A 72089-nucleotide genomic window follows, 5' to 3' on the forward strand; every position below is an offset into this window, starting at 1 on the left:
AGTTCAGCTCCTGAAATGGAAAGAAGCTATGTCTTAGCTGCGTAAAGGTGCTAAACCTCAGCTCGCTCGCAGGCGTCAGAGAGTCGAAGTGGACGGATGTGTTTGGCTTGGGCTTTTCCCCTAAGGGCAGCTGGCGGATCCTGTATAAATCTCCGGTTGAGAAACGGATGGCTGACATCCAATGGGCTGTCCGTTCTGTTTTATGGCAGAAACATTGGAGCATTTAGTGGTGTCCTGTCCCAGATTGGCAGGTCTTAAAAATGTTACAGGGGTGGGTGGAAGGGTTCGGGGAGGTTTTGTCCATACCACTTTTTGTCCATGGCCCCAAATACATCCTCAAAAAGAAGGAAACCCTACTATTGATACATTTCTTGTTTGCTAATGCAAAATTGGCAATCTGGAAAAGTAGGAAGAACCAACTTGCTGGAGTGGGATGGACGGATGCAGTACTCTGTCTGAGGGGGCTGGTGGCAGCGCGTCTGAGGGTGGAGCGTGCGTACTATACGCTGATCAATCATCTGCAGGGGTTCCTGGATGTGTGGGCTGCAGGTTCTGTGCTCACTGGGGGAGAATGACTCTAATATTGAAGTTTTAAAGGATAGGTGTAGTTTTTGTTTTTAAAGTGTGTAAAAGAGGATGTTTTTAAATGGGTAAAAGACTTTCAAATGGGGTTTTCAAATGATATTTATTTTGTAGTCATGAAAATCTGTTTATTTATTTATTTGATTATGTAATGTATTAGGTTTGTTCCGACTCTTTTGTAGGGTGGGTGTATGTTTAAAACAAATGCAAATAAAATTTGTTTTAAAAATCAGAAATTTGAACCTTTTTCTCCCCAGGAAAATCCAGGGACTAAAAAGGGGTGAAAAGGTACACAAACAAGTTATAGTTCCAGATCTTTTTGGTGTGAAGGCAAAATCCCAGGAACTATCGGAACTATTCCTGGGAAGAGTGTTGCGGTGTGAAAGCGCCTATTAAGGTGCTTCAGGATGTCTCGGTTCCATCTGACCCTCTCATTGTGGATGCTGATCTCCCTCTTCCTCTGCTCATCCAGCTGGAAATCCACCCGACATTCACCAAAAGTTTTTAAGTGTACCATTGACATCATATGGCGCTTGGAGCTTTGGTGTTTAACAGCTGCCTTGGTGAAGCTATTCAGACTGACAAAGCCAGAATCATTCCATGTCCCTTTACTGGTATTAAACAATAAACATGGCCAGAAAAATAGCCTGTTGTGCTTGGTGAAGGCACTCATAGCACTCATAGTTGCATTCTTTGAAGTGGTGCACAAAACATTTGCCGGACTTTGTTAATGCATCCAGTGTTCATTAAATAATACATCTGATTTGTACATCATTTTTAGTAGGATAGTAGTATTTTAAAGTGTCAACAATATAATAATCAGACCCTGCAATAGAATAAAACAAGTTTCACTTTAGTTTTTCAAGTAACTCAACTCTAACTCACTAACTCACTCAGCATCATCAAGGTTATCTTTTAGGAATATGAGCATGTCCACTTTTACAGGTAGAAGCTGGGATGTTTGGGCGTTTACAATATCCCCTGCTGTGGAAAAAACTCTCTTGCTGCTGGGACAGAGAGATATGCTTTGGCCATGGGTGAAAGCAGTGGGTAAAACTGTGCATTGTCTCACCACTTCAAAAACATTACAGTTTTTGCCAAGAAGGTGAGGCTTATTGACAGGGCGAGATATAAATATACTGTTGGTACTTGTCAATGTCTCTAGGTATTGTTACGACCCCCTCCACTCCACTAGAGGTCTCAGTCTTTGTGTTCTGCTTGTTGGCTCTTGTTTGTGTTTCAGGTGATCAACCTGACGAGCCACACCTGGGCCGTCGACATAAAAGGCCAACACCAACCCATACTGCCCTCTCACTCTTCTGTTGGACACGGCCGCGTCTTTGTTTCTGCACATTTTCACACACCCATACACGCAATCATTACTGATAACTGACTTCCACATTTATTAGGTTTCTTTGAAGACCTTTGGTTTTTGTGGTATTGCAAATAAATATGCTTTTTGTCTCCCATCTTTGTTGCAGCCTATGAGCCAGGCCGTAACAGTATGTAAATGTAGCCCTGTAAATACGATGTCCTTTTGTGTTATCTGTTATCTTATGTTCATGTTGTAACCTACTTGTTGCCAAGAGATCGTTGATTTCAATGGGACCATCTGGTTAAATAAAGGTTTAAAAATAAAATATATTATTTAAAAGAAATTTAAAAAATCGCGGTAGATTTTGTCAGTCTCAGGACGGTATTGAGACATCTATTTACCGCAATATCGCGATATTCGATATATCGTTACATCCCTACTTATTACCAATCAAATGTGTTTTTTTCCACAAAAGGCTAGCTGTATCTGTGCTGGCCCCCACCAACTAAAATAACTGAGGTGTTTAAGTGACTTTTTGATGTAGGAAATTCCAGTTCAGCCTCAACAAAACTTTACTTACTTCTGTAATTTTGAGGATATTATACTATTAAAACTTGTGTTTGAACATACATTTTATTTCTATAGCGCTGTTCTTGAACCCAAAGACGCTTTACTGTTGGGAGGGTAGACAAAAAAAACAAAAACAAAACCAAAAAGAAACAAAGACACAACAAAACAAAGCAGTCAGGAGGAAGTTGGTTGATGGGGGGGGGGGGGGGGGTTTATGGATACAGAGTTGAAGAGGTGGATTTTGAGGCGGGACTGGAACAGGGTGAGGGACTCCAGGGAGTTCCAGAGCTTCGGGGCTGCCACAGAGAGGACTCTATCCCGGAGCTCCGGAGTTTGGCCTTGGGGATGGAAAGCAAACCGGCTGAGGTGGATCTGAGGGACTGGGGTGGTTGGTAGAGGATGAGGGGGTCAGTGAGGTAGGGGGGGGCCAGATTGTGGAGGGCTTTGTAAGTGAGGACAAGGAGTTTGTAATGGATGCGGTGAGAAACGGGGAGCCAGTGGAGTTCTTTGAGGACCGATGTGATGTGATGCCATGATTTGGTGTGGGTGAGGAGTCTGGCGGCTGCGTTCTGGACACGCTGGAGTCTATTGAGGGATGTAGTGCTGATGCCGTAGAGGAGTGAGTTGCAATAGTCAAGGCGGGAGGAGATGAAGGCGTGAATGAGTCACTCAGCTGCAGGGCGGGTGAGAGAGGGACGGAGTTTGGCAATAATGCGGAGGTGGAAAAATGTGGTTTTTACAACTTGACGGATGTGGGGCTCGAGGAAGAGGGTGGGGTCAAATATAACGCCAAAGTTGAATGCCTGGGTGGAGGGGGAAACAGGGGTGCCATCAATGGTGACTGTCAGGTTGGGGGTTTTGCTGAGGGTGGATTTGGAGCCGATGAGGAGTTCAGTTTCATCATGCCCAGTTTTGAGGTCTTAGTCAAAAATGAAAATTGCATACAATCTATAGCCTACTGTTTTCAGTGATGTGTTTATTTCCCAGGCAATAGAGCAAACAGCAACAACACTGCCAATCCCATGAGAGAGGATTTATTCTCAACACCTCTCATTAACACCACAAGCAGATTAGCAGGGCCCTCACTGGCGGCCCAAAAGAGCTGATCTCAGCAGTTTGTTGATGCTGCTGGGCTTCCAATAATGAGCTAGTCAGACAGCCCCATCACCTTTTGTTTGTCCCCTGTTGGAAGTATTGTTTGGCCCAGCTGCATCTCCATGGAAGTGGCTCGTTGAAAGGCAGCCCCTCCTCACCTCAGACCCCTTCTCCCACCAAGTTTCTCATCACATCCTGGTGTGAGGCACCAGCCCCTGGCACAGAGCCCAGATGGCATTTTCTCCCTGCACAACTTTCATCTGACCATAAAACACAACCCAACAAGGACAGGTCTCCCTGAAAGAACCATTAAGTGCTCAGTGAACAGGCAGCCATTTGAAAACCTTTATTTATCAGCTATTCTCTAACCCGGGTCTAAAGACGTGTTTGTTAATTAAATATTCAGTACAAAGATGTTAAATGTGGTCAGAATGGCTGTGTGAAGAATGGCCTCTGCTGCTTTCTATTCATGCAACCGCTGCAAACTGCTAGCAGTGTGAACTTGGAACGGTCTTGCGTATAACAACACCACCAACATCCAGGAATATACAGAAACTGTTACAGGCTACATCACGCATTGAGGATGTGACCCACACCAGATTCATCACCATCAGGGCCAACCAGAAGCCATGGCTGACAGGAGAGGTCCACAGGCTGCTGAGGGCCGCAACATCGCCTTCAGAGAGGGCAATCCAGCTGTTCGCAGAGCAGCCAGGGCCGACCAATGACAATACACCCAGAAGATTACAGCACACTCACGTAGGGCATACTTGCCAACCTTGAGACCTCAGAAATCGGGAGCATTTCAAAACCACCGCTGGGTGGGGGGGATCGCCGGAGCTGTATTAAATTAACATTAACATACTTATTTTAGTTGTTAGTGGACTGTCTTGCGGCCTGTAGCATGGAAAGGAGTGAGCAGAGGGTAGAGTTGTCGATTCTTGTTCAGTTTACTGTGACTATCTTCCTCATCCTCTCAGACTGTCAGTTGCGCACGCTACTAAAGAGACGCGACCATGGAAACCAAACAATGGTGTAGCTGTATTAAAGTCCGAGTGGAAACAGTCCTGAGTAAATCTGATTTTGTCAGAAATCGGGAGAAATGCGGGAGAAATATGACCCCGGGAGGAAACCGGGAGAGGGCAGTGAAATCGGGAGTCTCCCGCGAAAATTGGGAGGGTTGGCAAGTATGACGTAGGGATGGGAACTGAGCCCCGGGAAACGGGACCCGGGGCTGAATTATTAAAGACCGTGGTACCAGTGTTGCCAACTTGGCGACTTTGTCGTTAAATTTGGCGGCTTTCTAAACCCTTCGGCTACTTATTTTTGTCAAAAGCGGCTAACGACTAATCTAACGACTTGTAATGGTGTTATTAGGGACTTTTCTGGTGTTTGGAGACTCACGTATTGTTCAGCAGTTAACGAGCCGCGGGTGCTGCCGTGAGCCCCTCTGCCCCTGCTCTGCCCTCCCATAGTACTCACAGGCGCTAGTTCCCTCCCGCAGCAGCTCAGCTGCAGTCAGAGAGCAGAGAGGAGACAGCCACACCATCCCGCGTCGAGACTGTAAATGAATTGCGCATGCGCCAAGCCGTCCTGGTTTTGAGCTGGATTTAAATGTAAAATGTAAATGTTTCTTCACTGTCACACTGACTATAATAAATAACTGCCTTTGCTTTGCATTGATTCACACAGCCTCAGTCACTTAATCACCTCGTCCACTGTGTGTGTGCCTCTCTGTGACAAGCTAAACACTCACATCGGTAATCATGTTACAGTCTAAACCAGTGGTACTCAACCTTGTCCTAATCAGGAGCCACATTGACGAAAAAATATTTTTGCAAGAGCCACAATCCAAAAACGCTCCTTTCCTCCCTGAAACCTTTATGCATTTGAGAATATGGATAATAGTAATATGTTACTTAAGAATGAAAAGCATAATGTACAGTGCAATAACTGTGATTTCTTATTTTCACTGCAACCACAAAACACACAAAACAACAGATAACAGACAGCATGTTTACTGATAATCACAGTCCATATAACAGCAGATTATACACAGCAGGGGTTGTCAGAAGAGTAATGTTGACCTTACTTCACACTCAATGTGATTTCTGACACTCCTTCTGCCGCACAAGTGATTTGAAGTCGGGCTCTGCGCTGGAAACGGCGATCCGGAGGGCCTCTGTTGTGTGCTGCAGACTCAATCTGTTTCGGTTGCGACATTTTATTTTTGTGAGCGCAGAGAATGCTGCTTCACACCGGTATGTGGACGGAAACATTGAGATGATGCGTCTTGCCAGTCTGGAGATATTAAAAAGAGCCGCAGTTAGTCTTAAAAGAGCCGCATGCGGCTCGCGAGCCGCGGGTTGAGTATCGCTGGTCTAAACTGTAATCACAAAAGTACAGAAAGGAGTGCTCGTTATCAAAAGTGCAATAAGAGTTTAGCATGTAAGGGCGGTAAAACGAGCTATTTGTCGAAACATTTAGCAAAAGTGCACCACATTCAGACGGAGGAATGCACCGGGTTCGACTGTCTTTCTAGTAGCTCTGTAGCCCCATCCACGAGTAACTTTTCCACGTCAGGTATGTTTTGTATGCTAGCAGCAACACACGGAGTTAACTCAAGGATACAAACATGGGTTAATGATTAGAGGTAACTGAGTTATTTATTTTGTTCAAGATTCAGCTGTTCTGTTTACAATTCTGTCATCAGATTATTTAATACAATTTGATATAACATTGTTGTTTCTTTTGATGTGAAATATTATGTATTTAATTTAAATATAAAGCAATGTTAGTTTTGTTCAAAATGTGTGTAGTTAGTTTACCTTGTTTTTTTCTCCAAAAGAACCGATAAGAGTACCGTTAAAAGACCGGACCGATAAGCGGTATCGATAAAAGTTTATGTACCGTTAAAACCTTAACGATACCCATCCCTACACTCACGTCATTGTAGCGAAAATGGGCCCAAATATCACCTCGTTTCTCACTCCCAAGCAGTGGTGGCGTGACTTTTTCATTGTCCGTCATTTTGACGTAACATTTCCGTCATAATCCATTATTACCCATCGGGTCTGTAGACATAAGCATCTCAGCATTGCTGGTGACCCCACTGATCCCTCCACCTGCCTCTTCACCCTCCTCCTGCCTTCAGGGAGGTCGAGCACCACCTGACTAAAGAACAGTTTTTACACCAGGCTGTCAGCAGGCTGAAGTCTCTCCCCTCTCCCCCCTGCCCCCACTGGACTATAACTCCCAGACATTCAATTCCAGCACCAGACACTTTTTTACGTTGCTATGGACATTCTTGCACTAATGTACATTCCCAAAGATATTGAAGTGACTGTTATTTTGTATATTTTGATTGTTGTGTTTTTTATCTTAATGTGTGCATATGTATTGTGGGGGACATTTCTGTAGCAATTGGAAACAGGACTGAGAGAGACACGAGGAGAGCTGGAGCTTTGATGGCAAATACTGACGGTTTATTTGGAGCTTCGGCCGGAGAATTCACAAGACATGTCACGGGCCACGAGTTGACGACACGGTTGAGATGCCATAATCAATTCTGAAGAACTCTACCCCAGACCCATGTATTTAGCTAGTTCAGAGAGAATAATCAACATTGTGCATAATAAGATAGAATGATAACACCTCTATCAGCTGACGCCAAAAGGCAGGAACAGGGAGACAAAACACTGAGAGCACAGCAGCCAAGGTTACAGGTGCGTGTGCTCAGTCAGGACAGTATGAACTGATAAACTGGGTCAAAGTTATAGGCCTTGGAAAATATTGGCCCAACATGTATAAATGTGGCTGTTGATTGTGTAAACTTAACACAAAAAGTAAGGCCATTTGTGTTTGGTAGATGATTTATATGTTCTAACAATGCTTGTTGCCTGTTTTCTTACCTTTCCAATGGTACATTTGTGAGGAACAAGCATTTGTGGGATGAGCAGCAGAGCAGAGTATGTGGGGTGCACCCATGAAAAATGTTACAAATCTCCTCTGCCAATGCCAAACAGCTTTTGCTGCTGACTCTAGTTTGGTGTTGTTTGGTGGATTGGATGATTGAAGTCTGACAAATAAAGAGATATAGGCAACAATTGATTTATTAACAATTGATTCATTTAACAAGCAGCCTCAGTAGCGTGTGGAAGAACCAAACAGAGCCACAACAACCTCTCCTCCTCATGCTGTCACCAGCCTGCTCACACTCTGCTTTGGGATGGCATCACGCGGGTACCCGACGGGTGACCGACGAATGACCCGCAAAAAAAGTGATTCGCGGGTGGTATTTTCTCAAACATTTTTTTCCGGGTTTGGTTCTGGGTAAAACAGAAAATCCTCAGACCTCTCCCCCGCAGGACCGCGCATAAACCTAACCTCTTCACCGCATCAATCTGCAGCTGAGCACGCTACATTCAAAATGGCTGAGGTGAAGGCGAAGCTCTCTAGCGGAGAATACAGCATTTGACTCTTCCTCGTGCAAAATCAAACGTCTGGGAGGCGTGAACTAGTTGCACGTACATGTCAACTAGTAAGTAATTGTGTTGAACTAGAGAGAAGAAAACCACAACTAGTGGGCTGAAAATATCCACTAGTTTAGGAAAAAGCCATACATGTTGAATCAATATCTAACTAGGATACAGTTGCTCACTAGTGCAAAAAAGCCAAACTAGTTGAAAGGCCTTACAAGTAAGAAAAATGTGTAACATGTACGGTAAAAGGAGAGAGAGAGAGAGAGAGAGAGAGAGAGATTAATAATAATTGTTGCCCAATAAACATTTGCAAAGCAACCAGGGCCACTTGAAACCTTCCCTGAATACAAACGATGGTTTCACACATACAAAGCATTGATTTTCTAGGCATTTAGTGTACTTGTTGTAGATCCAAAATGATTATGAAATCTTTTGCATAACTGATACAAAATGAGAGCTCTGACCAGCTTGTGATGTCACCAAAGCTGTGCCATGCACTGGAAAAAATGCTGCATAGAATTCTTCCATAGTGATGTTGAGATCTTCATAGTATGTTGAATACTTAAAACGAAAGTTAATTATAATCAAGTATAATCAATTATATTCTTATCTAACTCACAATGAAAATGCTTCATATTTTATGATTTTCTATATTTACAGTATAAACAAAACGGTTTGTTAAATTGGGTGTGTAAGGCCTTTAATGGTTTATGGGTTTCACTGATAAGGGAGAGACAGTTTTTTCCTCTTCCCTCACAGCAGTACACAGGGAGGGGGGCTCGTGACTTAAGGAGAAAAAGACAGAGACCCCAAAAAGGTGGTTATGTCATAGCCGAGAATAATATTTTGCAAGTCCTGCAGAGTAGGAGTCATGTCCTTTTTACACAAACATGGGAAGGTGGGTCATATGACATAGCCATATAATATGCCTGGTCATGTCCAGTCCTGTTCATCAGAGGCCATGCCCAGTTTCCACAAATATGGGTATGGAGGAGGTGTCTTTAGGTTTTTATATCCTGTTGTTGAGCATAAAGACACTGGCGGAGAGGGAGCAAGCTCAGAGAGAGAGGGGGGGGGGGTTCCCCTGGTATACTCTCTCCCAGTAAAAGCTCTGTCCCTCAGAGCTGGGTTAATAAAGTGGGGCAAAAAAGTATTTAGTCAGCCACCAATTGTGCAAGTTCTCCCACTTAAAAAGATGAGAGAGGCCTGTCATTTTCATCCTAGGTATACCTCAACTATGAGACAAAATGAGAAAAAGAAAAAATCCAGAAAATCACATTGTCTGATTTTTAAAGAATTTATTTGCAAATTATGGTGGAAAATAAGTATTTCGTCAATAACAAAAGTACATCTCAATACTTTGTTATATACCCTTTGTTGGCAATGACAGAGGTCAAACGTTTTCTGTAAGTCTTCACAAGGTTTTCACACACTGTTGCTGGTATTTTTGGCCCATTCCTCCATGCAGATCTCCTCTATAGCAGTGATGTTTTGGGGCTGTCGCTGGGCAACACAGACTTTCAACTCCCTCCAAAGATTTTCTATGGGGTTGAGATCTGGAGACTGGCTAGGCCACTCCAGGACCTTGAAATGCTTCTTACGAAGCCACTCCTTCGTTGCCCGGGCGGTGTGTTTGGGATCATTGTCATGCTGAAAGACCCAGCCACGTTTCATCTTCAATGCCCTTGCTGATGGAAGGAGGTTGTCACTCAAAATCTCACGATACATGGCCCCATTCATTCTTTCCTTTACACGGATCAGTCGTCCTGGTCCCTTTGCAGAAAAACAGCCCCAAAGCATGATGTTTCCACCCTCATGTTTCACAGTAGGTATGGTGTTCTTTGGATGCAACTCAGCATTCTTTCTCCTCCAAACACGTCTAGTTGAGTTTTTATCAAAAAGTTATATTTTGGTTTCATCTGACCATATAACATTCTCCCAATCCTCTTCTGGATCATCTAAATGCTCTCTAGCAAACTTCAGACGGGCCTGGACATGTACTGGCTTAAGCAGGGGGACACGTCTGGCACTGCAGGATTTGAGTCCCTGGCGGCGTAGTATGTTACTGATGGTAGCCTTTGTTACTTTGGTCCCAGCTCTCTGCAGGTCGTTGACTAGGTTCCCCCGTGTGGTTCTGGGATTTTTGCTCACCGTTCTTGTGATCATTTTGACCCCACGGGGTGAGAACTTGCGTGGAGCCCCAGATCGAGGGAGATTATCAGTGGTCTTGTATGTCTTCCATTTTCTAATAATTGTTCACACAGTTGATTTCTTCACACCAAGCTGCTTACTTATTGCAGATTCAGTCTTCCCAGACTGGTGCAGGTCTACAATTGTGTTTCTGGTGTCCTTTGACAGCTCTTTGGTCTTGGCCATAGTGGAGTTTGGAGTGTGACTGTTTGAGGTTGTGGACAGGTTTCTTTTATACTGATAACGAGTTCAAACAGGTGCCATTAATACAGTTAACAGGTGGAGGACAGAGGAGGCTCTTAAAGAAGAAGTGACAGGTCTGTGAGAGCCAGAAATCTTGTTTGTTTGTAGTTGACCAAATACTTATTTTCCACCATCATTTTCAAATAAACTCTTTAAAAATCAGACAATGTGATTTTCTGGATTTTTTTTTCTCATTTTGTTTCTCATAGTCGAGGTGTACCTAGGATGAAAATTACAGGCCTCTCTCATCTTTTTAAGTGGGAGAACTTGCACAATTGGTGGCTGACTAAATACTTTTTTGCCTCACTGTAGCTCTCGGTAAGGTTCTCTCAGACTTGGTAAATATCTTTCAAATTTCTTGGTTGAATGCTGAGTGAATTTCTTTGTGAAATGAGTGGAATGAATTGAGATGTGTTTGTGAATATTAGGCCTCCCAGCTGTGAGGAATCTTCCTCCGAATTCATGCGGAAAGGTATGGGGTTTTGAATGTTAGTACCTGCCATCTTTGTCGGAAAAAAGGTATGGAATTTATGTGAATTGATTTGGTAAAAATGAAAGTTTGAATGTGCTTTTTATTATCACTGGTCTTTTATGAGGAAATGCCTCTAAATTCTATTGGGAGATTTAAAAATCACAACTGAATTGGGCAGTAGAAATTACAATTTTTGTAAAAAATGTAAAACTGTGAATTAAAGTTTCATATTAGAACATGATCACAGCATGATAGGTTTAGTATGATTATAATGTTGTAAAGAGAGAAGGTAAAAACCCTGTATTCGTTTGGAACTATGTTTCTTCAAATAAACTGATCCCACCTTTTGGATTTGGACAACTTAAAAGACATCTGCGCTCTCCTCTCCTGCTTCAAAGGTAAGATTGCACCCTGCCACACTCACACTTAGGTAGGGCCACACCTCATTTACCTTCGGGATCGCTTAAACAGATTTAAGAGAGTTGTCTGAATTGAAACAGCAGTTAATTGAACCTGGTTCTTCGGGGAGTTAATAGAGGTGAGATCTGAGCCAAGCAGTAAACTTACATAGACTCGATAACTTTGTTTAGGTCAATTAGTAGGTCTGAGTAATTTCCCGGAATAAATTATAAGCTCCTCCCGACTCTTACAGTGATTTGTTGTCAAAGTTCCTATTTAAATCTTTGAGTTAAATATACAGCAATTTAAACATAAAGAGGGCTCCTCAAAAGGGGCTTCCTTTTGTTATCCCTTGGGTTACTTGTTCCAATAAATGAGTTCAGAATTGCACAATTTAAAAAACAAACAAACTTCAAAGCAGCTAAAATAAGTATTCCTATTACTTTGGTCACATGTTGCATGCTTTGAGTTTGTATCTCCACATTAATGACAGTCGGCTTCTAATTAGCTGCAAATAGCAGCTGATAAACCTGAATTTAGCAATAACTGCCAGCAACTCCATCACCTTAGTGTCACCAATGAAAAGTGATGATTCATTTCTAAAAATGATGTGCATTGTCAATAATAATAATAATGCAAATAATGAGTGTAAGTTATTGTTGTGCAAACAAAAGGCAAATCAACATCAGGCAAAAACATTAGTTTATTCGGCCTAAAAGGGCCATAAATAAAACTTTATTCTCTCGATTTACAAGCCACAGGATGTCCATGGCTGTCTACCACAGCACTGAAAACATCTCATTCTGGCTCAGTCCACAAACACGAGACCCCTGGGAGGTCCCCTGAGCCGCTGATAAATCTGAAGGCTCTCTTCCTTACTTCCTTAGAAAAGTAAAACAAAACGTGTTAATATTGTACCAAACTGGAGGCAGAGCAGCGGGGAGAGGAGGGGGCTTTAGAAAGGGCTGTGTGTGCGGTGGGGAAAGCTGGAATCAAACTGCAACAACAACAATAATAACTATGAAAAACCCTTGTTTATGTTTGTTTTTCTCAAAGCTGAAGCACAATTTGCTTGGCTATCAACCACTGCACTGCCACTGTTCCTCCATCTCCTTTCTTCAACATTCCAGCCTCCTTCCTGTGTTTTGCTTCAAATAAAGAGGAAATCATATTTATAATGATAAAACCTATAGCAGCCAAAGAGTAACAGAGGAATAAGAGCAAGAAGCAAGAGACCCCTGGCTTTAGAAGGAAGGCATGGGTTAAGAGAGGTCCATGGATGTGTGCCTGTGACGAGGGAGGTGTCCGGCCAGGCCCCCCCGCGCTCATCTCCCCTCAGTGGGCACTCGGCCCATGGCGGCCATGACGAGGCTGAAGCGCTCACTCAGCTCCAGGGTGGAGAAGGTGGGCAGCTTGGGGGGGTCGTGGAAGCTTTTGATCTCCGTGGAGCAGTCCAGTAACTTGGGGAGGAAGTCGGTCAAGCGTTCCTGGAGGTTGGCTACCAGCAGGAAGAGGAAACACACAGGGAGGAAGTCAATGATAACAGTCTGACATAACAATGTGCTGATCACTAAACACAATGATACCACAAGTAGTATGAAAACATGCTCCAGCAGAGGAACAGATTGTAAAAATAGCAAAAGGGTCTGGATGATAAAACCTTTCCTGAACTAAGGCCAGGAGCACTCTGAGGGCTGATACTGCAGCAGACTGACAAAACGCTGAGTCCTCGACAATCCCGTTTCTCCACCGAGAAATGATTTAACTAATAAACACACTCAAATGTTTCTTTTACATGTATTTAAGTACATTGATTACAAATGTGAGGTACTTCTACTTTCCTTGTGTATTTCCATTTTAGGTTGCTTTGTAATATTGTAATGTTTACTGCACTACAGTTTTTTTAAGATGACTTTATTTACTAGTTACTTTACAGATTATTATAGGTTCATCTACATTGCAGCGGGAAAATAAAATATGAGCTCCACTTTTAACAGCTCTAAGTAATGAACAAATTAATGCGTCCCAGCTTATTATCAATAAATATTAAAAATATTATTCTAAAATGTACTTTTTATGCTCATACTTCTGTACTACAGTTGCAAGAAAAAGTATGTGAACCCTTTGGAACTACCTGGATTTCTGCATAAATTGGTCATAAAATGTGTCCTGATCTTCATCTAAGTCACAACAATAGACAAACACAGTCTGCTTAAGCTAAAACCACACAAACAATTACATGTTTTTATTGAACACACCATGTAAACATTCACAGTGCAGGGTGGAAAAAGTATGTGAACTCTTGGATTTAATAACTGGTTGACCCTCCTTTGGCAGCAATAACCTCAACCAAACGTTTCCTATAGTTGCATATCAGACCTGCACAACGGTCAGGAGGAATTTTGGACCATTCCTCTTTACAAAACTCTTTCAGTTCAGCAATATTCTTGGGATATCTGGTGTGAATCGCTCTCTTGAGGTCATGCCACAGCATCTCAATTGGGTTGAGGTCAGGACTCTGACTGGGCCACTCCAGAAGGAGTATTTTCTTCTGTTGAAGCCATTCTGTTGTTGATTTACTTCTGTGCTTTGGGTCGTTGTCCTGTTGCGTCACCCATCTTCTGTTGAGCTTCAATTGGTGGACAGATGGCCTTAAGTTCTCCAGCAAAATGTCTTGATAAACTTGAGAATTCATTTTTCCGTTGATGATGGCAATCTGTCCAGGCCCTGAGGCAGCAAAGCAGCCCCAAACCATGATGCTCCCTCCAGCATACTTCACAGTTGGGATGAGGTTTTGATGTTGGTGTGCTGTGCCTTTTTTTTCTCCACACATAGCGTTGTGTGTTCCTTCCAAACAACTCAACTTTGGTTTCATCTGTCCACAGAATATTTTGCCAGTAGTGCTTTGGAACATCCAGGTGCTCTTTTGCAAACTTCAAACGTGCAGCAATGTTTTTTCAGAACAGCAGTGGCTTCCTCCATTTTATGACCAACTTATGCAGAAATCCAGGTAATTCCAAAGGGTTCACATACTTTTTCTTGCAACTGTATGTACTTTAACTTGTTACATTTTTTTGAATGCAAGACCTTTACTTGTAACAGAGTGTCTTTATGCTTTAGTAGTGCCATTTTTACTTAAATTAAGTTAAAGACCTGACTACTTGTTTCATTACTGCCAGCATGTCTTGTGATCTCTTAAAGGTTAGAGTTTTGGGGCTCCGACTCTCTCTGACGGAGCATTTACTCATGGCTAGGAAGCTCTAGAATCACCTCATTGTTAAACTCGTCTCCGTGTGTTCTTCTAGATAAAACATTGAGATTTCCACAATTGAAAAGCCTTTCCTCATAAATGAACTGAGCAGTGGCCTGATTATGATGGCCTTTGGCCGGTGGAATGTACTAGTGACCCAATCCTTCCTCCTTCCTCTCTCCTCCTCCTCCTCCTCCTCCAGGCACTCACACTCCATCTCCTGGCCCAGGTAGGAGCACCAGCGGTTCCTCATGTCCTCCACGGCCAGCAGGTCCCTCTCCGTGTCGTGGATGAGCAGCAGAGGGATGCAGGGCACCACCAGCTCGTTCATGATGCCCAGACCCGTGTTCACCTCCGCCTCTTCTCCAGACTCAAACATGGCCGCCGCCTGCTCGTTCAGTTTCTGCACAAGAAATATACAGAAAATGATACAATTGTCGAGTACATTCAAAGGCTTTATTGTTCATAATCAGAGCTACAGTGTAGTTATGTCTCACTTGGATCATGCTCCATATTTTGGATCTGCAGTTCTTCCCATAGCGGTTTGAAGAGCTCAGATCTAGACCCTAACATGAAGTATCTTTGAAGTCTTTAGGCCCTGTGTTCGCAAAGTGCCTTTTTCTGAGCCCCAGCCTCTTTTTTTATCGTTTTCGATGAGGGGTGAGCACATGTGGCCTCCTCGAAACAAAGCGCAGCACCACTTTTCTCTGAGCACTTAATCTGTGCAGTCGATCCGAGCGATTTGAGTTGAAAATATTTCCACTTTTCAGAAAAGTGCAGGTGACAACACTGAAGAAGTTGGAGGAGAAGCTTGTGTTGGCCGTGTTCTTAATGTAAACATAACAAAACAAAGACGGAGATGTTTGTGAAGATCAGCTGAGTTGACCCTGGATGCTGCTGCTGCTGGTGAGTGTGTGACATTTACTGGCGTACACAGACTGTGCTCTTCACTCCGAATAAATATAATGTCTATCAAATCGATAGTTAAAAGCAAGGGGGCAATAGTCTTGCTTTAAAAGCTGTAATATTTATGTCAATATAGTGTTCTGATAGAAACAATAAAAAAAGAGACCTTTGGAGGAGGCTCTGTCCAGCACCCTGCCAGCAAAAGACAATATATGGCTTAACTGACTTCATATTTTTCCAATATATATGTATTAATTATTTATTTTTTTATCTAATGTGACGTACTATTTTTATTACAAACAACTTTCTTATGTTTTCACTTTGACTATTTTCATTACATGCATTTCCCAATTGTTACTTTCTCGTGAAGTTTGCAATTTGTTCCACTGATGAATACTAGAGAGCTCATGTTCTCCCACAGACATTACTTAGTGGGTACTGAGTTGACTTTTTTCCTGTTCTGGGCCAGAACCTACTTGCCGTCACAGACAAACCCCCTGACCTCCTCTCAGACTAACCATGTGTTTCTGGAGTTCTGAATCGGGGGACTGCGAGGCTGGATTTGAGAATAATCCAAGAACATTAACTGTGTCAATGTTAGCCATGTTTTCAGTTAAAACAAGAGCTGGAGGTAAACAGCTGAGAGAACCGCGCCACAGATCTGGCCTGAGATCTGAGATGAGCTGAGGTTAGCCGAGGACGTGCTTGTGTCTCATACTAATGTGTTTACACTCAATGCCCCCCCTCTCCCACTCCAATGATTACATTACGAGCACAATGCTGGTGTAAGGTTAGCGAGTGCAGTAGGGAGAATGCTGCTAAAGTGTGTGGCTGATCAGACCAAAATATCCACAGCCCCAACCAATAACGCCACAGCCTGGAGCTGAGGGGTGAAATGAAAAGAGGCTCCCATCACAACACTGAAAGGATTTTCATCTGCCAGTATCAGATGAAAAAGTGGCCTGCAAGCAAGCCAAAGCAATATCTCAGGAAAGCAATTTGATTATAGTCCAGCAGCTCAGTATTGAAGTGAAAAGTCTGCCTGTGTTTTGCTGAGTCACTTTAACTGAGGAAGTTTGAAAGAGAGGAAGAGGAGATCACAGCGAAGACACAACAGAGGTAATGCCCACTTTGCGATCAGTGTTACAAGGCCAAAATGATAAATATCCACTTGTTTCAATGTAGCATAGTGATGGAGGTATGACTTGTTTTTTATGGGCTGCTCCGGAAGTAAGCATCGCCTCGACAAAAAAGCTTTGGGATTTTAACATTGGATTTTGGAATATTGCAGAAAACAAGATATGTGGCAAACACATGTTTATGATACTTACACATTTTGCTCAGCAGGATCATCTCCACATATTAACACCACTTAAGAATGTTTTAAGTGTAAATGGAATCTCCAGACGTAAAAAGCTAACTGCTAACAGCAGTCACATGACTTCACGTCACCACCGCTAAGCTAAAGGCGGGTAATGTTCCGTGTGATGACGTCTAGTAGTCTCATTTAGTTACGTGTTAGCAACCGCTGTTTTAAGAAACGTAAAAGCTTCATACATTCACCAGTGGGGTATTTATTGACATATATTATGTCGTAGAACAAAACGTTAAAATCACATAAGCTTGTTATAACCACAGTCCTTATTTCAGGCATTTAACTAGAAACACATAAAAAAACTAATGACTAAGAGATGAGGGAACCAAAATGCTAACTCAATTCCAGGTTTTTACGACTCATTCCAGCGCCACTCTGTTGAGAAGTTGTATGAAGTCAATTGTGACTGGTTCATTGCCTCACCAGCAAACAATGGCGACGGTAGTGACCCAGGAGCTCCTCGTCGTGCCCTCTGTAAAGCCCTTTAGACAGAAGCTCCTTGTTGTACTGGTACGCGTAAATCAGATACATCAGAGCATCTATGTAACTGAAAAGAAAAAGAGATCATATATTCAGATGAAATACTATCAAAGCTGCAGTGAGAACTTTTGAAGGGAACCAATTTCACAGAAGGAGTTAAGAGCAGTGGACTGTGCCTAAGTACATTCTTGAGGTATTTTTACTTTACTTGAGTGTTTAAATGTATTGCTACTTAATACTTCTACTCTTAATATTGTACTTTTACTCCGCTCTTTAGGTACTTTGCATTAATGATATAAAATATAATAAACACATTAATGAAGACTTAAATAATACCATGGGTATTTCTTCTCACACCATGACCACCCTTCTCTTTTCAAATAAGCCATTCTGCATAACAAGTACTTTTTGAGGTTTAAGTACAGTATATGTTGATGCTAATACTTTTACTTAAGAAATATTTTTACATGAGTTTTTCTACACTCTGGTATTTCTACTTTGACTTAAGCACAGGATCTAAATACTTGTTTTACCTCTGGAATGAACTCGATGAACTCACTGCACAACTATAAAGTGTGCACAGACTGTGAGCTGCTGCCCTCTGCAGGTGACATTTAACATTTATTGGCTGCTACAGATGGGAAATGAACTGAGAAGAGTATCATTAAAAAGGGTTGCACTTTTGATGTGTAACACTGAACTCATTTGACTTAAAGCTCTCTCAAAATAGTTGCAGATTGAGTTCATGGTTTCTAATATTAGATATGAGCAGAAGCACTGGAAAGGTGTCGTCATACTTGGTCTTCTGAAAGAGCTCCAAGCCAGTCATCATGGAGATGGTTGTCTCACGGAAATTCCGGTAGGCCTGATGCCACATCTGTTAAAGACGAACATACGTCACTTAAATTAAAATACAAGGTGAAGCATCCATGCATTAAGTGGATTGTAATGATAAACTACGTCTAACTAAAGGTAATATACAATACTGCATTATTAAAGGTAGTGTAAGATGACTCAGAAGACAATGCAGCTCACCTCATATTCATCCATGTTGACCTCCTCAGGCTTAATGAGGTCCAGTTTTGCACGTGCCACATTCATTATGCTCTTACATCTGTGGGGGGGGGTGAGATTATGTGTCATTGTGAGGTACTCCATGATGAAACAGTCCTCCCTGCCCGAGGCCTAATGAATCACTTTACTGCTGAGAGGAGAAGTGAAACACTCCTCCCGAGGCTCCTATTGAGGCCACATGCACACATAAATCTAATTATCTGGCTCAAAATAGCGGAGGAGGGAGAAATCAATGTTCTACTCATGAATATGGATCGAGGCCAACAAGCGTAGTTTAAAAGTTTTAAGAGATAGTATTGCAAAACATAATGACATGAAGATCACAATGTTAATCGGGAGGGAATCCTAATATTTCTCATTGTTGGGCATGTCTCCTACGATTTGTCTTTGATTATAAGAAGAGGGCATATGAGCCGAGAGGACTTGCTCAGTTTGTGCTGACAGTAAATGTGTCAGAGGGAAGCTCTCTGCTGCCCTCTGCAGGCCATTCTGAGAGGGAAGCTCTCTGCAGGCCATTCTGAGAGGTTCATTTGATTTTAATCCTCATGATTTATCAAGGGGCTTAAAAAAGACAATAATAATAATAATAAAAATAACAATACATGTTATTTATATAGCACTTTTCCAGAGGCCTGTACTACGAAGCAAGATTTTCGCTTAGCCGGCTAACTTCAGGGAAAACTCGGGGTTTCCGGTCCTACGACGCTGGTTCTCTTTTTAGCGGGCTAGATCAAGTCATATTACAGGAGAAAGGAAATACAGAAAAGCTGTCGTTGCAGGAAAGACGGCCGGCAAAAATCACCGAGTGTGTGAACGTGAACATCAATAGAAATATCCCCTCCCATCTTCAGAGCAATCTGACTATTATAACATTAGCGTTAAGAAAGCTTACTTAAATATCTGCCACAACCTAAGTAACCGGATCAGAGTAACATTAAGTACAGTCCACGGCATATCACATCAGAATGTATCATATATTTCCTTATCTGAGTCAGCTGAGCCGTATCTGGCCGTGCAACACTCACAGTGTAACATACTGTATGCAGAAGTATTATTTTAAGCAACACATTAAGTTGACGAAACACTCGAGTCAAATGTAATTAAAGTCAGATCGTGTCTTGGACGGGGCAGTGATATCATAAACCTGTTAATGTACGCATTCAAACACTTTTTCTTTTACCAGCTGTATTCACCTTGCAGGTGCAGCTATGTGGCTTTTATCCTGGATAAAGTGTTTAAGTCATGGATGTTTAAACTTCTTCATATGTCTAATATTATAGTTGACTTTTCATTCAGGAAGTATGACGCGCTGCGCTGTCAGTACGCTTCTCCATGTTTGTGATTGGTCGAATGCTCCAAATACCACCCCTTTCATGTGAACGCGCACCTAACTAGATAGGACACGGCTGGCTTGAGCGATCCACTTGATAACCCGCGCCGTAGGACCGCTTAGCGAGAGCGCGTATGTTTTGGATTAGGCCAACTGCCTAACTCAAACATATAGGTTAGGTTGACCCAGCTTCGTAGTACAGGCCTCTGGTTTCCTGTGTTCCATATTTGTTTGAACAGCCAGGTTTCATTGCGTGTATCAGAAACTGAATATTTTCTTTATTTATCCTAGGGAAAATTGTGTTTTGTGAAAGTTGCTCTATTTTGGAATGAATTCAATAAAAACAGATTTGAAAAATAGAATAAAAATATTCAGAACAAAAGTCAAGGTAAGAAAAAAGAAAGTACAAATGTGTAAAAAAAAACAAGTAAAATATCGAACACAAGATTAAGAAATATAATAAAATATTTATATAAACATAGGTAGTTAAAGTAAGAATGTGCATCTCAAATTTAATTAAATAAAGATATTTTTATAACCATAGGAAGTTAAACTAAGAACTTGCAGTAAAAAGATAAAATGTGTATATTTACATAATAAATTATTTTAATATTATTTAAAGGTGGGGTAGATCATTTTGGAGAAACCAGCTCGAGTCCGCTAGAATTTGAAAATACACAGCCGTAAAAAAATCTGCCACTTCCTTACAGAGCCCCTCCTCCAACACACACGAACGCGCACATGACCAATGAGGGCAAGAGATAAGTTTGTGCACAGATGGAAGGCTGACAGGCAGTTAGGCCATCCAGTTATTTTAGCCGGGCCGGCTCAGATGATTGGTCGTGCTTTTTACAGTGCTACGGCTTCGACAGATGACATTTTTTTAATGGATTTTTTGTCAAAGCACTTCAGATATTCATTGCTATCGGGATGTTAAGAGCATTCCATGGAATATAACAAAAAGTGTATCTCGAGCCGGTTTCTCAAACCTACCTACCCCACCTTTAATATCCATCCATCCATCTTCTCCCGCGTATCCGTTGTCGGGTCGCGGAGGTAGCAGTTCCAGCAGAGAGCCCCAAACTTTCTTTTCCCTGGCCACATCAACCAGCTCTGACTGGGGGATCCCAAGGCGCTCTCAGGCCAGCGAAGAGATATAATCCCTCCACCTGGTTCTAGGTCTACCCCTTGGTCTCTTCCTAGCTGGACGTGCCAGGAACACCTCCCTAGGGAGGCGCCCAGGTGGCATCCTAACTAGGTGCCCGAACCACCTCAACTGGCTCCTTTCGACGCGAAGGAGGAGCGGTTCAACTCTGAGTCCCTCCCGGATGACCGAACTTCTCACCTTATCCCTAAGGGAGACACCAGCCACCCTGCGGAGAAAACCCATCTCGGCCGCTTGTACCCGCGATCTCGTTCTTTCGGTCATGACCCATCCTTCATGACCATAGGTGAGGGTAGGAACGAAAATGGCGCGGTACTCCGATTCTCCAACCCATCTCACGCTCCATTGCTCCCTCACTCGAGAACAAGACCCCGAGATACTTGAACTCCTTCAATTGGGGTAAGGACTCATTCCCTACTTGGAGTGGACGGTCCATCGGTTTTTTGCTGAGAACAATGGCCTCAGATTTGGCGGTGCTGATCCTCATCCCAGCCGCTTCACACTCGGTTGCGAACCGATCCAGTGAGTGCTGAAGGTCGCAGACCGATGAAGCCATCAGAACCGCATCATCTGCAAAAAGCAGTGGTGCAATCCTTAGTCCACCGAACTGCAGACCCCCTCTCCCACGACTACGCCTCGAAATCCGATCCATATATATTACAAACAGGATTGGTGACAAAGCGCAGCCTTGGCGGAGGCCAACCCTCACCTGAAATGGGTCCGACTTACTGCCGAGGACCCGGACACAGCTCTCGCTTTGGGAGTACAGAGATTGGATGGCCCTGAGTAGAGACCCCCTCACCCCATACTCCCGCAGCACCTCCCACAGTGACTCCCTGGGAACCCGGTCATACGCCTTCTCCAAGTCTACAAAACACATGTAGACCGGATAAGCGTACTTCCACGCCCCCTCCAGGATCCTTGCGAGAGTAAAAAGCTGATCCGTCGTTCCACGACCAGGACGGAATCCGCATTGTTCCTCCTCAATCTGAGGTTCGACAATCGGCCAGACCCTCCTTTCGAGTACCTTAGAGTAAACTTTCCCGGGGAGGCTGAGTAGTGTGATGCCTCTGTAATTGGAACACACCCTCTGATCCCCCTTTTTAAAAAGGGGAACCACCACCCCGGTCTGCCACTCCTTCGGTACTGTTTCCGACTTCCACGCAACGTTGATGAGACGTGTCAACCATGACAGTCCCTCAACAGCCAGAGCCTTCAGCATTTCTGGGCGGATCTCATCCACCCCCGGGGCTTTGCCACTGTGAAGTTGTTTGACGACCTCAGTGACCTCACCCCGGGAGATTGGTGTCGATCCCCCGTCATACTCCAGCTCTGACTCTAACATAGAGGGTGGAGTTCTCGGGTTCAGGAGTTCCTCAAAGTGCTCCTTCCAACGCCCTAACACTCCATAAGTTGAGGTCAACAACGTCCCATCCTTACTGTACACAGCTTGGATGGTTTTTTTTTTTTTTTAATCTGTACTTATATAGCGCTTTATCCAGTCTTTAAGACCCCTCAAAGCACTTTACATACTACATGTCATTCACCCATTCACACCCATTCATACAGAGCAGTGTACCTTACTCTATAGGACCTAACATTCATACACATTCACACACCGTTGGCCATGCCATCAGGAGCAACTCAGGGTTAAGTATCTTGCCCAAGGATACATCGACATGTTGACTGCATGGGCTGGGATCGAACCCACAACCTTCTGGTTGAAAGACGACCGCACTCCCTCGCAGCCACAGTCGCCCTCAATGGATGGTTCCCTGCTTCCCCCTCCTGAGGTGTCGGACAGTTTTCCAGAACAACTTTGGTGCTGCCCGAAAGTTTTCCATGTCTTCTCCGAACTTCTCCCACACCCGCTGCTTTGCCTCGGCCACGGCTGAGGCTGCTGCCCTTCGGGTCTGTCGGTACCTTACAACTGCCTCGGGAATCCCCCAGGATAACAAATCCCTGAAGGCCTCCTTCTTCAGTCGGACGGCTTCCCTGACCACCGGTGTCCACCAGGAGGTTTGAGGGTTACCGCCCCTTGAGGCACCTAGGACCTTGAGACCACAGCTCCCCGCCGCGGCTTCGGCAATGAGGCTTTGAACACCGACCACTCTGGTTCAATGTCCCCAACCTCCACAGGAATGCCCGAAAAGCTCCGCCGGAGGTGTGAGTTGAAGGCCTCCTGAACTTGGGCCTCCTCCAGACGTTCCCAGTTCACCCGAACTACACGTTTGGGCTTACCAGGTCTATCCAGAGGCTTCCCCCACCACTCGACCCAATTCACCACCAGATGGTGATCAGTTGACAACTCCGCCCCTCTCTTTACCCGAGTGTCCAAAACATACGGCCTCAGGTCCGTTGATACGATAACGAAATCGATCATGGACCTTCTGCCTAGGGTGCTCTGGTACCACGTACACTTATGAGCATCCTTATGTTCGAACATGGTGTTTGTTATGGCCAATCCATGACTAGCAAAGAAGTCCAGTAACAAACCACCTATCCGGTTCAGATCAGGGGGGCCGTTCCTCCCAATCACTCCCCTCCAAGTTTCTCCATCATTGCCCACATGTGCGTTGAAGTCTCCGAGCAAGATTAAAGAGTCCGCTTCATGAGCCCCATACAGGACTCTTTCCAGGGTCTCCAAGAAGGCCGTATACTCTGAACTGCTGTTGGGTGCATAAGCACACACAACATTTAGAGTTTTCCCCCCCCATAACCTGCAGGCGAAGGGAGGCGACCCTCTCGTCCACTGGGGTAAACTCCAACAACGAAGCACCCAACCGGGGACTTGTGAGTATCCCCACACCCGCCCGGCACCTCACACCTTGAGCAACTCCGGAGAAGAATAGAGTCCAACCCCTATCCAGAAGTAAGGTTCCAGAGCCGACGCTGTGCGTAGAGGTGAGCCCAACCAGATCCAACTGGTAACGCTCCACCTCCCGCACAAGCTCCGACTCCTTCTCCCCCAGAGAGGTGACGTTCCACCTTTAATATCGAGTAGTTAAATACAAATGACTTGTATTTTTACATAGGCATTTAAAGTAATAGTGTGCAGTAAAAAAAGAATATAAAAAAGAATACAAAATATTCATATAAAACACAAGATGTTAAAGTAAAACGTTCACATTTTGCTGCATTATGTAACACATGTTTATTAGAATATATCATGTGGAGTGTTATTAACATGGGAATGCTGAGCTGCACAGTGTAGTGTACCTTTCATCGAAGGCCAGGTTCCTGTCAGCAAACTGTGTGAGCAGAGTCCTCTCCAGAATCTTCTTTGGCGCCTGGTTCTGGATGAAATAGACGATGATGTGCTGTATGCGGTAGTCATTCTCACGGGGGGTGTCCTCCTGGGCGAATCTCAGGAGACGAGCATACTCCAGCTTTATGGCCTGCCCGGAAACAAGAGGGGACGAGTCACAGTTCAAAACTAAGACTAAGGTAAAAGCAGTACGGACTTAAGGACATCTACTTACTCAGGTCCTCTTGAGTCGGGTACTTAGAAGTAACTTGCAAAGAGTTTTTAGTTGAATTTGAAATGTATTGTTTATGCCAGATTATAAAACTGTCGGAATAACATGGAGTTGATTTTTTGAAGTTAAAACACAGCTTTCCGGCTAATTTCTCAGCAAAACATTAGTATTTTCAGAGATTGCAATCAAATAGATTCTATAAAATGTACAACCAAGTCATTGTCAACACCATGTGCAATCATTAATAGCATTATTCCCTCTGTGGAAAAGTGATAGGTTCCCTGGGTATTTAGAGCGTGGACATTATTCCAGGGTTCTTCAGCGTGGTTGGTATCCTACTCAACCATCATTCATTTAAACAGACAATGCATTCATGATTCAAATGTTTCCTAGAGCATGGAGTTCTTTATTGATCTTAGTTTTGCTATAAAAATGCACAAGATTGATGAATTTTACTTCAAAAAGGTACAAAACCCTAACCTTATGCATGATGTTTCTAAAGTTAATGAGTAATTGTGTTAAAGAATCATTATCAGAAGCATATTTTTGCATATTGACTTGTTTCGCCCCTAGAGATGTATCTCTTTTCCCGAAATCTACAGCTCCTCTACCATAACCAACAGCAACAAGTGGACATGGAGAACGACATGAACTACATGTTGCTAAATCCACCGCGGAGAATAAACAGAAGGGCAACCAGGCAACCATGGCAACCATGCTCGGGGTTCTTCTTCGCTGCTTTTGGTGCATTTTGTGGCGCCACTTACAGGTCCGGCATATGTACTACAGCGGTCTCACGTGAACGGAAGATCGTGTTCGGTTCGTTTGCGTTTCGTATGCGTGTAAATGGGGTCTTAATGATAAGAAAGTTAAAACGATTTTGGAAAAATAAGAAGTTTTGGATGTGTCTGATTTTAATAATGTTATGTGCTGCAAAGAGAGTTTGTGCAGCTTAACCCTAAAACGACAGCCTCATGGGATTTGAAATAACTATTTCACTGGTAAATACTGTATTTGCAATTTTAACTCCCACTTTTTATCGACCAGAAGAACGTACAAAGGGTAAGACCAAGAAAAAGAGACACATAAAAAGGATGTAGATGGAGTGATTTACTGAAGGAAAGATGGTGTGTACCTTAAAAAAGGCCGCCTCAGGGCCACTCTCTTCAAACACGCTGCTGGATTTGCCAATGGCCATAATGATACCCTGCATCTTTGGGGTCATCATTGCCTGCCCGAGAAGCAGGAAGCATGTCAAACAACACAATGAGTCTTTGTGACGCACGGATTAAAATCAACCACCATGAAGCACACCAGAGTGAGTGCATGCCAGGCATCAGTCAGCAGACCATGCATTGGTTAGAGTGACACATCTGTGAGGGACTGAGCCAGACAGTTCAATGGCACGATGCGCAATCCTCACGAGGATAATGTGTGGAAACCAAGGCAGCCATAAGGCAGCTGTGTGTGACAGAGAGGGAACAGTGCAGGAATACTGAGCAGCAGCTGACCCACCACCATCCACCCCTGAAGGAAGCTTTGCAAACTATAAAACATCTTCTGTGGGGGCATTCCACTTTACCTGCAGGTGAAAGGTAGGTAACCTATAACAGCATGTTCAGATCAAAACACCAGGCTGTGCTCTCGTATTTTTTCAGAGGGAATTGTGTGAAGAAGGAGAGCGAAGCCTTCTGCTAAAGGTCAAACTGCCTTTGTGCCAAGATGCAGACTAGCTCAAGAAGAGAATCTTTTCAAACTACAGAAAAAGCAGGAAGGCCAACAAATACCCTTCTTCCACTGAAATTAATGATATTCTAGTTCCTTGCGAGGGCTCGTTTGGTTTGTGGTTGGTCCAACTTGCAATTCACTTAAGAACCAGTTTGCTTTTCGTCCCACCAGAGCCCTGTTAGAGCCACGTCACACCTGGCGTCACTGTTTACCTCACGATGACGCCAGGGTAAATATCTCTCAAAATAACAACAACAGCGGACTACGCTCATGTTATTATTAAACTTGCAGAGCTAGATTGCATTACAAGCATGACTCGTCCAAGTGTATTCTATTCTTCTGAGTGATGTAGCTAATGCTACTCCACTATGATTTAGCAGCATTATCCATCTGCTGGAGCGATAGACATTGTTTCCAGCGCGTTTCAGCAGCCTATTGTGTCCCAATGTGTGGTAGTAGTAGATGCATATTTCCCCGTAAATGTATATTTTTTTCAGTCTTAATTGACAATGTTTGGCAACATTGCTCCATCATGTGAAAAAACCTACAATAAAGGATTGTATACATTTCTCTCATATTACATGGGTGGCGTTGGCCTAGCCAACAAAGCCAGTCTGACTAATCAATGACTGAATGAATGAATTTAGAGCAAACAAACTAATTAGTACTTGTATTATTTTTGGGGTGTTCTGGAGTAATGCGAGATAAGATAGATAAATCTCCCAAGTCACGGAACATTAACCAATCAGATGTATGACATTTTCATTATTCACCATAAATGCTTTGAATGAGTAGGTACTTGTAGCTTCGACAATGATCACAAACCGTTAGTTGTTTAAATTATGGTCAAAAATGTATATCTCACACATATGCCTGGTTAATGTTCTGGACGTTTCTATAAATAATGTGTGGTTGCGTTCTAGGCACTCAATGTCTGTGCTACTGCAACAACGTTCTACTCTCGCCATGAACTTTAGATGCCCCCCCCCAGCATCCGATGATGCAGTGTCGGCTGAGCAGATTGTTGTTGCCACAGTTGAACCAATGTTGGGGCTGTGTGGAAAAGGGGTGAAAGAAGTCAGTCTTAGTGCGTAGCATTTCCCAGCCTTAAGCCCGACCTGGTTTCAGAAGCAGGAGTGCAAACCCTTTCAGCCGCTCTCACTCCACATATCAAACAGGCACAGAAACCCCAGCACAATAAGGGAGAAAAGGTTTGTCTGGGCGAGCGCTACCTCGTCATCGTACCCCCCCTCCTCTGTCTCAATGACAAAGGTCCCCACATTAGGAATGGCCACCTCTACCGTGCGCTGGCAGGGGGATTCCTCCTCCGTGACCAGGTCAGAAGGGGGGGAGGAGGGGAGGCTCATATGGACATCCAGCTGAGGAGAGGAGGGAGGGGGGGAAGACTGTAGAGAGAATGGGACACATGAAACAGAAGACTGATGGAAAGGAGATGAACATTTAAAAAAATAAAAAAATGTCCTATTTTGATAGCAGATTACACAAATGTATGTACTCACCAATTATAATATTAACTTTCATTAGTTCAGTTAACCAATAATATTTATTTCTAAAATAAAAAAACAGACGTTCATAGTTTTTGGTTAACATTACAAATATATGGTTTAGTCAATTGTAATGTTCATCTATATTTAAGACATTTCTTTTACTTTAAATTTTTTGGTATTGTATTATTACTTTCACCAAAAGAACCAAAAATAACTACAAAGTAACTTTAGCTTAACCATACAAATGTCCCTTTTAAGAATTGGCATATAAAGCTCTCACGTGTGTCTTTATTCTAATTTTAGCTTGATAAGATTAGAGGAGAAACCACAGTGGAATGTAGGAAGAGCAGTACCCATCGAGCATACTGCCTGATAGATGAAATCACTTTCAATACTCAGACTCAATGGGCACAACAGTGGACAGCAATAGTGGAAAACTCCTTAGTTGTCATTCTGTTCTAAAATGCATTACAATTCTTATAGTATAATAAGAAATGTCCTCTTTGTGATACTATCTCTCACAGCAGCTCAGCAGAGAGTGAAAGATTTGGAACCTATTATTCGTTGGCCAGTGAGGACCGATGTCTTGTTCTGATCAACCTGTGAGTCTATGCACAGTACTCATTACTTTTAAGCTTTGGTTTGGTGTGGTGTTTTGGCTGTTGTCGAGTTTCTTTTCTGGAAAAACAGCTGCCCTCTTCATGAGAGCTGTGAGGCTGAACCCTCTTCGTCATTATGAGAGCTGTGAGGCTGAACCCTCTTCGTCATTATGAGAGCTGCGAGGCCGAACCAAAAACAGTGAGGTCAGAACACCTAAACTATAAGTCCAAATGCAAATAAAGAAGTAGGCAATGTTAGTGGGGTTACAATGTGATTAGGGATACACAAAATAAGTTAATTTCTTAACTGTTGTTTTTCTTGAATATGACAGCCAGGAGACAAAAATATCACTTGATTTGATAAATGAAATAGGACCCTGGGTAAATAATGATTCCTACTTAGAAACGAAGATGACTCCATGCAGTTTTGGTAACCAAAATGAACAAAGTGACATTAAAGAGTGAGTGAGAGTGTTGCACTACATGTTTTACATACAGCGTTTAACAAAGCTTCGGGGCTCCTGGCCTCCTGCTCGAACGCGGCCCTGAAGATGGCCCTCTCAGTGTCCTCCTGCAGCTGCTTGGAGTCGTTGGTGGGGGACGGCTGCTCCATGTACTCTGGGTCCTGCTGGGGTGCTGATAGAGGAAAACCACACAATAAGAGAAACGCATGGTTCTTGGGGCTTTCAAAGTTTTATTTGTAAACGTTTCTTTGCTCTCTCTTTCAACACACAGTGGGTTTTAAAAGCTTTATTTTGTATCAACCTATCTTATGTTCTTTCTCTAACACATAATGAAGGTCATTACGCGTTTTAGCTCCAATGTTGTTCATATTGACCGCCATTTCCTTTATGAAGCCTCCCTGTATGTGTCCTCGCTGTCCTCACATCCCCAGACTGTGAGACAGACTCGGAGGAGCACAGGGATGTCGGTATTGTTTGTGAAGCAGGGAATAGGAAGTTACTTTTTAAAATGAAATGATGATTTATTTCCTTTCACAAACAGTGAAGCAGCTGGGCAGCAGTAGCAGATGTATTGTAGGACATGTGTTGGACACAGAGTGCATGGTTGCACTCTGTGTCACAGGCAGGTTGCAGAGTAACATCAGAGGAGACAGGGGACATTTTAAATTCTCAAATTGCATGACAAAACAATGTAGAGATGATTGTTATCTAATTGTATTCAATAAAAGCAACCACATTAAACTGTATGAAGTGATTTGTAAACCTGAATACAGAAATGAAATTGGGAATAGGACTCATTTTTACCCTCTCAAAGAACTGAAATCAAGAACCGATCAGAACCGGAATAGTTCAAATCCAAACAATAACCAACCCTAATCCTAAAAGATTGCTGGTACGTTATCTCCAATAGGCAACAATTCGTTTTTCATTTGCGACACTAAACATTAATAAATTGCAGTACCCATGTTCTCTTTCTCTGATACTTCGCTGAGTCACAGAGCAAACACAGATTTGCATTCATATGAGACATGGAACAATATTTTCCACAAACATCTAAATATCTATTTTCAGATATACTCCTCATACACAATACTGCTAACCTTGCCCATTACTCTGTATCTTTTTGGGCACAATGATACCTCTTGAAAGCAGTTCTCACACTCATTCAAATTATGATATCCTGTACATCTTTTATTTAGTTTTTTAGCATAATTTGTCATAATGTTTATTGTACTTACCTTTTTTGTATTTCTATTATATTTGTTGTAAACATTTCCTCTTATTTTTGTAATAATTTTTTAATAGTTATATTTCTGATAAAAAAATAAATAAATGCGATTCCTCTTACTAGGTTTATGTGTGCACCTCTTTAAACCAAAGCAGATTCCTTGTATATGTAAACCCACTTGGCGACATACCTGACGGGGAGCGCTAAAATGACACCACATTGCCTAAAAACTGATAAACTAGCAAAGAGCAAGAGCTGTAGAGCTGTGGAGTAAGACTGATGTCATATCCTTTAATAACTACAGGGGACACGTTCGTTTGACTGTGTTTATTCTCCTACCAAGTATTGATTCTCAATGACTTACTCTGCTGTGTCTGTTGAGACTCATGACCCTGACCTGAGTTGTCTGGAGGGCTGGACTCAATACTCATGGGCTGAGGGGAGGAGGTGCTGGAAGCTGCTTCTGCTGCTGCTGCTGCTGCTGCTGCTGCTGCTGCTAAGGCTGCGGCGAGGGCCAGCTTCTCCTGCTGGGCCTTGCGGGCCTGCAGGGTGTCCCACTCCAGGATCTCCTTCTCAAACATCTCGTTGTCCCCCTTCACATACTGCTTCAGGTCAGGAGGCAGCTTGTCCATGCCACTGAGGATCTGTCCCGTTTCTTTATCAAACTCCTCTGCACAAACAACACAAAGAGACAATGGTTGTAATGCTGTCTGCTCAGAAACATGACTTCTGGGCTTATACTCTAATGGCGCTTTTCCACTGCGGGGCCTCGCTCGACTTAGTACGGTATGGCTAGGCCTCGTTGGGCCTTGTTAGGCCAGGCTCACTTTATCCTGCATTTCCATAACAGTTTAGGAACTGGGTTAGTATCTATGGTAACGCAGTGTAGACGGAGCCGTGACGTCATCTTCAATGAGAACCACAAAACCAACATCAGCTGTTAGCTGTTAGCACTCAAGCTCACAGCTCCTCATATCTGTTCAGAAACTAGACAAAAGTCAAACAAGTACAAACCACAGACTGTCTGTGTCATGGCGAATACAGTCGCTGGTTTATTTATGTCTGTAGGTCGCTGTTGTGAGTGTGGACGGTCGGAGCATACACTGCGTTAGCTTAGCCGATCTCCATTCAGAAAACACGCATTTTAAAAGGTTTTTTCGCCTGCCGTCTGCATGCAGACTTGTCAAAACATTAATACATAGTTTTTACTAACCGGTATCAGTACGTTGTTACTTCGGCATCATTTTGAAACGTGTACTACAATTAAATCGCGGTAAAATATGTTCATTTTGTTGTAGTTGCCAGCGATTCTCTCACTAGTTTAGTTCAGCCAGGTTTTTTGGCACAAAAAGAACCTCGATTTTGGAGAGCCAGAAAACTGTGAAAATGTACCCGCTAGCCGGAACTACGCCTAGTGGAAACGCAACCAAAAACGGGCCGGGCACGCTTATACCGCGGTGTAGTGGAAATTCGCCATAAGTGAGATTTGTAGAAATAATTTGAACAGAAATGGCTACTTATTTTCAGTGCTACACTTAGAATACTAGAAATAAAAGCGCTTTCGTTATCGAGCGACTTAAAACTCAAACCTATGCTCTTTATTTATTCATACATTATATAATTTTTGTATATATTTAAATGTATTGCTGTATTTGTGTTAATAATGTTACAAAGGTAACTATTCAAAGTGCTTACATGTCAGTTGATATCTTTTGAATTGTATTATTTTTGACATTGTTGACATGTATGTTTCTTGTTGTTGTCTCCTGTGTGTCTTACAACGTTGAAAGACAATGATAGAAAAAAATAACTCAATTGTTCTTGTTCTATTTTGCCATTACCACTTCAACAGCAGGTCTTAAGTGGCCAAATCACTACAAACTGTCCAAGAGGAGATATGGCTTCAGCATCAAAACTTTTTTTAAAGTGATATATTAGATAAGTGTTAAATGAACAAAAAGCTCAGGGGTAAGGCTGTATAATTACCGGGGTCTAATACAAAGCTAATATCTGTATCTGTTTATGTCACAATAATATCTGAATTACGAACAGAGGCAAACAAAGATAGCCTCCAAATGATCCCCACTGCTGGCTAAAGCGTGGCCCCTGTGTACCTTCTATGAGGAAGGGCTTCTTGTCGTTGATGTACATCAGACAGTAGGCACTGGCGTTGCGGTAGCCTCCAAACGAGTCCCTGACCAGCTCCTCCCAGGAAGACTTGGTGACGGAGATGTCGTTGTACTTCATCCAGCAGCGCTGATTGGGGTCGTAGATATAAGCCCAGTAGTGGCCTGCATTGGCCTGGCCTTCGTGGACAAGCACTGCATGGAGCCGGTATGGAACCTGGAACAAGAGATAGGACATTAAAAAAAAGCTGATAACAAGCAGTTGATGGGGATATACTGTATATTGCGAATATGGCTGATTATAGAAAAGTGCTGCTCACCTGCATCATTGATTTGTCAGAGTACATTAGCTCAACAGTTCTGTGGATTCTGTTTATGCTGCCCTGCAGATCTGGGAGGAAGAAAATAACACAACATATCTTAGTAAGATGCGTTCTGCTTTAACAGAGGTACAGGTCATTCATGATGAAGGACCTACCACGAGTGTCATTCTCCACTTCACTCCTCCAACGGTGCAAGCAGCCCTCGAGGACCCTCAGCTCTTCATCCGAGATGTGCCTCGGAGCGGGGTGCATGGGGAGGTCGGGGGGTAACCGGGACTGGGTAAAGGGCTTATGGATGGGTATCCTGTGCTGCTGGGCTGCAGTGGGAGCTGTGGTGGGAGCTGAGGCAGGGCCTGAGCTCTCTGCAGCCGGCAAGGAGTCCTGCTCGGTTGTGCTGCAGGGAGAAAGTAAGGGTATGTCAGAAACAATTTAAAAAGCATCATTATAAAGGGTCTGCCAATAGCAGGATGGTGTGCTGGGGAATTGTGTAAGTGGCTCTAATTAGACCCTGTGATTGTTGATTTTATCGGCTTATAAAACTTTCGGCCCCAATAGGCGCTTTCACACCAAGTACTTTTCCCAGGAACAGTTCCCGGAACTTTTATTTCCCCGGAACTATCTAGTAAATCACGTTCACACCGGAATAAGTCCCTGAGGGAGGATTACGGAGCCCCCTGGAGTCTGGGACTTTGGGTGGCAGTAAATCGCCACCCGAAGCCCCGGGTAAATCGCCAGAAGCGCCGACACCTCCTCATCACTCCACCGATCCCACGTTTTATTTTGTGTTGCCATAAATTAGTCTCTCTCTGTTGGTGCGCTGGGCTAATGCTAATAATGCTAATGCGAGGAAATAAAATGGCGGCTTCACAAAAGCTTTTCAGAGTTTTACGGGGAGTGGTTTGCAATTCGCCCAGCCAATCAGAAATTGGAACCTTTTTCTCCCATGAAAGTCCCTGCTCTCTGGCAGGGACTAAAAAGGGGTAAAAAGGTTCCTGAAAAAAAAGATATTTTTGGTGTGAACGCAACATTCCAGGAACTATCGGAACTATTTCTGGGAAAAGTACTCCGGTGTGAATAATAAATAAATATTAATATTTTATATAGGAATATTTGAGAATTGGTTGTTTGTTTTTTTGTTTAAAGCTAAATTATAACAACATAATATTCGGAACACTATTACAAAACGAGATATCCAATTCTACTTTATATTTTGCTCATTGCTGTTCCTTATTATCTCTTTTAAAATTACACAGCTCTATCAATTGTAATATAATGCACATATGTAATTTTTCATATACATTTTTCATATTATCTGTATAGTTGCTTTTTTATTTTAAAGTAGTTTTAATAGTTTGCTTCTTCTTTACAATCTAATTCCTCCAACTGTGTTTATATACAGACCATTATACACTAAATACAATTCCGATTTTGATTCTCATTCTGATGATTACTAGTAAAAGAGAATATGAGATGCTTGTGGAATTCATTTCCACTGATTCTTCCCATTGCTTGACTCTGCACCCCCATGCTTCCTGCTCCTGAAACACAGCGAGTGCAGGGTATATGCAGGAATCCTGATGTCAAATTGAATACCTTTTAAGACCTTTTTTAAGACCCTTTCCATACATTTTAAGACCTCATCGCATCTTTGAGTTCTAACCGGTTACATTGGCGACACACTTTACCTCACATTTACTATATTGATTGTAAGATAGCACAACTAAACAGATTGCAGACAGACTACTGAAGCCTCCTTTCCACATGAACTTCAACCTCTCTGTGAAGGTCAGGTTTAATGCAGTATGCTGCTTTGTTGCTTCTGTACTCTGAGCTCTTTCATTCCAGTAAAACTCCTCAGAAACCATTAGAAACCAGTATTTGACCAATAAACAAAACAATTGACAAAACTTTGAACTATGAAATATATTAAACTTTGGTGAGCTTCAGCGGAGTAATGCCATATAGGAGCTCCCTCTCAAATACCCAGGGATTAAATTGAGCTGGGGCTGTCCGGGGCTAAGCCCTGGCACATAGGACGATGCTCTGACGTCATCACCCTCACACATTTGTCGTATGTTTACAAAAAAGGATATATATGTTAAGACTTTTCTCGTTCTTAATATAGACTATATTTAGGGTCTATATGTGTTGACTTTACTTTAAAATAGCAGATCTCTGTGACCAGATATAGTTTGGCTTAGACCCCGGCCCCACGAGCACGCATACGGTAAAAAGCATACGCAAGCGCAAAAAAGGCTTCCGTTCACACGCATTCGATTCTTTAACGTGTCCGTTCACACTGAAAACGCTGTAGTACATATGGCAGGCCTGTAAGTGGCGCTGCTCCCGCCACAAAATACACCAAAAGCAGAGAAGAAGACCCCGGAGCATGGTTGCCCTTCTGTTTATTCTCCGTGGTGGACGGCGTGTTCTCCTGCTGTATATCTCTCAGGTAGTCCACCAGCAGATGAAAAACACCCACCTCTCGGCCTCTTCCAAGGGACGAGGGAACCGTGCGGCAGAGTTTCTGTTAAAAAAAAATTCCGCCGTTCAACATGTCCGTTAAAGTTTAAATCTTCCGTACAAAATTAGAAAAGTGCCAGTCAGAGGTCTTCTTTGTTATTTATTGAGCTTTAAAACAAATTGATAACGACTCTGTTCTCTGTATAATAATATTTAATAAACGGTGCCTGCCTCTCTTTTCCTCCCCCTCTTCTGACAGCCCAGCAGCAGCAGGAGACGTTGGGAGAGGGAGGCGGGGCTATTTAATCGTTATCAGAAAATGATCATATAGGGCTTACACACTAAGCCTTTGGACCCCCAGAGCGTTGCGTATGCTGGTCTACCCACCTTGGGACCTGGGACCCGTTATCTTTACCGTAGTCGTTTATTGCCCCCCCCCCCCCTCCCCCACAGAGCAGAGCAAGGCAACGAATCTTAAAATAAGAAGCAGCATTTTACGGCGCGCTATGCATGGGGCCGCCTTGAGGGGGTTTCCCGACATGTCGTATCAGTAAATTAAAGGGTGGTTCATGTTGTCGTTGCTGTGGGACTTCTTAATACCTTGGAAAATGCCGTTTAATACTTTTTAATAGCCTTAATTTTCGCTAAATTGATTTATCAACTTTTAATACTTTTTAAGACCCCGCGTACACCCTGGAGTGTTGGAAGGAGGGAAAGCACTGTTAACATACAGCAGGATATCTTTTGTGGAACCTGCCTTTGTGAGGGCAGCTGTTGTCCTGTTGTACCACCAGGGGGAGCTGATGTGTCAATGTCTTCCACTGGGGAGGTGCACACAGGCTTACTGGAGGCAAACTCCATGGCATACTGGAGGACATCTGCCAGAGGAAACCTCTTGGGGCCTGAGCCATAACTCAGATACCTGAGAGGGAACAGAGAGTCACGGTGAGTGTCAAAGAGATGAGCCCAGAGAGGGAGAAATAATGACTTCCTACACGTTGTCAATTTGGACATCAACTGGTCTGATCTTTCTTGTAATCAAAACGTTGCAAAGGACACTCTATTCAAGGGAATATGTACATCAGTTTTGGCCAAAAGGGCACATACGTATTTCTCTATCCAAAAACACCATAAATACATTTTTGAATATGCATTTGTATATTTGTGGCCAGCAGGTTGTTTGGATTCATGGTGACTAAACCGTCCCCAGTGACAAAAAGAGAAGAAGAACGAGAAAACAGAGCAAGAGAAGGAGAGAGTTTAAAAGACAGAGTGCTGGACGAAAGAGAAATCAGCAGAACACGACAGGAAGTAAACACTAAAGGTAGGAGTAGAAGACAGTAAGTGACACTAGTAACAGGTATGGGCTGTGGCAGTGTTTAAAGACTGGTTAATACAAAAGAAAATGTGAACAGACTTCACAGTTACAGACACCTTGATACAGGCTGCTGTCATTTTAAGAAGCATTTCTGCAGCTGAAGTTTAACCCTTTCAGCACAGTAGAATGCCTATGTTTTCTTAGTGATAGGAATACAATACTTTCTAAATCATTAGAATCATGTTGAAATCAATGTGTTGTGTCAAATTATTGATTTATTTAGAAAATAGCAGCGTTATAACCGGGATCCAGACGGGGGGACCGCCTCATATTATCCCTTAAAGGAATTAAAGGCAGGCAAAGAGAAGGCAGGCTCAGAGCACAACATGACTCTCCATTACCGTATTTGTTGACCTTTGGTAAAACAGTTATTGTTGAACTCTGGAGAAAAGTACCTCTCCAGCCGCTGCTGCAGAAGAGTCAGATGCTCTTTCAGCCTCCTGATCTCCTCCCTCTTGATCCTGGTTGTCTCCCTGTTCCTGTCCATGTACCTGACAAAACAAAAACACATCAGAGGTGTTCATCATTTACTTACTTGTTTATTTACTGCAGAGACAAATACTGTAACTCCTCGTACCTGTCCATGTAGAGCATGGAGGGGAACTCCAGCTTGTTGTGGATCTTCTCAGGTCGTCCCAGAGCTTGGTTGAACTCAAACCTTGACAGTTCAAAGGTCAACACGGGAGGGAGTTCTGTGAACCAGTGCTGAAAGAAAATGTGGATATTGAGTTTTAATAATGTTGTGTAAACATAGAGTTTGGTCAGACCTTTTCCCTTTAGAGAAGAATTCCTTAAACATTCACTTGTCACTAGGCCTGTCGCGATAATCGATAAATTGACTTATCGTACGATAAATAAAAATGGACTCGATAACTTTTCTGAGCTCGATAAATTGCCGTTTACATAAAGATGTGACCAGCATTTTAGCCTGGAGCGCTGTGGCTGCCAGGCGCGCTGTGAGGGGCGGGGCTGACACACAGCTAGGTCAGGACACTCCGCGTGCACGTGCAGCAGCCAAATTAATAATATAGCGACAAGCGGGAGACAACGTGTAACTTACTCGCGGGGAATTTAAAGTGAAATGGAATTGGTTACAAAACCTGACTACACATCTCGATTCTCCGGTGTGGCAGTATTTTGGATTCAAACCAAATCAACGAGGCGAACCTACGGACTTGAATGAGCTGGGCGGTGTGTCGCATTGGTTTAAAAAAGGTAGCGACAAAAGCAGGCAATACCACGCATTTTAAACCACCTAAAACACAACCACCCCATTCCGTTTTCCCAGCTGGGAGCAAACACGGCAGCTGGAGATGGAGAGCCCCGCCCGACAATGCAAACATGTTGGTGTTCCTTGCTCGAAAACTTAGAAAAACAGATTTGGATATGGCCTGTTGAGGCATCTGGGTGTTTGACAGTGGACTGTACACTTGACTGTTGTTTTAAGGAGATTTTTTTGCTTGTAAGATAATGTGTGCTCATATTTATTTATTTATTTATTTATAAAGCTCTCTCTCTCATATATATATATATATATATATATATGAGAGAGAGAGCTCTGTTTTCCAGCCTGACTCTATTTAATTTATTGTTTCGGTTGTGTGTGATTTAATTAATTTTTTATAATTTAATTCATTTGTTTTATTTATGAATTTATATATTTTAATATTATTTCACATTTCATTTGCAATGTTGAATGTTCAATAAAAAGTTATGTTTGAAAGGATGTACTAGAATTATTATTATATATTATCATTATGTCTAAAATGGTCTTAAAACGGTGCCGACAATATTATCGTTTATCGCAATAATTTCCAGAAAAAATTATCGTCCAACACAATTAATTATCGTGACAGGCCTACTTGTCACACATCCAACGGTACCTTGTGGTTTAGTGACGTCCCTAAACTCTTTATTAGTGGTCTATGCGAACATGTATCATAAGGGGCACTGGTGCCAATAGCTGAAGAAAATATAAAGAAAACAACATTAATAATCTTTTTAAAAACAATTGACATACAGTAGGCTTAAATTGAATCCTAAAATAAAGTAACATATTCCCTATTCCACTGAAACTTGTCACCGGTTCCTTCAAATACCAATAAAGTGCTCAGGGTTCTACACATTTAGAACCAGTTCAAACCATTTAATTGACATGAGCTCACTCTATTTTCCATTTTAAAATCAAATGAAATGAACAAATTGTGAGTATAATATAGTACAATAATTCATTTTGTGCGAACACGTTCCTTTGGAAAGCCCTGTATTGGTTTGAGTGTCTCTAATGCTCCCTTCCTTCATTGTCATGGCTGCAGTGGGTGCTTTACTGATCTGTGTACTGGCCTGGTTACAAGCTGCTTCCAGCTACTCTGGGACAGTGTTGGTAGGACTACAGCTAAACAGAGATCAGATCCAGAATAGCAAAGGTGTGACAAAAGGCCAAGGAGGTGTGCCCTTTGAAGAGGATCCACCGCATAATCCCAAAAGAAAAAGACCGGATCGTTTCCTCTTATTTCTCCTATCTACTGAAACTTAAGTCTTTGACCTGGTGTTGTGCCCCATAGAATTAAGGAATCATTTCCATGGGGCACAAACTGTTCTCCAATATTACAAATGGAAACAACTGGTGGCACTGACCTCTTGTCCAGATCTGGCTGAGTTCTCTGCAGAGTGCAGGGACTCGATCTCGCCCTCGATCATCGCGGCCTCCAGACACTCGTGCAGATCCTTGAACCCGTTCACCTGCAGCGGGTACTGCCCAAACATCTCTGTGTTTTCAAACTTTTTTCCTGTGGAATTACACACGTACAATAGTAGTTAACAGATGAGCATTCATAGTGCAGCTGATGCAAGGGGTTATCCATAAAAGGTAAATGTGTGATCACCCTGTGAGAGAGAAAGAGCAAGTAGTGTCGGTGTCCACATAGCTCCTTATTCTGAGTGCCAGCACTGTGCTGTTGCTTGCGCTGATCAACTAGGCAGGCCCTTGTGCAGGGACAAGCTCCCCCTAACACATTCAACAAAGTGTGAGAGCAAGCGTATTCGCTCATGGTGAGACACATATAAAGTAGTCTTAATGCATCACTAAAAGGCAAGGGGGCGAAGCTAGTTTGTCTTATAAACGTGGTGATGAGGTGTCAGAAAAAAAGCTCCAACCACAAGGTTCTATGTTTCCTGCCAGAAAAGACACAATGTGGACACAGGGCCTACATCACATACATTTCTAATGCAGATCAAAGGTTAGTTGGAAAGCCGTGAGTGTAAAAGAAAATGCCAGTACATGAGCAGTTTACCCCCATTTCATCCAAGCTAATTTCCCTTGTTTGGCAGTCACTGATCATCAAACAGCTGCACAGTCCTCCCTGCATCAACTGCTGATGAGAAGCCCGAAACAAAGGAAGGGAGGAGTTGCTAGGGGACATGCAGCTGAGGCATTAAGGTCATTTCTGAGCAACAGAGTCCACTGGCCCAGCTTTCAGTGGCTCTGGGCCAGTATTGTCATGCATAATAAGCACAATGTCAATCAGCCATCAAGGACTTCCACGATCAATGCAACCGCTCTCCCCTTTTACATGGCCCACATCTCATTAAGACAAGGTCACCTTTCATTACTGGGGGCAAGAACTTGCGTGCTTTCTGGCTGCAGCAATCAAGCCATGCTTACACACACTCGCTCTCTGTGGTTTTCATTTACCCCTCACTTTCTCTGTTATTGGTTTTAATTTAACAGCTCATCTCACCTTCCAGGACACCCACAGCAAGGAAGCGACCGTAGAAAAGCTCCACCATCGGGTTTTTGGGCTTCTCACCCTCCCTGAAAGCAAAGATTAAAAGAAAAAAAATGTTGTGGCAACTTTGATACAGTTCCATGTTCAAAATGTACACTGATTTAAATGTGCTGCCTTACACCACCAGCAAACATTTGTCCACCTTTTGTCCAATCTTTTAACAATGACCTCTGGATAGAGAGAGAATGATTACCTGTCTTCTTCTGCCTTCATCTGGAAGGCGTCCTCCAGCCAGTCCAGCAGCTTGTGGGTGAACTCGCTCACATCCTGCTGTAGAGGGAAAAACAGACATACATACAAAATGAGTAAATACAGGAATGCCTTTGGGACATGGATGTCAGAGATTCAAACTATGGGAAGGTCTAATGTAGCGTCGGTCATCTTTTGATATACACTGAGCTTTAGATTTGAGATGACTCGTGGACTGATTTGTCAAGGGGAACATGCCTTTCACGAGGTCATATCTCATAGACATCAATGGCAGCCGATAATTCAAGTCAAAGCCTATCTGACACATACACAGTGCAGTGACATGAATGATGAGTATCGAGGGCAGAAGGCTGACCTCCACTCAGAAACTGCTGTTGTGTGTATGCTTACGTAAGGAGAACACATATGTGCATCACATTATAGGAGCTATGCACAAACAGCTAACTCCTAGTCAATATTATTTATTGCAAAGTTCAGAGGGGTGGGTCTGAGCATTAATTGTTATAGGGAGTGATTTGTCTTATAAATATGAATACTGAAAGGATCTAATTTGTTTTGTATAAGTTAAGAAATGTTGTCTATTGACATTTCCAAGACACGTTAACTGTGTGAAAAAATAACATAACCGGTCTGTTGATTTACTTTTATTTAAGTAGGATTTTGAATGGAATTATACTTGAAGTGGAATTATTTTACTCTACTATGTTGTATTTTCAGTAAATGTTAAAACCTTATACACCAATTTTGGTTTGTGATTTTATATATATATATATATATATAAATGTATATTATTTTTACAATACACAACTTAAATGTAAGGAGACACAAGTTAACTGTACATCTATCTTTAAAGCCATACCAAGGAGTTGCGCTGTAATGCTTATCAGTATACAGTATAACAGTTTAGGTAAGTATCCAATTAAACCTCTTTTACATTTACATTGTAAACCCTCTGGGTTCAACTGACACAGCGGCGTGTGTACTCTAGGTTTCTTTTGATGTCTTTGTGATCACTGCCCAGAAGTATGGAGACTGACTATGACTTACACAGTGAGTAAGAAAGCAGGCAGAAGGCATCCCTGCCTCGTAATTGGTGGGTTTGTGTGTCTGTTACTATTTTAACGGAAAAAAACTAATGGATACAAAATCCCTTCAGATCCACCCACCAGCTACTGATGACGATCGATACGTTTATTCATTTTCCCAAAAGTTCTGTCTTGCAATATACAAAAATTACAGTGTCTGTAAATGTAAACAGGGCTTTAATAAATGCTGCATTTGTGGCTAATATGTAAAATTGTTAGTCCAGATCTTTTCCTTGTCATTACTAAACATTTTATTGTGTGTGTGTGTGTGTGTGTGTGTGTGTGTGTGTGTGTGTGTGTGTGTGTGTGTGTGTGTGTGTGTGTGTGTGTGTGTGTGTGTGTGTGTGTGTGTGTGTGTGTGTGTGTGTGTGTGTAACGAGCCATTTTGTGTGCGTACGCGAGCAAGAGAGAGAGAGAGCGCACCGGTACTGGAGATCGTTGTTGTTAGCTTCTGGTGCTAGCGAGCTACGCTAACGGATATAAGGAGTTTTTTCAACAACAAAGTGGAGGAGAGTCCTCTCCTGTCAGACTGAGAGACTCAGTGAGCTAAAGCAGGGGTTCCCAAACTTTTCGGCCCGCGACCCCCAAAATAACAGTGCCAGAGACTGGCGACCCCCTGTTGACGGGGGGGGCCCATGGGGCCGGGCCCGCCCATCCAGGATTTGGGCCCGCCCATCCAGGATTTGGGCCCGCAGTTTTAATCAGGGCTGAATACAACATTTTAATTGTTTTATTATTATGTTTATTGTTGTTATTTGTAGGGCTCTGTCCTAATATTTATTTTTGTTTTAAACTATGTTGAAAGATTAGTTTAATATCATTTTTTTATTTGGCTATGAAATTCTGAATGAAATTCTGAATGAAAGGCTGCGCGCGAGACCGGTTTTTCGCTGGGTTGAGTCGTGTGGGTTTTTGAGTGAGATGCGGCACAGCAGCTTGTCAGTTTACTCTTGCTAGGTTAGTTTGGCTATTATCATTTATATTTATCTGCAACAATGGATATCAGGAAGTGGTTCATGAAAGGAATATGGCAACTCAGCGCCAGATGCAGGCACATTAGAAGAAATCAGTTACGTTACCAACGTAACTGATTTGCCAGGGACAAGGGAGGCTGGCAATCAATTATATTTTTGAAGAGAAATTGACTCTCAAGCCGGCTCTCTCACAAACTCCGGCTCTGTGCGCAAGCAGACCGCTGCACACGCCATCTGCCTCGCTCAATCTCTCTCTCTCCCTTTCTCTCCATCGCTCAACCTCACTCCACCCTGTGTGCGCTCCTCAAGTTTGCCTGCATGCTTGCCCAAGTTGGCACAGCGTTACAAATGTGCCACAAAACCAACCAATGGATGCAGCCTATAATAAGACCGTCAACAGCCTTATGGCAACCTAAAACCCCTCTGTTTCCGTAAAAACAATTTACGAGCGCCTCCCCCCCGTTGACAAATCTCGAGCGTCTAACAGCCCCTCCCCCCCGTTGACAATTCAGATTTCCCGGGAAATGTAAGTTTCGGGGTGGGCCCGCCCTGGTAAATCAAATGCCCGCCCAGAGACGTATGTCTGCCGCCGGGTTGTTTGTACCATTTTCAGGCGATTTGTAATCTGTTCTCGAAAAACAATGTGTTTTTTAGGATTTCAAGAAGCATATAGAACAAACAATGGATGTATTTTATGAACATTTATCCATGCTGAAAGTATATTTAGATGTGTTAGGAGTGAGATAGAGATTATTATCTAATATATGCATCTGATGAAGCATTGCATGAAGTCTGTAGATGATCAGAGGCTGTTGTTGGGGCTGCATAAACTTTTTTTTATTTTTGTTTTGTAGAAAGACCATGCAGGCCTCAGAGAGTTAAACTTGGGCCTGCGACCATAGTTTTATTGTATTTTGTTTTGAAAATCCACAACGGAGGTTTGTGTCATACTACATGCGGTGTATTTTGCATATCTCTCAGTAGCCAACAATCTGTGAGTCTGTTGGCTCGGACATAAACTCGTGTTTAAAATAATACTACATAATAAATGTAGTCTACATTTCATAATAAGAGGTGTAAAACCTGAGAGGATTTTAAATCGCATTTGAACTAAATGCTTATACAATCTATAGTTGTATTGTTGATTTAATGTGTGAACGAGGCGATATAGAGAAGGTTAAGCTGTCATTATTAGGCTGTAATTTGTTATACTCTTGGAATGGATAAGCAGGCCTATTGTTTTGGGATATTTGTGGAGTTAGGTGGTCCATGAGTGTTTTTTATTGGTTAAGTGGTCCTTGGTATGAAAAAGTTTGAGAAACACTGCGCTAGTGGATTGTCAAAGGGGGAGCCTCGTTGCGGGGAAATTATACAGATGGCTAGTCCGCCCCTGAAAATATCTATGCAAACGTTATTATTAATAATTTAAAAAAAAAAAAATTATTAAAAAAAGAAATCTTTTTTTTTTAATAATTTTTTTTTTTTTAATTTTCCATTTTTATCATCTCGCGACCCCCCCACTTTGGGAACCCCTGAGCTAAAGGACTCTCTCAGTGTTATCTCAGTGGGTCTCAAACATTTTGGTCACCACGTATGTAAACAATTATTTCCGAGGCACACGTTTATATGATCATTATAGTTATACAAAAATAAGAGAATAAATGAAAAACAGGTATGAAATACTATATGACAGTAAAAAAATAACGAAGTTTAAAAGGGTGATTTGTAAAATATCCATAAAGAAAAAGTAAATCTGTTTACAGTTCTGTTTCAAATGGATGTTGAGCATGCCCCCGGACCCCCCTATGTGAGGTCCACACACCACCTATAAAAATAGCACTTTACCCCTGCTTACACTTACATGCCGTGAGTTGATTATCGAGCCTTCATTGTAACAGTCGCGGGTACACTGTGTATATGCGTGGGGATTGTTGCAGTAGAAGATTCAACTGTAGCGACCGGGACATTAATGGGAAACCCTAAATGTTTGAGCACCCTCTATGAAGCGTCAAGCTACCCCACAGCACCCCGACTATTTGTGTTGGCCACTGAGCCTGTCTTGTGTTGGGGGGGCCCGACATTTTTTTTTCTTCAAAGGGGGGGCCTGACAGAAAAAGTTTGAGAACCACTGCTCTACTGTGACATGTCTCCATGTTCAAAAAGCTCTTTATTTTCTCATACTGCCTGTGCTGCAGCACCTCTTTTCACCCTCTGTCTGAAAGAGCCCAGTCTGCTCTGATTGCTTAGCTGGCCGGCTCTGTTGGGATTGGTCAACCGATTAGATATGTCCCGCCTCTTAGCCTATCACTTACAATATGTTGGAGCGCTGGCCAATAGAAGCAAACGTCTAACAGTGATGTCACTATGTAATGTGTGGGAGAGAAACTCCCTCTGGAGGGAACACAGGGAGTTCTGCCTTTGCAACATGTACATGCACAAAAACCTTTAGAACACACACAAAAAAAAAGGGAAAACTCGAAAAGCATGATAGGTTAACTTTCGTAAAGACAAGTTGTGTATTGTTAAAGTTATATAATGTAAAGCCTTGTGCTGGTGCAGTCTTGGGTGAAGTGTTTGCTTTCATCAGTATGAGATACTCATGTAGGGACAAGAACATACTCTTTGATGACGTGGTGTTCATTGGACTGTGTGATCAGAATGTTATTTTGCAAAGCAGATTATGGCAGAATGAGACATACCTGCTGCGCCTCACTGGACTTGAAGGCGTCTTTGAGAATTTCCACAGCTCGTGACGGATCCACATATTTCCTCTTGGAGCCCACCATGAGGGAGAAGAGGTTCCTCAGCTCCTGCATGAAGGGCAGGTTCCTGTGCTCCTGCTCACAGTAAAACAATCATCTATGAAGTGAATCCAAATACACTCTAGTCAGTGTAGCCTTTTCAAACTAAAAAATATGTATATGATCAAATGTTACCACACTTATGTGTTCAGCAGCATCAAACAGATGTATTGTTGAAAGTACAGATTCATATCTTCAGTTTGTTCAGGAAGGGAGTTCCCCAGACAGGCTGAGGAATTTGGGAAGCACGGAGAGACCGACTAATACATCATCATTTAGTGTTCTATTCAAGTGGGCTTGAATTAAGATTTACCAATTATTATTAAGGACAGTTCTGTTATTTCCAAAATATTTCATTTTTTTAAATCTACAGAATGAAAAGATAAATGTATTTTCATAATTTACCCTACAATTGAGTGGTGTAGTTTGGGAGCTATGTAACTAGCTATTGTTATGAGGTGAGCAGCAGAAGATAGGACATTATTGTGATTATTCTCCTGGGGTAAACGGACCAACTCGTCCTCACTCTGGCCTTATTAACTATCGCTTTCTATACCGGCATTTACCTACTCATGGCTACTCTGCCAATGGGGTGGTGACTATATCTGATTGAATCAACTCAAGGAATTGTCTGAACACTCTCTCTTTGCATGTTCATTTCTGTCCTGTTGGAATAATACCAAGGTTTTCATCAGACCAATGGTTGGAATTCCTGCATACTAGATACTACTAGACAACGTGCCAAGCTGCTGGGATTCTAGGTCATTATCACGCAGCACCTGAATGGCGTCTCACAAAAACCAATACACTCAACTAATAATCTTAAGCACCACACTTTCACTCTTAGCTTCCTTTGTTGAGGACCTGGGGGGGGTTCTTACCTTTTGGGTGCGGGGCAGATCGTGGACTTGTGCTGGGGGAGAGTAGTTGAGCACCAGCCTCTGGAACTCCAGCAGGTTGAACAGAGACTTGAGGTTGGGAAGAGTTGAGGACATGTTAGTAACATCAAATGATAAAGAAAGACATATACAGCTTTAGGATATTTGACAAAGATAGGTATTCTACTGTGTGAAAAGATAGAAAACTGCTATACGGTTCTATAATTATTCACACTTTTACTTGACCCTAGATATGCATGCTATATGCAATACTTGACTTCTTAGGTACCTTTTCTCTACATTTTGTTGGGGAAATAAAATGTTGTTTACTGCAGCACTGCCTTCTTCTCAAAGGGTTTTATTACACACAGCAGCCAGGCACCATGTGATGGTGTATCCAGTGTTCATCTGGCACAGTCCAGCTCAGGTCACATTCTACCACTGACTCATCCAGCATACAAGAAACAAGTCGTGACAGCTGGGCTAAAATATACTATTATTTTCAAGCACATTACCATTTGGATCATTTTCTTATACATTACTATGAAATATATAAAAGGTAATACCCCCATCAGTCTTGAAAATGGTGTTAGTAAGCAAAGTACAAGAGGAGATGGTGAAAACAAAGGGAGCACAATCAGAAAAAAGGGTATAGAGCTGCTCTTTAGACAAGGGTTATTTATTTATTGTTAGGCCCTATCTTAACCCAGCAGACACTGTCAGTTTCAGACTGACACAGTTGTCATTTTAATGCCACAACATTATATCAGTAGCCCCAAACAATAGACAGCGACATATAGAAAACCGAATGTCGTACTAATCAGTGAACACAATATGAAACTAATTCATATAAGGACAGCTGTACAGAATAGTTGGAAGCTTCAAAGCGTCATCCAAAACGTTGATATTTTGTTTGTTAGATTCATGTTACACCCATGACATATTAAAGGTGGGGTAGGTAATTTTGGAGAATCCAGCTCGAGTGCGCTAGAATTTGAAAATACACAACCGGGAAAAAATCCTTCAACACACACGAACGCGCACATGACCAATGAGGCCACGAGATTGAAGGCTGACAGGCAGGTAGGCCATCCAGATTAATAAAGAAACTCAATACAGCCCCTTGCTTGCACCCAGTAAAGGCTCCTTTTAACTAGCAAAAGTGGAACTGGACACCCCATAAAGCATTTGTCTCATGCACTATGGATCATTTAGAGGGCTCTTTAAATCAATGCCTTTGACTTGGACCATCAGTGAGTGTGTGTGTGCGTGCGTGCGTGCGTGCGTGTTCCCACCTGAATGACAGCACTGAACCAGCAGGTATTGCCGACATTCTTCAGCCCCACGGAGCAGGTGTCCACCCTCTTCCTGTCGTACGGGTTGGGGGAATCGCTCCACACTTCGGTGTGGGTTCGCTTCAGACTCGCCTTGTTCTCCGCAATGCTGGCCTCCAAAACTCTAAAAAGATTAACAGATTTTAAAAAAGCAATGAATGTTGTTTTTCTACTCAATGACCATTGCAAGAACTTTCTGCCCCAACTCTGAAAGCTCATGCTGAACCCAATCGTGGTAGAGTGATTTCCTGCACTTTATCCCTTAGTTATGTGATATGATAATTCTTCATGACTATAAAAAAAACCTAAAAAGTGAATGAAAGGAAAAATATGAGGTTTAAGTGGTGACTTCAAATAGTCATTATACGATTATTCAAACCTCTAACCTCGTCTCGGAATGTCCAAAATATGCAAGACCTGATGTCAAAACTGCATTTATTTCAAGAGGGAAAGACACAGTCTATTTGTCTCTTTGACAGGAATACTTTTTTGTTACATGTAAATATTATGGGATGTGAGTTGTCTTCAAATAGGAGTTGACAGTCAAATCTGATTGGTCAAGTTTTTTTTGTAAAATGCTATATATCATAATAAATTGGAGAAATCAAGGAATACTATGTCAAATCAGACATATTGTTCCATAACCACATTCATGGGCAGAGAATAGCAGTCAACAACAACACTGATTTGTCTTCTCTGACTGAATTGTTGAATAATCCACTTTTTGGGGGTGACCTCTTATGTTATTTATCAGCATGTTGGAGTTGTTGGGACTATAGTAAACACTTAGGGTTGAACATGGTGTTAGAGTGATGCTTCTTTTACCTCAGAAACAATGTTGCATACAGATCTAGCCGAGTGCAGACACTGACTGCAGAGAGCACATGAACCTGACAACAGCCAAAAGTAATGTTGTCCTGCGTACAAGTTACTCGCAAAATTTACGTTAATTAGTGACAGCTGGTAAGATCTGCCATGGGCGTCATTTGTCTTTTTAAACGGTGACATAACAGAGGAAGTCGATAGAGAAAACAAACCATTTTTTTCATTCATACACTTATGTAATAGTCACTCGCATATGAGGTAAATAGCAGTGAAGAGCGCAGTTGGCATTAAAAAGAGCAGCACTACACCACTAGCTGTGTGAGGTAGACATTTCTTCTGCCTTATTTGACCAGATACGATCCATTATAGTGTTTACAGCAAACTCATCAGGTATAAAGAAGGATTTGACAAGGATTTTATTAACAATTTAGACCAATCCAATGATACAAAATAAAAGCACAACATCTGTCCAAAGATGTTCAGAGTGCAATTTCTGAATTTCTTGGCAAATTGTTACGAGTCATTGATGCTGCTGAGCCACCTGCTGATGGCCTGCTCCTCATCGGTGATGCCCGTCTCCCTGAAAGCCCGGCTGGACTCCTCCAGGCTGAGGGCGATGGCCCTCTGCAGGTCATCTTTATCATCCCCAGTCAGGTCAATCACATCTGCACATTTTAAAAGACACAAACAAAAACGGACACACCAGCTGAGATTTGGTTTGCATCATACCTCCGTAGTTTATACTCAAACAGTTTAGGTAAGTATCCAATTAAACCTCTTTTACATTTACATTGTAAACCCTCTGGGTTCAACTGACACAGCGGCGTGTGTACTCTAGGTTTCTTTTGATGTCTTTGTGATCACTGCCCAGAAGTATGGAGACTGACTATGACTTACACAGTGAGTAAGAAAGCAGGCAGAAGGCATCCCTGCCTCGTAATTGGTGGGTTTGTGTGTCTGTTACTATTTTAACGGAAAAAAACTAATGGATACAAAATCCCTTCAGATCCACCCACCAGCTACTGATGACGATCGATACGTTTATTCATTTTCCCAAAAGTTCTGTCTTGCAATATACAAAAATTACAGTGTCTGTAAATGTAAACAGGGCTTTAATAAATGCTGCATTTGTGGCTAATATGTAAAATTGTTAGTCCAGATCTTTTCCTTGTCATTACTAAACATTTTATTGTGTGTGTGTGTGTGTGTGTGTGTGTGTGTGTGTGTGTGTGTGTGTGTGTGTGTGTGTGTGTGTGTGTGTGTGTGTGTGTGTGTGTGTGTGTGTGTGTGTGTGTGTGTGTGTGTGTGTGTGTGTGTGTGTGTGTGTGTGTGTGTGTGTGTGTGTGTGTGTGTGTGTGATTTTATTCCATACTACTAGAAGTCTCTCCAACTAGGAGTACAAAAGTGGTCCCACATTTCCATTAGGTGTGAAGGGGGTGAAGGGGCAACATGAGGAAGGAAGGAGGAAAGGAGAGTGTGTAGAGAATGTAAATACTAGTTGGGCGATACACTTATAACCTGAAAGTGTCCATACAGCAGCAGAGTCACACGAGTCACATTTCACTCATCATGGGATGAGAGTGTGGAAAGTTAACAACAAGACGCTGGCAGAGGATTTGATGTCAAACTATTTTGGATTCAAACCAAATGCTAATAGGGAACCTGATGAAGGTAATGAGGCCATCTGGAAACGTTTGATAGGAGGCCATGAGAGGACAGTGCAGGAGCAGATGACCTCGTGGTGGTTTCAGGATATGGAACTACTTTACAATAGTTTACAACAACAGTTTATACTTTAAACTAGGGGTGTAACAACTAATCGACTTAATCGATTACCAAATTAGTTGGCAACTAATTCAGTCGTCGATTCGTTGGTGACGTCATCACATGTGTTCTACACCCCGTTAAGCTCCAACGTTATCGCTCTTTTTTATCGGTACAGGACTCAGAGACATTTAAAACATATGTCATATGTCTTATTGCTACATAAACATTATATCGCAGTCTTAGTGTCGCCAACTCAGTTTCTAATATGCAATATGACTACAAAATGCGTCTATAATGTATTTTCGATCTTCCCAATTCAGACGAGAGATCTCTCCCCCGCCTGCTTGCGAGGGGGCGGGGCAGTTTACACACACAAGCAGGAGATGGCGGAGAGAACGCGCTCCGAGGTGTGGTTAAACTTTAGCCGTCTCGATGTGGACAATGCTCGTTACCAAAAGTGCAATAACAGTTTATCATATAAAGGCGGTAAAACGAGCAATTTGTCTAAACACTTAGCAAAAGTGCACCACATTCAGACGGAGGAATGCACCGGGTTCGACTGTCTTTCTAGTAGCTCTGTAGCCCCATCCACGAGTAACGTTTCCACGTCAGGTGTTATGTATGCTAGCAGCAACACACAGAGTTAACTCAGTTATAAAAACATAGGTTAATGATTAGAGGTAACTGAGTTATTTTGTTAAAGTTTCAGCTATTCGGTTTACAGTTCTGTCATCACATTATTTAATATGATTTGTTAAAACATTGTTGTTTCTTTTGATGTGAAATATTATGCATTTAATTAAAATAAAAAGCAATGTTAGTTTTGTTCACAATTTGTTTAGTTAGTTTACCTTATTTCTTGTCAAAAGAACCGTTAATACTATCGTTAAAAGGACCGGATCGATAAGCAGTATTGATATAAGTAGTAGTACAGTTAAAACCTTAACGATCCGAATAATCGATTAATCGTTTCATTAATCGATAGATTAATCGATTATCAAATTAGTCGTTTGTTGCAGCCCTACTTTAAACCTTATTGACAAGGCTTCAAAAGGAATATCAAACAGTGTTCATAATATTTAAAGGGGACCTATCATGCAAAATGCACTTTTGTACGTCTTTTACACATGAATATGTGTCCCCGGTGTGTCAGGGAACTCACCAAGTGTCAGAAAACACAACCCTCTCTATTTTCCTCCATACCCACATCTCTAAAAATGGGGCTGCAACGGAGCTGATTATCATTTGAATTATTCTGACGTCAGAAAATGGGTGCTCCGCCTATATGGGCAACTCTCCACCTATCAGTGGAATGAGAGACTGCTCGAAAGCGCTGGAGACGCTGTAGTACATATGCCAGGCCTGTAAGTGGCGCTGTAGTCGCCAGTTACATAATCATATAAGAATAAAACACAGAGGACGGAGATCTCTTTTCCTCCCCCTCTTCTGAGAGCCCAGCAGCTGATCAGAGCACACTCCCCTCTCCTGCAGGGGGACGTGGTCAGCTGCAGCTCATTTGCATTAAAGCTATGTCACAGAATCAGCCCTTGCAAAAACAGGGCTGAAATAGAGCAAATAGAGCGAAATTAGCTAAAATGCATGATCTCGGATAGGTATTTTGAAAAAAAAACTTCACAGACATGTTTTGTGTCGGTATGGCCCTACAATATATTTGTCAAATATAGCATGATAGGTCCACTTTAAAATACAGGAATCTTATACGGCTCTCTTAAACTTTAGGTAAGCTGCTCACTTGTGTCTGCCTGGCTGCCCACGCTGATGTATCTGTCGCTGGCCACCTGCGACGTCTGGTAGTAGGTGGTCTCATCCTGCTGAGGAACCTTGGCGTTCTTCTCCGTCAGAAAGGCCACAGCCTCAGCCAGGTCTCCATTGCTTACCTGCAGCAACAGTGGATGTGTCAAGTTTGCTATGAAGACATGATAATGATGAGCAGGAAAAGTCCACGAAATCTGTTGCAGCCCAATAACCATATATTTTGTAGCTTTAGTTTCTTTGGTTAGACTTGAAGACTGGCTGCTGATTAAGATAACTGACAATAGTTGAAGTGTGGGCAAAAACCCGAAACATAAATACTTTTCTGATGCATATCCGATGTAAAACTGTGTAACTGTATTGTTTAGTAGCGATTAGGGTGTCCAATAGCATCGGTGCAAATCATCATCAATTTATGCTTTTATTTAGAAATTGCCATGGAACATCTCTTTCAACAGTTTCATCCAATTGTGCGGGGCTAAGAGCGGTGCTAGCCTCATTAACGAGCTGCGCTAGTATCTCTTTTTGCCATGTGAAAGAGAGTGTTTGTGACACCTGGCATCAACCTTATAGCTGTGAGCGGAGCAGAAAACATGTCTGTACAACTCCTCAGGAGTCAAGCCAAGCTCCGCTGTCTTGCTTGCCATCATCTGATTAAAAGGGATAGGGTTAGCTTCAACGTTAGCGACATCGGCCGAGGCTCACTTTAGACGGCTTGACTTTTAAGGCGGACCAGCATTTGTCATTTAGTGACCACTTAGCATATTTAACCAGTTAGTAGCACTCCAATGACAGGACCTGTATGTTTATTATTTTAATATAAATAATAGATAATTAGATTTGGATTTTTTTCAAATGTCTAAAATAGCCGAGTTAGAAATGGTCAAATCATATTGTGGTTGATTTTTGTGAGTAGATTTAACTGCAGTAGTTTGTGTTAAAAGGGCACATTATATCCTCTCATACTGATAGCCAGTTCCCTGTGGCAGTCTCTGTATTATAGGCAAATATCTCATTGTTATCCAAAAGATTCAGCAAGAAAACAAGGAGTACATGTTCATGCTTTACCTGCAGGGCTTGCTGTAGCAGCTGAACATCTGTGGTGCCCGTGACCTCCCTCAACTGGTTTAGTAGTGTCTGCTGGTGCTATTGAAGAAAAAAAGAGGAAACGAGGCAGTTTAGAGCAAAGCATCATAGAGACAAGTGGTTAAGAGCAGGTTCAGTTTTTATAAACAACACCAATGAACTTACTAATATTGCTATTACACTCCTATAGTAACATCCAGGTAAATTAAAACAAGACACAGTAAGAACAATCTCCATCTTCAACTGTAGGGGAAGACTTAAACAATCCATCTCCAAGTTGCTACAGCCGCTACATAAAAGGCAATAGAAACCAGTCAAGTTTAAGTAGGGCTGTGCGATTATGGCAAAAATCATAATCACGATTATTTGGGTCAATAATTGATATGATTATTTAGACAATTATTCATTGACCATTTATTGAACTTTAAAACAAATAATATTTTACCAATAAACAAGATCAACAAATATGTTGGGGCGCACTTCCAAAACCATACTAAACATATATTAATATGATAAATAGAAATAAATTAGACCAAAATAAATTAAATCAAATATGTTGCAGTGCACTGTCACAACCTACTGAAAACTCCTTAACACACAGCCAATATTTTGGTTCAACATATTCCACTCAGTTAAACGTTGAAGGCTGGCCAACCGTCATGGTCCAGAAGTAACAGGAAATAAATGTTGAACTATAATTTAAGACCAAATAAAAATGTTTTGGCCACCATGGCAAATGCTGGTAGGGCTGCTCATGTCATCTCTTAAAGATTTTTTGCAAGAAACACCAGCCTGTTTACATGGTCTGGTTTCAGAGATGAGCGCAGGCAGGTGAACATATTGCCACCTGTACTGAAGACCCTCTCTGAAGAGGAACTTGTGGCAGTGCTGCCACATATGACACAGGAAAAAAAGAAAAGACTCTGAACCCTTTCTTTGTCATTATATAAAAATAGTGTTGCTACAAAAGTATAAATTAGGCTAAAAAGACAACTCAGATCTGAAGCTACACAGGAATCTGCTGCCAAAGTGCAATAAAAAAGACAAAATTAATAGAATCAAACCCATTTTTGTTGCATTTTATTAGAGTGTAAAATGAAATGCCTTTAAAATAGGATGCAAGCAACACTAGTTTCTTAACCTGAATTGATAATAGACTATAATCAATTTAAACAGAACAGATCTTAATGTTTGCATTCTTATACCATTTTGAACAATAATTATAATGAATAAGTTCAAACAAACTAAAACTTACAGCTGATTAATAACGGTATCTAACTTGAGTTTTTATTATATCAAAAACCTGTTGAAATGCTACTGTTATTTTTACTGTCCCCCAAAAGCGCGCCGGCAGCCTCCAGGAATGCTTCTTTCACAACTTTGCTGTCTTTAAAAGACTTCATGTGTTTCACAAGAACGTGACTGACACGATAAGATGCTATGGTAGCAGCCTTGCTCTTGTTGTTGGGCCTGGTGAAAATGGACTGCTGTGCATTTAGCTGTCCTTTCAGGTCCCTCCCCTTTTGGGAGCGTAGGGCAGAATTACGGCCCGTCTACACAGCAGCGTTAAAAATATCTTCCAACGCTTCCAACGCTTCTCTGCCCATTGACTTTGAATGGGGTGACGTCACTTTGCCTCGCTTTTCGCCGAACTGCATTGTGGGGAACGGGCCGTCTACACAGCAGCGTTACAAAAATCTTCCAACGCTTCTCTGCCCATTGACTTTGAATGCGTCACGAGTCACTTTGCCTCGCTTTTCGCCGAACTGCATTGTGGGGAAGCAAAGCGAAGATTTCCAGAATTTCCAGGATTCAAAAGTTGAGCAATGTTCAACTTTTGAAGCTGAGGTGGAAGCGTCAGCCAATCAAATCCCGTTTATGCAAATCTGAAAGTACAAGCGCTAGCCAATCCAACCGCGTGCAAGCTGGGAGAGCCAGAACGCAGTTCATTTTCTATATTCCTGAAAATGGAAGACAAATTAGTTATTGCGGTAGCAAATCACCCGGTTCTTTATGACCAGTCCCTATTTACTTACCGGGATACAAACCGGAGGAACCAGGCATGGAGGGAGGTGGCAGAGACAGTGGGTGAAACTGTTAGGTTTTCGCCTGTTTGGGGATTTTATATCCAGTTTACTTCGTTTAAACATTGCTAGCAAGCATCTTTAGCCAGCATGGAATGTAGCATAAAATAGCACCATAGACATTAATCTCATAAATGTTCATCATAGCCCTTCCCGCTGACACTTTACCTCTGCCACATCATAGACTATATGCATCACATTAATGCACACAATGTCATACTCCTTTCTGCACATATTCTGAGTGGAGAAGAACCGGGGTTTTTTGCTTTGTATGTCGGGGGGGGGAGATTCATGTGATTGGTTGTTGGTCGCGTTGCTCGCAAAACATCCCCAAGCTTTCAGACACGCCCAGCTCCAAGATTTTTCAAGATTTTTTTAAAGCTGCTGTGTGGACGGGCCGTTAGGAGGGAATGCCGCTCCTAAATTACCCTTCTTCGATAAAGCCACGCTCGCATTGCAGATGAGACAGATGGACTTTGAATTGGAATAGACAAAAAGATAATCATCCTCCCACTCGGAGTGAAAATTATATATTTTGGGCTTTTTTGCTTCTGCCATAATTGCGGTCTTGTGTGTGTGCGGCCTGTCACTCCTGTTCACATGGACAACGTCAGCGAAATAGTGCCCACTGCCCACCAGCCACGCTCTGACACATGGGGTGACGTCGGCCAATCACAAAGCTTTGATGCATTCAAGTGCATTATTCTGGCACAGGAAGATTATGTTACAGGACATTAACGATAAAACTGAATATTGTTGTTCTATTTTTAGACACATCTCGCGATCGACTGGGAATCTCCCCGCGACCCTTCTTTTTAACAAGTTGCTGCTCTTGTTCTGACATCTTCGCTCGCGCTGAACACTCACAACACATGTCACTCCCACGTGGACGAGTGGGCTTTTAGGGAGGGGCTAAAGCGCACCCAGCAAAATAATCGTATTTTGTCAATTATACTGTTTTCATAATCGTCGCAAGCCATAATCGTAATCGCGATTAAAATACGATTAATTGCACAGCCCTAACTTTAAGAACATGACATATCATAAAGCAACACCATCATCAGACAAGTAGGGATGGGTATCGTTAGGATTTTATCGATACCGGTATTTTTCGATACTCTTATCGATACTTTTCAATAAATTGGTGCTCAAAATTATACATGACATGATTAGAAGATGTGAAGATTAAACAGTCATTTTATTGTAATTTATTTATTATTTAATGTTGCTTTTCAATCAATGCAGGTATGAGTGTGTTTGACAGTGTGTCTCTGGAAGGGGGACAGTAATTAGGGGCAGTTCATAAATCCATGTAAAGGCCCTGACACACCAAACTGACACCAAAGAACACATCCCGACGGACCCGACTGTTGTATCGCCTCACGTCTCCTGCGTCTTGGCCAAACAGTCACACTGGAACACACCGCAGAGTTCAGTCGACGGCCAAGTAGCACGTACGCACTGCGCATGCGTGAGTGGCAATAACTCTCCTTACCAGCAAGCGGCGGTAGTGTGTATTCGTCATTCAAAAGAGGCAACCAGAAGACAGAATGCATGATATATACAAACAACAAATAGTGTGCGTTCCATTTTCACTCTCGTCCATCACAGACTGTTTCACGTAACGACTTATAATCGAAAACATGTTTAGTGCGGTACTGGAAAAGGAAAAATAATAGCCGTCTGCGTGTGCCTTCTTAGGCGTTTGTTTGCGCACCTCACTTCCGCTGCGCTTCTCATGCACTGATTTGCTAAGCTGCAGAGCCAATCAGAGTGATTTATTTTGCCGACAGCACTGCCGAAAAGACACGACGGGCGGGACACACCAATCTGAGTAGGGTGACAGGACGCTCATCGACGGCCGAAATCGGCTTGGTGTGGGGGTGCGGTGCGGTGTCCCACAAATAGAATCAAATTCTGTGGGAAACACTGCCATATACACAACATTTGGTTTTCTACAACATTCAGCAAGGGTTCAACACATTAGTTGCTTTCAACAGCAATAATAGTGTGAAGATTTGGATATGCCACCTCTAAAATGCCAGCTGGTTGTCAGAGGGAAAAAATAAACAGGGCAAAAATAGGCTTTTTCGCACTGTGGTGTAATATGAGCTACTTGTTTATGGAATTACCAGAAAAACATGGTATAAAATGATATGGTTATAGAGATATGAAATATTCCCACGCTCTTAAAAAGCATGTCAACAAGCCCTGTGCACAACATTATAACTCACGCATGGGTAAATAAACATTATGATGACAGTGTGTTTTGATCACTGTCGGCATACTGGTTTGTTGACACAGAGGGTGGTGAGGTCACAAGGCAGTTCTTTAGACACGTACACACACAGAAACACAAACCAACACAGAAACAAACACATACTTCTCATCTCCATGTGACATGTCTGGCATGGCTATTTGTCACATTGGCCATTAAGACGCATCTTGAATAACACATACTTCTCTGCAATGTACAAGGAACTACTTTGGGTCTTTACAGCGGGTTAGAGGCAGGGGCATTCCCCGTGACTCCATGTATCAGGTTTTCACAGCTGCTTTGTACGTGAATGTGAAGGAGTTGTACAGAAAGGATTGAAAGTCCATCGCAAATTCATCTGCAGGCCATTACATGAAAACCTGCACCACACCCTGCTATCACGAAGCACTCTAATAATGGGGCATAGCTTTAATGACTATAGGCCTAATGTTATCCTACTTATAGCACAATTGCAGTAAATTATGAATTAAATATAAATCATTTGCAGTTGTGCTTATATATTTTCTAGCAGCTGTGGCTCAGGTACTAAATGGGCATCTACCAATCACAGTCAGTTGTTTGTCCCTTAGATTAAACATGGCTAGGTGTCCCTGGGCAAGATACCTAAATGAGTCCCGTATACATGGTCAGTGGTATTTAAGTAAGTCGCTTTGGATAAAAGGGTCAGCTAAATGACATTGAATGTCCAATCATTTCAGCCCCAAATTGGTCAGACTGCATATTAAGATTTCTGTAACACTGCTTCTTTTAGGTTTCTTTTTTGCCTAAGCTCATGACTGCCACCAACCAATCAGACTGCTTATATCGGACTAACTATTTTGCATTGCATTTGTATCGTTACATTTGTATTTCTAACCTAACTTTCGTTTTAGGAACATCATCATGAAGTGGCAGACTCACCAGAGCTTTGCAACATAGTGGCCTCGACCTTTCGTAAACTGAGAGCATGATCACATGTAACCTAATAAGTCCTCAGTTATGAACCATCGCACAAGCTTGCTATCTGGCCACTCCGCCCAGCGTCAACACTGCTGCTCCACTGCCAATGCTTTGTAAACAAAGATATCAGTTGTGATATTAGAGAAACGGTAGCCTAGAAAATATCTGCACACAAACACGGAGTATCCACTCCTCCAAACTGAACATCATCGTTGGTGGAAAGGATGCTGCTAAGTTGACGGCATTAACATAATAACATATGTCCCTGTCAGTTGGCCTTGTTTATTTCACCTGAGGAAACACTTAGCCTATGAAAATAGTGTTAAAAGGGAAGTAGCATCTGAAAGAATATGTATAAACTGCAAGTTACCCAACTTACACATCAGCGCTAATGTTAAACTTCACGTTAGCTCAATGGTACCATTAGCTAACGTTGGCTGGCAGCAAAACATTGGATAAGGCGTAAGCTAAAAGGGAGCGGAAAGCCTAGCTTGAATATAAACACTTGCCATTAACAAACAGTTGCTCAACAACTGCCGTAGGCCACTACAAAAATAAATAATTATATTTTAACTCAACTAACAGAGAAGTTTGCTGACCAACTATGAGGGAAAACTGAGCCATAAACCTAAATAGCTGCACAGCTAGGCTAAAGTAAGCTAGCTACCAAGTTAGCTTCTGGAAGCTTACCTTCTGAGAATGCTGCTGAAGGACATTCTGCTCCACGGTCATGGCGGATTCAGCAATAAATGTATAATTAAATTCAAACCAGGGGTAGCAAAACGCAGAGGATACTTGTGACTGAAGCGAATAAAAACACGATGCTATGATGTCCCCTCCTTAATCAGCGACATCACGGGCGCCATAGAGAATAGCGCAGGTCGTCAGGAGGAATGAAAACATTGCTCTGCCCTGCCTGAGCTCTGGGATTGATTATTCACGTCTGCTCTAACTGCAACTACGTCATGGATCAGATTTGTGTAACTGATGGATATACAATTGTTGACCGTATTTATTTAATAACCAGTTCAGATTCAGATCAATCGTTTTTCTAATATTCCATTCACACAAAAATAATATCCTGCTTATATTGTGGTAACAGAAAAGTGGCCCTTCAATGTTGTTTTTATTTCTCAGACAGTTTATAGATTTGTTATCTTCACGGTCATCTGTATATGTGTCTTACTCTCTAATGATGGTTTATTTGTATTTATATTTTGAGATGTTTATATTTTCGAGTTGTCCGTTTCTTACTATTTTAATTTGTTATTATGTGCAATGCCTTGTTGGTTTTATGCTGCTGCAACAAACATTTTTCCCAAATTGGGATTAATAAACCTACATGTTCTTACTTGAGTCTTTTCATTTCATTGTACTTCTACTCCACTACAATTCAGAGGTGCATTGTGTACTTGTACTACACTTCATTTATTTAATACCTTAGTGACTTCACAGATTTGGATTAATGATGTGACATAGTACAATCAACTCTTAAATCAGAATGTAGTTACACCTGGATTAAATTCACAAGGCTGTGTAAAGAATAGAGTCAAGAAAACTGTGAAAGGTACCTTTCTCAATATTGACCTCGCCTTACTTTTGCTGAGTTCCGCTGCTCTGTATTGGACCCTTTAATGCACCAAACCCTCATAGCATAGCCTGCATAAATGTGTTGTGGTATTTCATACTCCTGTGAGTGTGAATTGAAATATTGGGACTTTTCATAAGATATTCTATGAGCCAAGTCTCACTATTTTTTTTAAATTATGAAGATAAATATTATATTTAAAAAAAAATCTTCTTCCTGCGAATGATCTATAAGGCAACATTTTATTTATTGTTAAAGTCAGAACTTTGGGATGTTATTGGGGGGGGGGACTCAGCAACAACAGCAGCAGGGATGATATGAAGAGCGATTTCATCAAGATAGATTTCAGAGTTTCACGGTCACCAGACTGAACAGACTGGAACACATTGTTGTGCAATAACACTTCTTATAAAACATGATTTTACAATGATTTTTTTTAGCTGCTTTGCATATTACTAGCAACACTTGTAAAATAACGCTGTTTTATAATATACATATTTATCATTTCCATTTTATGTTTTATTCTATATGAATTGTATTGCATTTTTTAACTCATGTAATGCCTGTTAACATTCTGCTTTGAGAATATAATGAATGGTGTAGTAAATATATCTTATCTAATGTAATATGTTATTATGGCTGCTATGTCATTAAGGTTCATTTACTTTTACAATGTTGTTGTTGTTATAATCTTTTTATTTTATTTTCGTATATTATATTTTTAACTCAAGGAAAATAACATGCTGCACTACCAATTTAAGTGGGATAAATATTGTATATAACAGTTATTACTGGCTTTTACGTCGTTGCTTGTATATATTTACTTATTTTTAGGATGCTTGTGCTTTGCTTTTCTACCACGGATGTGTTCTTATCTTATTTTCGTTTTATTAGCATGTGCTTACCTATTTATTATTAGAGTAAAAACATACAGTAAACATCAATACATTCTCTTTTATCAGTTCATCATTAGCTGTTCCATGTTGCGCTGCAATTCAGTCTTTCCCCAGCAGGTGGCAGCATTTCCTTTGGAGCGCCAGTTGCATAATGACAGACCCTACAATGGAACCAGGAATGTGCAAAAGGAAATGAATCATTACAATAATTCCACATGGTAAAACAAGAAGCATTATTAAATCACAAATTCTGTTTCCAATTTTCCCCACTATTCACAGATATTTAATACATGTAGAAGACTCAGAGCCCTACGAGGCGAATTGTTTATCTTTGTAATTGCTGTTTATTTACAAATGTGTACTAATGTTTGTCATTGTAAATGATCTTCAAATCAATGAGATGTGCAACATGTCAGGACATTGCATGTTGATATTCAATTCAAATAGTTTAGAGTATATTTGGATTATAACTTTGCTTGGAATCTGCTTATTTCAAGACATTTGCCACTTTTCTAGCAGCCAGATGTTTTTTTATAATTCTACGAATAAAAGTTCTGATTATATTTTTTCTTCAATTAAGAAAAGTACGAATGGTTATATTTGGCAAATTAATCTTAAGGGTTTTTTTCCCCTGCTTATTTCAAGACAAATGTGTCACTTTTCTATAGAATCCAAATATATTCTTATTCCAATAAATCTTACTAAGTCCATTTATCTCAAGGCACTGGCTCTTGTTTGAAATCTTTATCTACTCTTTTGTTCTTGTTTAAAGATGCTCTTTGCAGTGTATCGACTGACCAGCAGAGTGTGTGAAGGTCTTCACTCTGCTGTCAGAGCACACACAATCCACAGTCAGACCTCCAGGCAGGAAGTGGAGCGATCAGTCAGAGGATCTGGGAAGCTGTCAGGAAACCAATCAGAAAATAAGTTGATGAATCAATTGCTGAATCATGTGATTTAAAGAGCTCAGACTTGTTTGCTGAAGATCAAAATGGATCCTGAAAGTGAGCCTGAGGGCTGAATGAGAATCAGCATTTATGATGCCCCCCTCTGTCTCACTGATCCAACACAGAAAAAAGGACTTGAATATGTTCTTAAATGTAAATTCAGGAAATCGGCGATAATAACAATCATAAAATAAACTAGTTTGGTCATACAAAGTATATTCAGATGCAGCAGTTATGTTAAAAATATTTGCAGTGGATGTGTAGTTTTTTGATGATGGGGTGCCCTGGAGCGGAGAACACCTTAAGCCTGAATGCAGATGGGAAAGAAATACTCCCTACTAGAAAAAGTAAAAACTGTAAAATACTCTGTTACAACTAAAAGTCATGCATTCCAATTCTTAACCAAGTAAAATACAAAAGTGCTGCCATCCTTTTAGACTTAAAATACCAAAAGTAAAGTACTTGTTACGTGTTGTGGCCCATTTCAGAATCATATATCTTAAATCAACGAAATATGTTTGCATGACGACTGATGTATCAAAGTGTTCATCACAGCTGCTCGTTTAACTACTGTGTATACTGCTGCAGGACGTCCTAACCTCAATGTCATAGTTCCTTTATTAGTCTATTTATATTTTAGTTTTATCTTATAATCTGTATCCAGTGTCGGAAAGTGTATTCAGATTCTTTACTTGAGTACAATTAATAATAATACACTCTAAAAATAATACACTCTAAAAATACTCAATTTAAGTACTGCATCCAGAATGGTAATACAATCAAAAGGTAAATAAGTTCGATTAGGAAAATGTTCTCGAAGTATTAGAAGTAAAATTACTCATTTAAAAACTATTTTTAAATATTGGAAAGCAAAAGCATCAAGTCTTCAGAATCTGGAACTGTGTAATATTTTTGAACAAAAACCTTCCCAACAATATTTATACCAAATAATTTCCTGTTCCAATTAAATGAATTGTGTGTCAAAATATATATTTATAAGGTAACTAGTAAATACAACAGTTAAAACACATGTAGTCAAATACAAAGTACCAGTTTGGATTCCAAAATGTAGGACAGTAGAAGTAAAATAGCAGTATAAAATGAAAATACTCAAATAAAGTACAAGTACCTCAAATGTGTACTTAGGTACAGTACTGGAGTAAACTTTCCACCACTGTGTGAATCCTAATGCGTGGTAAGAAATATTGGCTTTCAAATGTGGAAGAGCAGAAATAAAATTAGGATAAAAATACTCATGTACAGTACTTGATTCAATCTACTTGATACATTGGACCACTGCCTGAATAAAAAGAGAAATATAATACGACTTACTTAAATGCGTCCTCTCTGTGCTCCGCCCAGGTTTGATGTTTCCCTCCCAGGTTTCAGAGACAGGCTCCCAGGCTGCAGATGGACACTGTACACTTAATGTGACTGAGGCCATTTTCTTTTTTATTAACTAAGGGCTTGCGGCAATTACATGTCTCTGAATCTGGCTGACAAAGCATCATCCATTACCTCCGCCCCCTCTGCAGCGGACCATTGTCCTGCCACTAGAAGGGATGGAGCTGTGATCATTCTGCGAGTGTCATAATGGCTTCATGTTCAAATGAGTTGGCTCAGCCTCTATGGAATACCAGTTAGGATCTTCCCCCAAGCATACTGAAATCATTAGTTTTCATTATTTTAAAGGTACCCAGAGTGCAACTACTTAATTGGTAAATCTTAATATCCAATTACACATCCTTATGATAAGGGTATTTTATATACTGTACAGGGGAATTACATGTAACAGGATTACGCAACCAGGATACAAAAAAAAACTGTATTCCCATACAGTTACATTGAGGAAAGATGTAATCAGATTACTGTTGAATAAAAGAAAATTGGATTTACGAGCAGGATAAAAATGTATCAACAAAGATCAATATTTGGACGTACTGCCTGAATTTTCCATGTTGGTTTTCATTTAGGCTGCTTCCTTCTTCTTTTTTTAAATATATTTTTTAATGCAGTAGGTTGACACCTAATTTGATCAAACCAAAACACTGTTTAGGTCTAGCCTACTGTAAGTGGAGCCTTAATTGACACATTTTTTATAATAAATATCTTGGTTTCTTGTTTAAGGTTACATTGTTTTGTTGTCTTACATAATACACTCTTATTTGTTTGCATTGCGTTTGATGTCAATATAATCAAAAAGTTAAGGAAAGTAATCAGGTTACATTTCTCTTATATTTCTATGCTCAGAGTAACTACACTATAAATACTTTAATTAAATGTATTATGTCAACAAATTTCACACAACTGTATTAGGTTAGTTGAAAGTAATAATCTTAAATTGAACCTAATATTTTGTATTTAAACTTAATATTATTGCTTTCAACTCACATAATACAGTTATGTGAAATCTGTTGACAGAATACACTTAATTCAAGTCAATGTTTCAGATTTTTCAGTGTAGTCATTCAAGGATTACATTTTTAAAGTACCTCTGTTTTATAGGAAAATAAAACATTAGGCAGTTTCACATTGACGATAACCATCACATCTTTAGAAGCTGATTTCCTGGAGAAATATCCAGTCAATCAATATTTCAATCCAACAGCCCCTGTCTTCCTGCCGCAGACCCCAAGGTTACTTTCAACACTGCTGATTCAGTTTTCCGACAGGATATTTATCTGTCATGAAGCATGAAACCATAAAAAGTGATATGAAAGCACTTTTTCTCCAGACTGAAGCATGGAGCCACATATGAGGTTCGGGTCTTCATAGCACGATAAGCCCCCGTGTGTTCTGCAGTCAGAGGAAATTGCATCGCCACACAGAGATTTGAGATGCTGATCCTCGTATTTAATATCAAATGCAGACATGGACGTCTATCATATATGTTAATATGCGATACAGAAATATGAACACAGCGTATGAGAGGCACAGCACAGATTTTAGTCAGGGAACAGATGTACATGTTTGTTATTGGAAGCAGGCATGGCAGCAATAATATAGTCATTTAATTATGAACAACACTGATGCAACATGAGCATTGATTTGAATCGATAACCCTGTCATGGCAGCATTTAGGGCATCTGGGCAAGATCTCTATGTTTGTGAAGATTTACGCAATTTTCTCAGGTTTCTATATTTTATCATATCACGCATGCACCACCTCTATTCGTCTGTCCTCTTCGGTTATACATTATATTTATTATTTATTATACTTTTCTAAAGTTAATGTCCCAAACCAGAATTGAAGTAAATCCCCACTGACTGCTGAACTCTTGTCTTTTGTCTTTTAACCTGTGTTGGTCAAACATGAGTTTGGAACTGTTAAAATGTAGATCCTGAAATTATTAAGAAGGTAATAAAAGTAATATATAAAATAATTAGCATGTAAATATTATTTTTAGATCAAGGCTACAGCCATGCTACTGGCTATAGGTAACGGAATGTAATGAAGTATATTTACTCAAGCATTGCACCAAAGTAAATTATTTGAGTTACTTGTACTTTAACGGAGTATTTTTATTGTATTTTGTTGGAAGCAGGCATGGCAGCAATATATATGGCAGCAATATATATATATGTCATTTAGACGATTTATATTAATATAATACAAAATATAAATCGTCTTTAATTTTACATATAATTAGAGGTAAGTAGGCTATCCAGCAGAAGTATACAAAGTTATTCAAATTAACTCCACATTTACCAGCTGTGACTGATAGATGAATGCATCAATAATCCAGAAATGTAACATTAATCATTTAAAAATGGGCCATTATGCTCATTTTAACAATACAGCATTGCCTCTTTTACTAAAGCTTAACATCTAAGTTCCTTTTCCACTACTGGTGAGGCGGTACAATGGTGCTATAGCAAAATGCTAACAAAAGCATGGCAACAGGCAGGCAGAATGTTTAGCATGTTCACCATCTTAGTTTAGCATATGTAAGCATGCTAACATTAGCAAATTAGCACATAAAAACGCAAAGCTGAGGCTGATTTAACTTGAATATTTTCGGTCATAAACCAGACTAATAGACGATTTAAAATCAGGATATTTTGGAAAAGTCATAAAAAGATTGGTAAACATTACAATTGAGTCTAAAGGGAACGTTTTTAGCCAAATTATTGTAGGGCTAACTCTCCTACAGTTCTTGAGATTGTTAAGTCTGGACCAAAGTGGTGGACGTAGCCATGCTGCTGAATGACTGAAATGTGAACAATGCCAACAGTTCAGTCAGGAGAGACTCATTATTTGCTTAAAGAACATTTATTTACGCATGCGCCATTTGATGGAAATAGTCTTTGGCGATTAGACCCCGATCCTGATATTTTATCTTAGGGGGGAAGTGCAGCCGTGGGGTCACTGGTGGTGATGTTGAAGATCTGGATTTGATGAGGAGGTGGGATGAAGAGGAAGTGTGATGAGGGGAAGGGATGAAGAGGAGGTGTGATGAGAAGGTGGGATGAAGAGGAGGAGTGATGAGGAGAAGGGATGAAGAGGAGGTGCGATGAGGAGGTGGGATGAAGAGGAGGAGTGATGAAGAGGAGGAGTGATGAGGAGGTGGGATGAAGAGGGGGTTGGATGAGGAGGTGCGATGAAGAAGAGGTGGGATGAGGAGGTGGGATGAAGAGGGGGTGGGATGAGGAGGTGAGGAATAAGAGGAGTGATGAGGAGGTGGGATGATGGGATGAGGAGGTGGGATGATGAGGAGGTGGGATTCGGAGGTGATGAAGAAGAGGAGTGATGAGGAGGTGGGATGAAGAGGAGGTGGGATGAGGAGGTGGGATGAGGAGGTGGGATGAAGAAGAGGTGGGATGAGGAGGTGGGATGAGGAGGTGGGATAAGGAGGTGATGAAGAGGAGGAGTGATGAGGAGGTGGGAGGAAGAGGAGGTGTGATGAGGTCTTTGAAATAGCTCTCACTGGATGTGATGAAAGGAGGTGGATGGGGAGGAGGCGGGCAGCAGCATGAACACCTCAAATCACAGCTGACTGCAGGAGAGAGGAGAACCATTTTAAAGTTTCTCTGCAGTACGATGATTGGCTGCTGGAGATTGTGGTGAAATGTGATTGGAGTGCCCACAATGATCTGATTATATGCAGTTGCGGGGTGAATGAATGTAAACCCAGTCTTCCTGGAAGAACTTAAGCTGAGCTTCATTTAGACGAGACTTTAATTGTGATTTGGAACCGTCACACAGCTGGCTAACCCTAACCCTATTTTAAAAAGTTAAATTTATAATATTTGTTTCCTTTTTTTCTCATATATCAATTTATTTGTTTACATAATTGTGTCAAGTGCTGTTTTAATTGCTGTGAGATGTAACTAATTCCTTCTAAATGTCAGATGCAGCTTCAGGTTCTTTCTGCCCAAGTTCAAACTGAGTGGAACATCAGAGCGCAGATGAGTTACATTTGGCGTGTTCGTTGTAAATAGCCTTCGGCCCCGCAGCAGAGTTCACATCCCAAACTGGTCTCAGCCAGACTGGTTGACACAGAACTGCCCTTCCTCGCTCTACTGCGGATTACAGAACTGTTTACGTGGAAAGTTCATGACCCTGCATATCAACAAGTCTCGGTTTGTGATGCAACACACAGGAAATGAGAGTTAATGTATTTCCTCATGAGATTAGATGTTTTGGATACTTTGTTTTGGTGAAATCTTTGCTTTCTCTAGGTATAAATAAGTTGTCATCATCAGAGCAAAACCACTGACCTCTGAACGGAGTGGCTTCTATCTTCAGGAACCAAAAGATGTGATGTGATGCAGTGGTGAAAGTAACTAAGTACATTTACTTAAAGGAGACCTATCATGCTATATTTGAATACTATATTGTAGGGCCATACCTATATAAGGTATATTTATACGTTCTCTTTTTCAAAATACCAAACAGATCATGCATTTTAGCCATGCCTCATTTCGCTCTATTTTGCTCTCCTCCACCCTGTTTTTTCATGCGCTGCAGCTGACCACGGCAAAGGAGGGGGCCGAGTTACGAGCGCCATGTTACCATGCTGTTACCATGCCACAGCAACCTCTCATTCCCCTGATTGGTGGAGAGTTGGCCATATAGGCGGAGCTCCAGTTTTGTGACGTAAAAAATCATTCAAATCTGGATCAGCCTGTATCAGATACGTTGCAGCCCCGTTTTTAGAGATTTGGGTATAGGAAAAGAGAGAGGGTTGTATTTTCTGACACTTGGTGATTTCCCTGACACACCGGGACGCATATTCATGTATAAAAGATGTACAAGAGTGCATTTTGCATGATAGGTCCCCTTTAAATACTCTATCATTTTGAGAGACTTGTACCTTGAGTATTTTACATTTGTTTCTACTTTGCACTTCTACCCCACTACAATTCAGAGGTACATCGTGTACTTTTATTAAATACATTACATTAAATGTATTTAATATATTTACTTACTTTGCAGATTTGGATTAATGATGTGAAATATAATCAACCCTTAAATAAGATGGGCCGAGTATCTTTACTTTTGGTACTCAGAGGTGGAAGAAGTACTCAGATCTTGTACTTGAGTAAAAGTAGAAGTACCAGAGTGTAGGAATACTCTGTTTCAGTAAAAGTCCTACATTCAAAATAGCAAAGGAAATATAGTTAAAGTAGCAAAAGTAAAAGTAGTCTGATTTGTTCATTTCAGAATAATATATATGATATCTTTTATAATGGTCGATCATTAAAGTGTTCTCAAAGCTGGTAAAGGTGCAGCTAGTTTGAATGACTTTGTATACTGCAGGGTAGCTTGTGAATTTACTCCAGGTGGAACTAAAGTCTGATTTAACACTTGATTATATTTCACATCATTCATCCAGATTTGTAAAGTAACTAAAGGTATTAAATACATGTAGTGGAGTAGAAGTACACCATTTACCTCTGAATTGTAGTGGAGTAGAAGAACAACGTAGCATAAAATGGTAACTCAAGTATCTCAAAATGATACTTACAGCACTTGACTAAATTAGTTACTTCTCACCTCTGTTGGTAATTTAATTCTATTTTGATGCCAACACTTATACTTTTAGTAACATTTTGATTGAAGGACTTTCACTTATAACAGAGTATTCCTCCATTTTCTCTACCTTTAGTACAAGATGTGAGTATGTCCCACCTCTGGTAGGATGTCATTGAAAAGGCTCAACAAGAGCGAGCTTCCTCTGAAGAGGAGGCAGAAGAAGACATTGGCAGGTGGGGACTGACATTGCTAGTTCTCCCCAGCCAGTTTGTAAAACATTTACCCTTGTGCTTATCTGACAAGGCAATATCATCCATGTTCTTCCAGTGTCAGCCATCATCCCTCCAGCTGACAGGCTGCACGGGGCACAGCGCTCCCACTCTTCATGAATATTACATTGGCTCTGTTTGCCACACATGGCCACCAATAAGCTTTACAAAACAGCTATCAATAATCAGATCAAAACCTACACTGAACAAACTGACACTTTAATTAAATGTATTATGTCAACAGATTTCACATCACTGTATTATTATAGTTGAACGCAATAATACAAATAATAAAAAAGTATTAGGTTCAACTTAATATTATTGCTTTCAACTAACCTAATACAGTTATGTGACATGTTGAAATAATTAATTTAATTTAATTCATCATTTCAGTTTTTTCAGTGAATGATTTCTTGCATTCTACTCTTTTGTCTTAATTCTAACAGGCACTTGTGAAGCAGTCTTTTCACTTCTCTCCCCCCCCAAGAGGATATCAGGCAGGCATTAAGGGAAAGAAAGGACTTGCTGCCACTTGTCATATTTACACAACATTTCAGAAGAATGGGCTGGAGAGGGGGGGTTGTAAGCTGTGGTGTGTGGTGGAGGAGGAGGATGGGGGGGGGGGGGGGGGGGGGTGCCACAGCTGCAGGCCAACAGTTGATCCTGCCCCGGGAAACAGGATCATCCAGGTCAGGGCGGAGAGGGAGGCAAAAGGTTGCGACCCCTGGGGGTTAAGGAACCGACTTCACAAAGAGGTACATCTTCAAACGCAAAGGCCCCACTGGGGGAACCAGGAGAAGGTTAGGAAAATAAGCCAACATGACCCCCCCTCTCAGAGCACCAGCTTCACAAGTTGTTCTTCACTGACTCTGCTCTCATGAAGGAGCAGGGTTGTTACTTCAAGTCAAAGTACAGAAGGACTTTTACTAGTATCTTTATTGGAGGAAACTTATGTTATTTTACAATTTGTATGACTATATTCTGCCTCAAAGGTACTCCAAATCGGGTCATGAGACTCATAAAATGCTAATTTACATTGTGTGTTTGTGTGTGTGAGTGTGTGTTTACATAAGTGAGGTCAAACCATGTGCTCAGAGTTCAATGACTTATGTGAGGTGATTGAACATCTGTCAGCATATTTATCACACCAATCACCATGACAACTAGTGACAAGTGTGAGCTCTGTATGGCCTCCATGTGAATAAACAAAGCACCTAACAAGAAAGTGTCTCATTACCACTCACATGTCTGCACAATAGTAGTTCATGTGTTCCCATGTAGATAAGCCCCTTGATGTCAAAGCAATTCAATTGTTAGTCAGAAATCGAGTTTCTGTAAATAGTTTTTTGGGGCTAATTCTGTGAAGTGCCTGTTGTGGGACTGGCCGGTCCTCGGGTTCCTGATGTGCCGGCTCACTTCCTGTCAGCCTCATGCTAATGTCAGGAAATCAAAGCGAGTAGCCTCAGACAAACAGCCGATTGTCAAGTTTTACACCTTGACCTCAGTTTAAACTTGTGACTCCCTCCTTTATGTTCGCCGCTGCTTTGGCAATCGGGGGAAATCAAGGGGTTACTGGCGGTTCAGCCTTGATAAGGATCTTGAAACGGAGAAGTTCACGGAGGGGAAAGGTTACTTGGAGTTTAAAGAGAGTGCAGCCAGTCATGGGGAGTATTAAATAAAAGGGAAGTCAGCGCCGAGGAACTGTGCTGCGATTTTTAAAAGTGCACTGCCGACAAAAAGCCGTCTGTTTGCTCACTGGACTTCATATTCAAACACAGGGCAGGGGAAGTTTAGACTGAACTCATCTTTACCTTTGGGGAGTCTCACGCTACAGGCTGCTTCGCTCAACTCAAGGAGAAATGGACAACTTTCTACAGAGAAAACAAGAAATAAGGTTTGTGTTTATACCATGGGGTTCTAAATAGAAGATACACTGTTCAACTCTGTAAGGCACATCCTTGGGCATTCAGTGCCCATGTGGTGACCTCTATGAGTCCCCCCCCCCTTTCAAGGTCTTTCCTGCCTTTGTTGCACTGTAGTGAACAGCAGCCCTCTCAGAAGCAGTGGTTTTAGTCCAGATGCAGGACATCCTCTCACTCAGACCAGCCTTTGATTATACAAAGTGCAGTTTGGCTTTGATGTCAATTTCAAATGGTAATATTCTTTACTGAAGGCAAATCAGATATCTATATGGGGCCAAAATGTCCTTACAAGTTACTTTATAATAGGTTTCCTGAAGCCCTTCTCCACATGACACCAAAAGTCCTCACAGCATGGCTAGACACCTTGATAGACTTTAATCACTAAACAAACTTCACATTTCTTACCCTTAGTCATAATAAGTGACTACTCACAGGAATACAACTGGCTGCATACTGTATGACCCTTCTACAAGAGAATATGAGAAAACACATGTACTGTTTAAGATAATATACACCCATATGTATTCCCTGAAAGACTATTGCTGTCCCCAGATAACATGTCATAATGTATAATAAACTTGCCCACATCCTCAATTTGTGCATAGAAGAACACACTTCTAAATGGCAAACTAGAAAAAGAGGAACACATTGATACTAGGTCATGCATTTTAGTACTTTATTTTTGAGATATCAGTGCAAATGGACACCAAAAATGAAAACATAAAAAAAGGAAATAATGTTTCAAGTCTTCACATGAAAAAAATGAAACATCTTTTTTTTATATTTGCTGCTACAAATGTATTTCTCAGATGCACAATGCAGATCTATGATTGTACGTCAATCCCCCGCTATAGCCCCAAGCTCTCTCCCAGAGCTTTGTTAACCAGTAACAGAAAAAGAAAATCACAAAAATATTCAATGCACGTTTATTTTTCACACAATTTAATCATCTTGCTCAACAGTCTGTGGTTATTTAGGGACTGTTCATATTCTAAACGAACCTCTCAGTAATAAAAAAGACCTATTTTAAGACTTGACATTTCCCCCCTTCACCAGTAGGGATACACAGGTAGTTCCCATGCGTCTGCATGCAACAGGCAGCAGTGAGGAGAGTCAGACATTATTACACAACACAGCGCAGGATAGATTATCATAACCACATAGAGACACATGCAAAGAACAAACCAACCAAAAAAGATGGGCATAGCATCCTCTGCCTTTGTATGTACACTTGTACGCATATAATTCATATTTACATATCAGGGCATTAAAAACTAGGGTATTATCTTTTCTTAAACATTACAAAATAGTCATCCTTCATACTGAAAGTACTATTTACACAAATATATTTAACCATTGTGAAAATGTATTGATAATTGAAGAGGCGTACTTCATAGGTATATGTAATAAAAGGATCACAAGACTAAATGAATCAAGCCGTGT

The 72089-nt window shown here is 41.4% G+C and overlaps 2 protein-coding genes across 7 annotated transcripts in view; both read right to left on the reverse strand.

Moving 5' to 3' along the window:
- Positions 1-12032: 12032 nt before the first annotated feature.
- Positions 12033-58976, reverse strand: usp25 (ubiquitin specific peptidase 25). 6 transcript variants are annotated; one of them, XM_079648823.1, is made up of 26 exons: positions 58736-58976; positions 52727-52804; positions 51639-51783; positions 48660-48783; positions 47255-47417; positions 45963-46049; positions 44980-45117; positions 40205-40281; positions 39964-40037; positions 38861-39012; positions 36801-36928; positions 36619-36714; positions 35603-35767; positions 32538-32776; positions 32380-32450; positions 32048-32276; positions 30298-30603; positions 28738-28877; positions 27436-27540; positions 25542-25637; positions 24147-24325; positions 18394-18472; positions 18156-18235; positions 17302-17425; positions 14808-15000; positions 12033-12845 (listed from the first exon to the last, which is right to left on the reverse strand). In XM_079648823.1, exons 1-26 carry the CDS (start codon positions 58775-58777, stop codon positions 12673-12675), a joined length of 3483 nt encoding a protein of 1160 aa, XP_079504949.1. In that variant the 5' UTR covers positions 58778-58976; the 3' UTR covers positions 12033-12672. The 6 variants fall into 6 exon arrangements, with proteins under 6 accessions (XP_079504949.1, XP_079504947.1, XP_079504948.1 ...); XM_079648821.1 differs by having other exon boundaries at positions 27367-27540; XM_079648822.1 differs by having other exon boundaries at positions 27367-27540; positions 30331-30603; positions 58736-58975.
- Positions 58977-71556: 12580 nt separating this feature from the next.
- The window catches only part of nrip1b (nuclear receptor interacting protein 1b), a 42132-nt gene continuing 41599 nt past the window's right edge, over positions 71557-72089 (reverse strand). The window contains exon 2 of the mRNA XM_079651635.1: positions 71557-72089. This exon is cut by the window's right edge and continues 5518 nt beyond it. The gene's annotated coding sequence lies outside the window, so the exon portion shown is untranslated.

The sequence above is a fragment of the Notothenia rossii genome (assembly GCF_949606895.1).
Source record: "Notothenia rossii genome assembly, chromosome: 9".
Lineage (NCBI taxonomy): Eukaryota > Metazoa > Chordata > Actinopteri > Perciformes > Nototheniidae > Notothenia > Notothenia rossii.

What these genes read in the sequence shown, in the direction of transcription:
- usp25 (XM_079648821.1), bottom strand. Translation starts at nt 58,777, where the DNA reads ATGACCGTGGAGCAGAATGTCCTTCAGCAGCATTCTCAGAAG. An exon ending in TCCATGCTCTACATGGACAG is followed by an intron (nt 36,715 to 36,800) that starts GTACGAGGAGTT and finishes TTGTTTTGTCAG; the next exon opens with GTACATGGACAGGAACAGGG. An exon ending in GAAGCCCTTCCTCATAGAAG is followed by an intron (nt 30,604 to 32,047) that starts GTACACAGGGGC and finishes TTGTTTGTGCAG; the next exon opens with AGGAGTTTGATAAAGAAACG.